The sequence below is a fragment of the Hydra viridissima genome, unplaced genomic scaffold, assembly GCF_058129835.1.
Source record: "Hydra viridissima isolate aposymbiotic clone 2 unplaced genomic scaffold, HvirCarnegie_v1 scaffold_2, whole genome shotgun sequence".
Classification (NCBI taxonomy): Eukaryota; Metazoa; Cnidaria; class Hydrozoa; order Anthoathecata; family Hydridae; genus Hydra; species Hydra viridissima.
In genome coordinates this window covers 18,954,864-19,019,758 of record NW_028324301.1, presented here as the reverse complement: position 1 = coordinate 19,019,758, position 64,895 = coordinate 18,954,864, and the positions used below count along the sequence as shown (strand labels likewise).

At 28.0% G+C, this 64,895-nt stretch overlaps 4 protein-coding genes across 8 annotated transcripts; 3 read left to right on the top strand and 1 right to left on the bottom strand.

The window, feature by feature from the left end:
* Positions 1 to 5,316: 5,316 nt before the first annotated feature.
* Positions 5,317 to 26,754, top strand: LOC145194800 (WD repeat-containing protein 19-like). Of its 3 annotated transcripts, XM_090079159.1 has the most exons (49): positions 5,317 to 5,542; positions 8,532 to 8,580; positions 8,670 to 8,761; positions 8,859 to 8,924; positions 9,197 to 9,261; positions 11,275 to 11,335; positions 11,560 to 11,612; positions 11,752 to 11,797; positions 12,307 to 12,367; positions 12,446 to 12,517; positions 12,655 to 12,732; positions 12,835 to 12,915; positions 13,000 to 13,113; positions 13,489 to 13,580; positions 13,747 to 13,814; positions 13,901 to 13,963; positions 14,061 to 14,146; positions 14,333 to 14,359; positions 14,596 to 14,710; positions 14,845 to 14,951; positions 15,350 to 15,472; positions 16,055 to 16,204; positions 16,333 to 16,413; positions 16,543 to 16,609; positions 18,167 to 18,267; positions 18,395 to 18,454; positions 18,625 to 18,662; positions 18,775 to 18,872; positions 19,707 to 19,768; positions 19,941 to 20,009; positions 20,122 to 20,163; positions 20,240 to 20,349; positions 20,504 to 20,561; positions 20,829 to 20,899; positions 20,981 to 21,056; positions 21,159 to 21,241; positions 22,463 to 22,603; positions 22,749 to 22,838; positions 22,956 to 23,043; positions 23,736 to 23,772; positions 23,858 to 24,036; positions 24,223 to 24,300; positions 24,701 to 24,842; positions 24,947 to 25,026; positions 25,432 to 25,513; positions 25,589 to 25,739; positions 25,882 to 26,005; positions 26,151 to 26,227; positions 26,306 to 26,754. In XM_090079159.1, exons 2-49 carry the CDS (start codon positions 8,575 to 8,577, stop codon positions 26,418 to 26,420), a joined length of 4,026 nt encoding a protein of 1,341 aa, XP_089935285.1. In that variant the 5' UTR covers positions 5,317 to 5,542; positions 8,532 to 8,574; the 3' UTR covers positions 26,421 to 26,754. The 3 variants fall into 3 exon arrangements, with proteins under 3 accessions (XP_089935285.1, XP_089935286.1, XP_089935287.1); XM_090079160.1 differs by lacking the exons at positions 5,317 to 5,542; positions 23,736 to 23,772; positions 23,858 to 24,036; ... (6 more) ...; positions 26,151 to 26,227; positions 26,306 to 26,754 and adding an exon at positions 23,197 to 23,213 and having other exon boundaries at positions 8,467 to 8,580; XM_090079161.1 differs by lacking the exons at positions 5,317 to 5,542; positions 8,532 to 8,580; positions 8,670 to 8,761; ... (15 more) ...; positions 14,596 to 14,710; positions 14,845 to 14,951 and having other exon boundaries at positions 15,360 to 15,472; positions 16,086 to 16,204.
* A 2,296-nt stretch (positions 26,755 to 29,050) lies between these two features.
* On the bottom strand, positions 29,051 to 56,641 carry LOC145194434 (uncharacterized). 2 transcript variants are annotated; one of them, XM_090078290.1, is made up of 4 exons: positions 56,508 to 56,641; positions 30,900 to 31,118; positions 30,410 to 30,605; positions 29,051 to 29,358 (listed from the first exon to the last, which is right to left on the bottom strand). In XM_090078290.1, exons 2-4 carry the CDS (start codon positions 31,105 to 31,107, stop codon positions 29,157 to 29,159), a joined length of 606 nt encoding a protein of 201 aa, XP_089934416.1. In that variant the 5' UTR covers positions 31,108 to 31,118; positions 56,508 to 56,641; the 3' UTR covers positions 29,051 to 29,156. The 2 variants fall into 2 exon arrangements, with proteins under 2 accessions (XP_089934416.1, XP_089934415.1); XM_090078289.1 differs by lacking the exon at positions 56,508 to 56,641 and adding an exon at positions 31,992 to 32,111.
* On the top strand, positions 33,069 to 40,152 carry LOC145194425 (putative serine/threonine-protein kinase DDB_G0291350). Its single transcript, XM_090078288.1, has 9 exons — positions 33,069 to 33,302; positions 33,422 to 33,471; positions 33,678 to 33,713; positions 34,582 to 34,707; positions 34,829 to 34,978; positions 35,468 to 35,556; positions 35,670 to 35,726; positions 35,827 to 35,988; positions 39,533 to 40,152. The coding sequence occupies exons 1-9, from the start codon at positions 33,215 to 33,217 to the stop codon at positions 39,636 to 39,638; spliced, it is 864 nt and encodes a 287-aa protein (XP_089934414.1). The 5' UTR covers positions 33,069 to 33,214; the 3' UTR covers positions 39,639 to 40,152.
* LOC145181336 (ATP-dependent DNA helicase DDX11-like) lies at positions 40,230 to 63,082 on the top strand. Of its 2 annotated transcripts, none has more exons than XM_090078286.1 (28): positions 40,230 to 40,463; positions 42,341 to 42,450; positions 42,538 to 42,566; positions 44,649 to 44,713; positions 47,507 to 47,581; positions 49,022 to 49,155; positions 49,288 to 49,333; positions 49,446 to 49,553; positions 49,835 to 49,922; positions 50,275 to 50,387; positions 50,575 to 50,670; positions 50,827 to 50,979; positions 51,105 to 51,151; positions 51,340 to 51,419; positions 51,499 to 51,522; positions 52,047 to 52,111; positions 52,213 to 52,251; positions 52,376 to 52,541; positions 54,129 to 54,241; positions 54,345 to 54,417; positions 54,537 to 54,640; positions 54,784 to 54,933; positions 55,082 to 55,150; positions 55,277 to 55,362; positions 56,612 to 56,699; positions 56,792 to 56,852; positions 56,977 to 57,131; positions 62,480 to 63,082. In XM_090078286.1, exons 1-28 carry the CDS (start codon positions 40,329 to 40,331, stop codon positions 62,504 to 62,506), a joined length of 2,499 nt encoding a protein of 832 aa, XP_089934412.1. In that variant the 5' UTR covers positions 40,230 to 40,328; the 3' UTR covers positions 62,507 to 63,082. The 2 variants fall into 2 exon arrangements, with proteins under 2 accessions (XP_089934412.1, XP_089934413.1); XM_090078287.1 differs by lacking the exon at positions 62,480 to 63,082 and adding an exon at positions 57,555 to 57,659.
* The last annotated feature ends 1,813 nt before the right edge of the window (positions 63,083 to 64,895 follow it).

Here is a 64,895-nt window from a genome sequence, read left to right as displayed (position 1 = left end):
TACTGCACCATTCAATAGTTATTACATTAAATAATATTAGTTATCAAAATAATTAGTTATAAAGTTTACTAATTGATTAGCTAAATATTCGGAGTATTATCATTATTCGGAGTACCACCATAAAGAACTTTAATAATAAATGGGAATCGGAAAAAACAAGCAAACTTAATCATGGCACTTCTCTTTTAAAAGATGAATTTTTATGTGATTCTGCTGACAAGTTAAAGTCAGCAAGTTAAAGACGTTCTTGAAGTGTGGGCATTAGCCCACACTTCAAGAACGTCTTTAGTTGTTGAATGTGATGCTTTAGTTGTTGAATGTGATGCACGTCATTAGTTGTTGAATGTGATGCTTCACGAACGGTCTGTTTGGTGGCCTCTTTGTAATAGAAGAAAAGTGCCATGACTTCCTTCTTTGACGGTAACTTTGTAGAGCTGAGAATTTCAGACATTTGGCCTATCAGCCACAACTCAGTTTCTCGTCTTGTAGTTGGTTTCGAAGTCCTACAGCAAGCATTGGCCATCTCCCTTAAAATAATAAATTTTATTTGTTACCATCCAACTTAATTATTCAAATTATATGTAATTTCTAACAAAAACTTATAGAGCTCAGAAAACTAACTGACAAAATTTATGTTATGCAGTATAAATAAACAACAATAACATATGAAAACTCTGACAAGGTCTAAAACCAATAAATAAAATACACAATTGTGTGCATAAATGAAAAGTCAAGTTCGATACTATGGCACTCAGGCAATTGATATTAATTAACAATTTAAAATGGATTTAGCACAGCGGATCGGTCATTCTGTCTGTTTTATAATAATTCATTGTTAAATCAATATAATTTGGCAAATTAATATTTAAGCAAAAATAAACAAAGAAAACACTCACTTTTGATCCAGTATCCACTTGGTCAGTTGTTACGGAAGTTTCCCTGAGAGAGTCAGTAGTCACTAATTCAGATTCATCAAATATTATTGTTATACTGAGTGTCTGTCAGTGTCTGATTACAAATGGCTGACAGCTGGTGAAATGCATTCTGGATAATTTAACAATAAATAAGTAACATCATATTGATAAATTATGCAGACGGTATAGTGTGCAGTGAAAGAGTTCACCAGCATAACATCTAGTGACATGCAGCCACGGAACCCCACATGATACTTAACTATTATATATGTGGTAGGGACCTCTAAATGTTTTCAGATTTAGCTGATTTTTTTTGTGAATTTTTTATGCATGCATATAAACAAAATTCAAGGGTGCCCTGTACAAAAATCAAACTTTGAAAATTAAGGACCACCCTAATATATATATATATATACACATACATACTCACATATATTTGTTTTTCTTTGTAGATAAATAAAAATACTTATAATGTCGCATCCACAAAAAAAGTGTGATCATGACACAAACCGAAAAAAGATTTATTATTTTTGCGTTCACAAAACATCAAGACTATTAAATAAGCAAGCGATAAAAGAGAAAGTGTCCACTTTTGATTTAGATTGCAATGATACAAAAAATCCACTCGGCATATGTGATAAATGTAGAAGTAATATACGTCGAAAAAACTACTTGCCGGATTAAGTGATAGACTGGACTAAAAACGTCGTTACACCTTTAACCAGAAATTCTACTAGTTGTCAATGTAAAATATGCAAACTAACCAGTCTACGTCGAAGAGCCGGAACAAGAAGAAGAAGTTGTAAATTTTCCAAGTCGCGTGCACCCCACGAAAAAATATGTAAATCTTGTCTTTCAAACATTGGGAAGGGAAAGAAGTACATATGTGGAAATAAAACGTTAGCAGTAAAAGTATATGAAAAACTTCAAACCTCAGCTAAAGTTAAGGATCAGATTGCTTCTCAAATCATCTCAGAAAAATCATATGAACAAGGATCAAAAAGAATTAAACTTTCTACAGGTGCAAAAACTTTACAAATATCAGTAGGGACCTTAAAAATAAACCTAGACAGATCACCTTGATTGATTTATTAAGGATTCAATCAAGACTTACTTTGTCCAACATGAAACCAATACAGCTACCAAAAGAACTCAGGTAAGAACGATTTTTAAATAAAGTATTTCTTACTCTTTTTATGTAATTTAGTTAGCCTAAATGTATATATATATTTTTTAAATAGAACATCAATTAAAGGGAAAACTTGCATACAAGCAAACCTACAAAAAGTACTTCCAGTAATTGATAGTGCACTTGAAGATTTATTTATAATTGATTATCAAGAATTTTAATTTAAAAAAGGAAATTTAAAAGTAAAGAAAATCTTCCTATTGTTAAGTGCACCAATATTGAGGAGTTTGTAAATTTTCTTATTTTGATTAAAGAGGTGAATTTAAGCAGAAAAAAAGTAAATAAATAAATTTGAAAAAGTTTATGTTAAACTACCGAGAAGCGTTTTTAAATATTGGATATTTGTGGCTAATATTTCTTCGTTAGCTTCAACAACGCGTACTGCGTTACAAACAAGCATTACGTAAACACATACTTCATTTTCACTCACTTTTTTAAATTCGATAAATTCAAAAAAATCACTTGAAAATTTTATTTATTATTACGTTCAGTTATTTTTAAAAAAATTCCTTCAATAAAACAGCATTTACACTAATGGTTCGTAAATTATCAAATCCTCTATTTAATCATTGCAGAATAAAGAACAAGGAAGATAAGCAATAAAATTTTGGCGACAAATGCACAGAAATGCTTAGAACTTGCTTGTAATGTCAATTCTGTGATTATTTCGTCAAATTGGAGCCTTTCACCGAGATTTCTTGAAGCCTTTGGACATTTTTTGTTGTAACCTATCAGGCTGAGCACAAAAATGACAAAGACAATCAACAGAGAGGCTGGCAAGTACTGAATAAGACTTTTGACCATTCTATAGAAGCCCAATGCATATGATCTCTTGCGAATTTTAATTGGGCTGAGCAATTATTTAATAATATTAATGGTTTCTTGGCAGGACAATGACCAAACAAATTATGATGACGCAGGCAACATTTTGTAGTTGAATAAAATAAAAATAAGCGACACAATAGCAGCTTTTCCGGGACCCTATTTCTGAGTAAATATTGTCTCATGAAAACTTCTCTTGCATCGGAGTTACCTATGTTTAGAAAGCTTCGCAGATATGGTCTGTTTTTAAAAGATACAAACACCAAAAATAAAAGAAATTTGTCGATAAATTTAAGTCTCGCCGTTGTTTTATCTATCTATCCTGTAACAAATATACAGAATTATATTACTGCAACATTGGTGGACGAATGGAATGTAGCCGCATTGGTTGTCAGGTGAAAATCAGGCATAAAGGATCAAGATAGATTTTCAACTAAATTAATACAAATTGTTTTATATCTTGAACAGTAATTTTTAATTCATTACTTGTTAATAGAAAAGTTGTAGTTAGGAATATAATGATGATGCCCAAATTGATTGTTTGTGCAAAAAGAAAAAAGTGAATACCTAAGAAAAAAGTTTGGTTTTAAACTTGGACAAAGAGCTGAAGTAGGAACTATCAATACACATCAAATAGCTGATTGAAAAGAACAAAGAAAGCGGGTTTAAATCTATAGAAAGAATATTAATTGTAAAAGTAAGTGTTTAATTTTTGATGTTTTTATTTGGTATTTAGTGGTAGAAAAAAAAATTGAACGCCGATGTAAAAATACTTAATGCTGTTAAAATACAAATGACTTTTTTAATTGGAAATCAACAAAATCTCATTAGATTTGAGAAAATCTGAGGATAGTTTTGACAAAGCTGTTTGTATTCTACAACCATTAACTACTTCTCAAATAATTCCTTAAATTGGATTGCATTGTACTTGTGTTTAGAAATAGCAATTAAGGAGAATAATGCTAGTTTGTAGTACTTGTATAATTTTATGTAATGTGGATATCTAAAGGAGATTATCAAATGAAAGTTAGTTTATCTTTAGTAAAAACAAAGTAAGTAAAAAGAAACGCAACAAACAATAGGAGTCAGGACAAATGGTTCAATTTTCGAAATAGCGAGACAAAGGAACAATTTAGTAATGAAAGTTTATTATTAAGCGCTGAAACCGGGCATAATCTAAGCTGTCTACAGAATGAACTTCCAGATCAGTAAAAGGGACAAAGGAATTATAAAAACATTACAAATATATTTTTAGACGGCATACGGTATGGTAGAAGATTACGGCAAACAGCTGCTATTGCAACTGCAGGATGGATTGATTAAAAAAAAAAAATTAAATATACCGCTAAGTTATTGAGTACAATAAAGTTAAGAGATTTCAGGAAAAAGATAAGCTAACTCATTAAAAATTTGATGAAATGCAGGACTAATTTAAATTTCTTGTATTTTTTTTTTTTTTTTTTTTTCAATGGTAGGGTAAATAAAATGAAAGTTTTGTTATTAGCAGAAAGTTTGTCAAAAAAATACCCCGCTGCAATAAAATTTGAATAGATATAGTAATAATTTTTTTTTTTAGAAAATTAATAATATAGGTACTCTGTTACTTAGTATGCCAAGCACGCATATTCATTTACATCAGTTTTTCTCACGGTTTTCCCCAAAAAACTCTTTAAATAAAGATGTTTTGGTGAATACGGTTGCCGAAAATTAGTTTATATATAATGGCTGTTTATTTATAATGGCAACGCGTTCTGTTGTTCGGTAGTTTTTTTTAATTGAAAGTATTAGTAGTTAAAACTTGGTGATCAATCTTGATTGGCTTTAGATACTTTGAAAGAAATATGATCACAATAATTTAAAAATAGAGTTAATAAAGAACAATTTTGAATGACATTTAGAGGTTACTATCAAATTTTTAATGTCACTTGCATGCCAATTTATACTACCAATTGTAAATAGTAAATACAAATTAGTTAAATGCTTAGAAACCTTAGGTTCAAATCTTTCTTTAATTATACATGAATAGTAGGTTGTAGCTCAGATAAATACAAACCAGATTCAAATACTATTGCTTACTACTGTAGCTATTTTTCAACTCTTCTTTAAAGTTTAAGTTGTTTTTAGTTAAGTTAATATTCAAATTTCTTGTTGCAGTAATTTTATTGAGTTATTTTTTTTATTATTTTTGTTACATTCATTTATAATTCAGTGATAAAGTAAGAATTTACTTAGAACATGACCTCTGCAAATATAACAGTTATAGCAAAGTGAACCAAAACCAGGCATCAGGATAGCTTCCAATTTAATTTTTAAAGATTTTAAGGAGATTTTAGCCTAATCTTATGTCTAATACAGGATTAAAAACACAGCAATTTAATACTGGATCTACCAATTTAGGTGTTCATTGCAGATCTAGTAATTATTGCTATTTAAGAAGATAATGAATTTCTTTTGGCTTAGTGTGAAAAAATAATGTTGAAAGGATATGTGGACAAAAAAATTTGAAAATATGAAAAAATGCTAGCCTGAAGTTTTAACATTCAAAGATGTTAAAGAAACAAGAGGAACAAGCAAAAATTGTTTGGCACTTGATGACTGCAAATGAAGCACCAAAAAGGTATAGCAGAGAAAAAAAAAAAAGAGTTTGATTTCAAGCTCCTCTAAATATTAGACACAAGTTGCTTGAATGTATTGTTGAAAATGTAAATGTAGGTTGTTTTCTAATTGATTCACATTTAGTTTTCCGTCAAATGCAATCAGTTCAGGAAATATCTAACTTTTTACAGTTTTTAACCTTGAACAGTTAAGAGTAAAATACATTGAAGAACAGAAACAATTTACACTACTACTTTGGTAAAATTTCAGAAATAAAGTGAAAAAAATTTAATTTTGGCAAACGCAAACTCTTTAAATTATAAATTAAATTTTTTCTAAATTTTATGTTGTAATTTAAAAAGTTAGAGTATATATATAGTTAAATTAGGTATAATTAGTAAGTATTGTTTGTTAGCTAGTCACAGAATGATAATTCTTTATTTTTGATTAGGTGTGTAAGTCAATTTTTAACTTCTACTTTATGAATATCATTGAATTGTGTGTGTGTCTGTGTTTATATATACACACACAAATTAGGGATATAACTTTTTTACCTCATGTTCCTGTATGTCAGTTTAATGAATAATTAGAACTAAAGAAACTTAATAATTAAAACTAAAGAAACAAATAGTTGTTTCAATATCTTTTGAAAAAAGTTCATCCCAAGTCAAAATATCAAATTGCATTATAACTTAACAATGTACATTGTTTAACAATTATGACACGTCTAGTCACTAACTATTACAGTTACTAGAGCATAGAATGTGCTTCATATTGTCTATATTTATGATTAGTATACATCAGTACATCACTTTCTATTACTTAAAGTAAATCAAAACTGCAATTTGTCTTTTTCTCTGCAGACTGATTACAGTTTCTGCATCACTTTTATAACACACTCAGTGCACTGGTTTCTTCTTGGTATCTTCAGTGCTGATGGTTCCTGTTTCCAATTATTCTCCAAAACCTGTAACCCCTTCTTGTAAGGTTTCAGTATTTGTGGCAAGTTACTGTTGTCTACCTTGTTGTAAAATTGATCAGCAAACCAATACTTTACCCAGTCATACAAAATAAATCTGCAGATTTTCTGTAATGTTGGTGTTGTTTTAGGTATGAGAATAAAAGCAAGAATGGCAAGGACGGCTCTTGAATTCCAATGTGCATTACTGTTTTTAGGACTTTTTTGAAAGTTAGCAAGTGGAAAATGTTAGTTTTCTTCATAGAATTTGAACGCAAGTGTCAAACAATGAAAAAATTTCATCTCATCTCTCCAGCCTGACTTATTGACACTTACTTCTGTTCCATTCACAAATTTTGTTTGCAACTCCTCATAACTGTTCATCAGCTGAGGTATAAAAGGATACTCAATGTTTGGAGACTTGGTACTTCCTCCAATTTCCTTATCCATCACCACATGCAGAATCCTATCAAGCAAATGTTGCTGGTAAGAAATAAGCAATAGTTTGTCAAACTCCTTTGCTAAAAATATTTGCTTAAGTCTTACAACAACATCATTCTTTTTACCAGTGTTAACACTGATTGTGTCAACCACTATCATCTTCACAGCACTTTATAAATTAAATTCCTCAAGAACTGTTGAAATAATTTCTGCCTAATAATAGTTTCTGCCTTTCCATCTTTCAAGCACAATCCAGCTAATTTCACTTCTATCCTTATGTTTTTCAATACTACAACCTGATATTTGTTTTTTAAGGTGTTTTCCATCAAAATGTAGAGATCACTTTCAGTATTTAATCTCTTTCTTCAGTTAAGAAGCTTCCTTAAATACTGACTTATAAACTCCGGCTTGACTGGGTGTTGGAATATTAACACTATTGAGTGCAAATTGCTTGCAAATTTTAGCAGCTTTTTTTGTTGATGTCACTAAGTTCATATCATCATCATCATCATCATCATCATCATCATCATCATCATCATCATCATCATCATCATCATCATCATCATCATCATCATCATCATCATCATCTTCTTCTTCTTCTTCATCATCATCATTTTTTGGTGGGCAAGTATCATCATCATCATCATTTTTATATTCATTTTCTATAACTTCAGACTTATCCGACTCCTTATCACTATCATTAGATGAGAGATCATATGATACTGATGTAGGTGGTTTGTTGGGTAATTGTCTTCTCTTTGAAGGATGAATTATTTCCTTGCTCCAAGAAACTGGTATTGCCCAACTACTTGCCTTTTAAGTAGTATTCTGCATTTTTCACTTTTCAAGTGAAAGTTCTTGTGAAGGCACGGTGCCCCTTCTTTTATGCGACTGCTGAAATTTCATCAGATTTTTGGTGCAAATGTCCTTGTTCTTCTCTACAGTGTTTTTCTTGTGCGACATTGTCTATAAAGTTATATTAGTTCTAAAGATAAAAATTGAAAATAAATAAATATATTCTGACTGCTTTCAATATTACATGTAATATATGTAAATTGTGCAATACATATATTTTTAGCTATTTCAGTAATCGCAGGTGCGTAAGTCCAGTATTTAATAACCACCAAGTAATATCCACTTAATTTGTCAGTCCCAATTAAAAGGTTATCTGTCTCTATATCACTCTTTTAACCTTATCAATTAGTCATTTGACAACAACTAAAACTAGTGCAGAAATTGCTTATATAGTCTCAGTCAGTAGTTCTAGAACAATCTGCACATTTCTAGAGTGTTCTACATCATTCTACACAAATTTAGAACTACCTACAAAGTTCTACAGTCTGTTGCATTATATAAAGTCACAACGTTACCATGGTTACAATTTTTAAAATGCAGCAGTATTAATATTATTGCTAAGAGGTAGCAATATTATAATTGTATTTTATGCCATTACCTAGTTTTGATTTGGGGGTGAGCTTTTTTGAAAATCTAGTGGAGCTGGGTTTTTTTTTATTGTTTTTAGGTAAAAATTCATGATACAGGATTTATCATATAGAAAATGTAACATTTCAAAAAATTTGTTTAATTTTAGATAAAATATGTTTAATTTTAGATATAATAATAAAATGTTTTAAATGTATGTGGTTGGATAAAAAATGAAGGTAAAATTATTGTTTTTTAAGATTTTGATATTTACTTATATAAATTATGATTTTAAGTTCTAAAACAGATAAATTACATTTTTTATTAGCGTGTATTTACAATTCCTTCAAGAGTTCATGGGGGTAAAAAGGTTTTTATGGCATGGCAGGCTCAACAAGGGAATTTTCTAGCTGTTACTGGGTAAGTTTTTTTTTTAAATATTGTTCTTAAGTTTTTAACTAGATAACAATCCTTTGATTCAAAAACTGAATGAAGTAATTTTTTACATATATTTTAGTGCCACAAAGCTTGTTACAATTTATGACAGACATGGGGAATTGAAAGATGAATTTCTTCTACCAGGGTTGGTTTTCTTTTTTTTTTTTTTTTTTTTTTAAAAAAAAAAAAAAAAAGATTTTGTGTGTGAATGAAAAATTAATTTTGTTGGGTAGTTCTAGATTAGTTTGTAGTTATGTTTGTAATTATTGTAGTCTATGTTGAGAAGTCTAAAGGCAACTCATGTTGATGCTCTTTTTTTTTCTAATTCATTTCATGTTATAGTTATCGTTCATATAATTAATCTTTTAAGCTTTTTGAGTGAGTTTTTAAAATGTTAATATGACTGCGTTGCCATAGTGTTTGCACTGGATTATCTTGGGATAAAGATGGCGATATACTTGCAATAGGAAATGAAAAAAATGGTTTGTAGTTCTTATGACTTTGTATAAAAGATTTCAAATTTATTTCTTTTTTTTAAGTTTTACTTTTATCAGTTCTCTTGATGTTCCAGCTCTCTTAAAATAAATCCTTAGTAAATTAATTTGTGTATATGACTTTGTGACTAAATTTATTTTTATCATCAGCTGAAATCTCACAATGTATACTACATTTTAATCATAAGTTTTGTTCCCATAGTTACAAAAAAAGGTTAAGTTTCTCAGTTCACTAATATTTCCTAAAAATATTTTTTTAGGTTTCATATTTTTTATCCTCTCTAATAAAAACTAATTTTTAATGAAGATTTTTAACAGATGAATACCAGGAAGTGTTCTTCTACAGCTTAACTAGCTATTGAGCAAGTGTTTTTTTTATTCTTCTGAACATTTTCTTCTCAATTTATAATCTCATTAAAACATACTAAACAAAATTAATTACAAAAAGTCTTGCAGTTTAATGTTGTTTGGTAATGGCTAGGATTATAAAGTAATTCGTAAGAGTAGCTATTAATAAAGATACACATACCCTAGAGAAAAATATATTGTAAAGAACATATCTAGTTCTAGTAGAACATAAACTGATGATAAAATTTAAAAACTTTCATATCATAAAACTTTTGCCATCTATTTTTCTTCTTTTTTCTAATTAATTCAATTATAAGTTACCAACTCTTTTTTAGATGTCTTCAAAGTGCTTTCTCATATTAATTTTAACAATAGACTAACAAGTACAGACTTGCTGGGTGTTCTTCCATACATGATCTCTCAAGTACAGACTCTGCTAACCTTTAACTTATCAGAGCTGAAGTCCTGATTTAAGCTCTGATATTTTAAAGGGCAGGCCTCAGTGGCAATACCTATCTGTTTATCTATACTGAATCTAATATAGTGAATGGTAGATGGTCATATTTATTTCTATTCATATTAATCAAAGATTACCATTCAAAACTGCAACAGATTTAGCTGCTAAATATGCCATGTTATATATTGAATGCCCCCTTGAAGGCTGAGGAAAATAATGTTGTACCATGTGCATTATGCTGCTTTAACTTAGTCAAAATTATAATTAAAAAATAGGACCTTATGAAATCAATTAATGTTTTAAAGGGCTACTATGATTTATTAGTTTTTTATTTGATGCTACTGCGTATTATATCTTGCAATTTATAGTAAACCCTAAAGAATGTTCTATTAACTTTACCCAAAAAAGCAACAAGAAAGTGTAACAAGTAACCTATGTAGAAAATTGAATTTTCATAAAAAATACTTAAGCACCTTAACAATCAGGTATATCAATCATCATCGTCTTTGATGTTTTCAATTTGGTTTTGTTTAATGCCACATCGAAAGGTTTATTGATTGGGCTAAAAACTTTCCAGTCAGATATAATTAACAATAGCTCAAGAAATACTAAACAAGTTTATTCCAAATTTTTTTTATATTGAAGTTTAATCTATCATTTAAAGTTTTTAATCAGTTTGTACAGATTTCAAAGGACGCTTGCCACACAATCTTTGGAGCAAACTTTTCTGTCTAAATATAAATAAATTTGTTGCTGACATAGACACCTTTATACTAGTAATAATATTGATGGCTGGGCAACTATGAGAATTCCTTTTTGCAGTACATTTTGCTGTCCTCAATAATGCATAAATTTTCTCAGTTGAAAAGTGTAATGAGCTTCTTTGTGCAGCCAATTACTTTTATTTCTCCATCAATTGATTGCTTCAGAATTTTTTCTTGGTCTAAGCCTTCAAACCCTTGCTCTTGAGTGCTTTTCTGACAAGAAAACAACTGCATTCAAACCTTTTAGTGAGATCTCTTTGGGACCATATAGTTGAACATGATGCAACTTTCTTTTTCCTTTTTTAAAAAAAATCCAGAATGTTTTTATAAAACTTTCAATTAAAATCTTTTAATAGTAGATGGTTTTTCTAATTGAAAATTCATTTGTTGAAACATTTGTCATTGAGTGTTTTTTTTTAATTTTTTTTTTAGGTGTTTTGTTTTTATGGAATGCAAATACAATGAAATCATTGCAATTGGATACTGGTTTTAAGTATTTGTTTTTTTTTTACTCAAACTTTATATTTAAGTCTTATATAGTAAACCTCTTTGTATGTTTGTAATGACAAAGGTATAGAATTTTGTTCCATTTTTGAAATATATATAAAAGTTGAGCAAATATTATTTGAAATGTTCACTTACTTGAAATTAATTTTATACTCAAGTTTTATTTTAATCTGTTTTCATTTGTTATCTACAGTGTTTTTTTAAAAATAGGGATTCCGTTTCTTTTTTGATGTGGTCAAAAGTTTCACAGGTACTAGCAGTAGGTATGCTGAATTAGTAAATTGATCTTTAGAAAGCTAAATTTTAAAACAAGAACTTCTTTGTATAATGATTATCCTTGGAATTCTTTTCCTAATAACTTTTAATAAACTTTGCAAGTTAAAATATATTTGTTAATTTCAGGAACATCTATGGGGAATCTTTTGCTTTACAATCACCAAAACTCAAGGTTTGCTTTGCTTAAACTTTTTTATTACAAAAGGTTTCTAATAGTAGAAAAAATATAATGATCTTAGTTTTAGTGACTGGACCTAAGTTATTTTCTGGATTCATTTACATATTCCTTTTAATTGTAATTCTTTTTTTTTTACTTCTATATATCATAAAAAAATTTCAGGAAATTTGTAAATTTTTTTTACTATTTTCTTTTGAAAATCTTTGATAAAAATAGTTTTAACTTTGTTGGTTTTTTTAAATTGGTTTATTGCTTTATTGAAATTAATTATACAGTTGTTCATACAAATGTATCAAAGTTGCAGCATAGTATCTTATCGTTGATATTTATTGTCTTTTCTTTTGTTTCTGTAAATAAAAAACTGCAAAAGTTCTTTTAAGTAATACAAAGTATATAAGTAAATTAATGTTAAATTTTTATTTGTATACTTTTATTTTTAGCTGCTGTATCAATATCTTATTTATTTTTGTAATTAACTCTTAGTTTTTCTCAAAATACTATAGAAAAATTCCTATAATTGGCAAGCATGTGAAAAAAATCACTTTCGGCTGTTGGAATGCAGAGGTTGGTTATTTGAATTATTTTTCTTGTTGCTAAGTTGTTAAAAAAATCCCTTCACTCAATCAATATATTTCTGTTTAGAATTTGCTGGCTCTTGGAAGTGAAGATAAAGTTATCACAATCAGTAATAGTGATGGTGACACCATAAAGCAGGTCAGAGTTTAGTTTTACATGAGAAGCATTCATGTTTGAATATTCATAGTGTTGGAATATTCATGTTTGAATATTCATGTCAGAACTGTTAAACTTTTTCTTTTCAATACATTTTGTGATATTATTGAATTAATTAGACAACAACTAGATTGAATGCTGACAATGCACAATTCTCTGTCATGAAAACCAATGAGCGAAGCTCTGGAGAGACAACTGTGAGAGCAACTTTATAATGTTGAAAATATTCTCTTATTGTAATTAAATTGCCAAAACTTTTAAAAGGTATATATTGTTAAAAATTTTGTTTTTTTTTCCAGCTGAGTTTAACAATGGGTCACCGAGCACTTCTTCTTTTTAATCTCAATGAGCCTGAGAATCCTATTGAATTGGCATTTCAAGTATAATTTAAAAAATCAAGTTTGATAAAGGTAAAAAAACAAAAGTTTATTCATATTCTAAAGGTTTTTTAATTTTTTTTCTAGCCTCGTTATGGTAATATAGCAAAATACAGGTGGTTTGGTGATGGTTATATTATGATTGGATTTTCCACTGGATTTTTAGTTGTTATTTCAACACATCTAAAAGAGATTGGTCAGGTATGCCAATTCTTTTTCTTTGTTGAAAGAATTTTGTTTTATAATAGAATTAAGCACTTGCTTTTCTTTTTTGCATTAGTAATAACTAAATTTGTCCCCCATCTGTCAGTAGGTGCAATTTAAGTTGGTGCTTACTTTCTTTTTTAGTCATCTTCTCTTTCCACTATGTACAAAAAAATAATAGTCTCAAATAATAAACATTCATCAATTATCTAAATTATTGTTTAAAATCATAGGTTATCCTTTAGGCAAAATCTTTAGGTTAAATTGTTAAAAGTATTTAAGTAGAATGTTTGGGCTAAAGAATTAGTACAATATGTATACATATTTAGGTTAAAAATGCTTTATAACTTAAAGTTAGTCTTTAAATTTTAGGAGTTGTTTCAAACGCAAGATCATAAAGATGAACTAAATGACATAGCAATATCTTTGTCTTTAAAAAAAGCTGCTTCCTGTGGTGATAATGTGTAAAATATATTTTCATTTTTTAATGCAAAGTAGTATCAGCACAATATAATCCTCATATGCACTTTTTTTTGCATAGTACCTTATTCATTACCTAGTATTACTCTTAATTTTATTCAATCCCATTCTTATTTTGACCTCTCTTTTATACATCATTTTATTTGTTAGTGTAAAAATCCATGAATTGAATAACTTAAAGGAGATCTATGCTATAATTACTGTGGAGGAGACAGGAGGTAAACATTTGTATACACTTGGACCAGACTTTAAATCAATTTTCAAAATTTTGATTAAGTTTTATTTTTTGTTTAAATTATGACAGGAATTCTGGACAAAGTAGAGTGGACTGATGATGGGCAGTTGCTTGCAGTTAGTACTCAGAAAGGTCTTCAGTTTATTTATTGATAAAACTCTTATTTGTTTACATTTTGTTATACTGTTTATGCTGAAGAAAGTCCTGGTGAATGTTTATACTTTTACAGGAGCAATCCATGTATATTTGACAATGCTACCTATTCTTGCTGATGCATACAATACTCGAATTGCATACTTAACATCATTAAGAGAGGTATCACTTTTTGAAAAATTAATGTATTAGTACCAAAGTTCTTTGTTATTGCTGTAAGTTATGTTGCTATTAGTTACCATTCAATCTTTCTTATAGATATGGTGGTTGGTGATATGAATAAGATTATATTGTTTACCAAAATTTATATAAACATGGTTATATTGTATTGTTCACTTTTTCTTTTAGATAACTATAGTGGATGATATAAACAAGGTTAGTCAGAAGATAAGTTTAGATGCAATCCTATTCATAATAACAATAACATACATTCAGTGTTTTTTTTACTTAACAATAGCTGACTGCTCCTGAAATAAGGAAATTCAATTTTTCACCTAGTTTTATTAATTCCATATATTTTAAATGGGTAGTTATAATAAAAGAGAATTTGAAGTCTGTTTTCAGTTGATTCAGAATATCTTATTTTATTTTATTTTGCGTTACCTAATTAGGAACTGTCTTTCAATGTTGCAACTGATGTTGAACCAAACTTTTTGGCTGTGGGACCTTGTCATCTTGCATCAGGAATGAATAACCGTGTATGGTTTTATTCCATAACAGAGGAAGGTATTTAAAAATGTAATGGAGCAGATATGAGTAGAAAATAATAGCTCTGTCCTAAGTAAAGTTTAAAAAGGGAAAACAAAAAGTAAATTTCCTAGTTTAAATTATTTTCAATTAACTTAAACAAGTCTTTTTAGGATGCATACCACTTAAAGATAAGGAATATTTAGGAACTGTGACAAAAATTTGCCTAAACTCTTATTATGCTGCAGTTGGTTTTGAAGGAAAAGTCCAATTGCATGTTGTAAGCATAAAATTATTATTTTTTAAAACAATATTTAAAAAATGTTTTTTTACAGAATCAGAAGACTTATAATCATCTATATTTAAAAAATATTATAAAGTTATAACTTTCATAAATGAAGATATGTTTATAAACCTTCTAATTCTGTAAAAAATACATTTATTTATTTTAATTAAGCATGTAAGGATTGATCTTTTTTATATTTAATATATAGCATTAAGTTCAAAAAAAACTTATTAGTTAATACTCTGTTGGACTTTGTCATACATGCATGTATGATTTTTCTTGTCCAGAGATACATAAATTAAACATTTAGAAAATGTAAATGTATATGTTTACATTTTTCTCTTTTTTTCTTTTTTTTTTGAAGGACAGTTTAATTCATTGCACTATTTTAGGTTAATGCAAAAGCAACTGAGAATTCTACTGAAAAGGAAGGAAGGTTGTTTCCAGATGATGGGGATAAATCTAAGATAACGTGTTTCATACTCACTAACGACTTCTTTATTTATGGAACTGAGGTATAAAGTTGAAATTCACCCATACTTAGAATTCAAAGTCAAAGTTTTGTTCAAAATTTTTGTTTAAAGAGTTACTCATTTATACATTAACCATGCAAGTTTTATATATTCTGTCTTTGACAAGAACTTTTTTAAAACTATCTCTGGTAAATTTTACAATCATTCTATTAACAGTTAAAAGAAAGACTTTTATATAAGTTCACTTTCATGTTGACCAACAATATGGCCTAATTGAAATCCATGCATGCTTAATCAATTAGACATATAATCTGAAACATAAAATCTTGGTGAATTTATCACTTTAATAAAGATTTATCTGCATTATACATAAAATAAGTATTGCAATACATTTTGTCATGGTGTCTATTCAATTCTGTCATTTCTGTGTATTATATAAAAATAAATGAACAAATGGTAGTGTTTGGCAATCTAGATACTAGTTTTGTTGTTAAGACATCTCAACTCATAGGAGAAATGTCCTAGGCAATGCATTTAACTATTGTGTGTATATATATACACACACAAACACACACACACACAATGAGAAGTTTACAAAGCAAGTTCTTTTGTTCTGATTTTCAGTCTGGTCAGTTGATACACTTTTTTGTTGAAGATTGGATGAATGTCAATGAACATAGTCATGTTGTTGGCATACGGAAGCTGTATCCTGATGCAAGTGGAACTAAGCTTGTTTTTATTGATGATAAAAATGATGGATTTGTTTATTGCCCAGTAAGTGTTAGCAATTTAAGTTAGTTAGGATATATTGTTCTGCATTTTTGTATTATCACTAGTCTGTATCGAAGTAAGCAAAGTATGGTAATTTAAAGTTTTAACAATAAATTATTTTTTTAATTGAGGTGAAAGACAGTGTTCATGATATTACTCAGTTTCCTCCAGGAATAAAATCTGTTATGTGGGACAATTATTTTGTTGACAAGGTACTTTTATTAGGCATGCGTTAAACTTTTTTTATATATATGTAGTGAATAAGTTTTTGTGAGAAATTTATTTTTATAAATATGATGCTAATATGAGCTAACGTTTCAAGATCTTTTGAATTATTTTAGGGTATATTTTGTGCACATGATGAAGAAAAAATATATTTGTTTGGTTACTCCAAAGATACAATAACTGGTAAGACTGTATTTATTAGAATGAGGAAAAAGTTAGTTCATTGTGTTAAAATAATGGTTTTTTAATGCAAGAATTTATTTAAAACAAACAGCTATTTTTCTAAGTAAAGACCATAACTGTCCTCCACCTGCCATTGATTAGCAAGATTTCCAATTTTGTCAAAGTACCACTCTTTTGACTTTGAATCAAAAATTTCTTGTCATGCTTCTTCAACTTCATCAAATGACTCAAATTGCATTATTTAATATAGCACACAAACTTTTTATTCAACTTAATATATTAGCTTTATTTTAAGGCTGCTCAGGTCAAAAATGAATAGAATTTATTAAAAAATGATGTTATCTTGTTTGAAACCTTTTCTAGATTCAGAAAATATATGAGATTTATAAGTAATACTCTCAAATTTAAATAAAACTTGTTTCTTCAAGGTATGGTATTTTTTGTTTCCTTAGCAACATCATTTTGCTCAGATTTCAGAGAGTTTTTTTTTTAAAACATGTCAATGTAATAGAACATTCATTTTTCTTAAATGCACTATTTAAAATAACAAATAAATTAAAAATGCTATAAAAAGCGTTTGCCTATAGTTGAGTATTGAGCCGTCTAACCATAAATTTACTTTTAGAGGTTTTGAATATGGTTTAGGTTTATGTTTTTGTTTAGATATGTTAAAAAAAAAAATTAAAAAAGAAAAAAGAAAATGAGAATTATAGAAATTAGTATGCAAAAAATTGTCCTTTTAGAACAAAATTTGTTAACAGTGCTAAGTGATAAGGACACTGAATTCCAAACTTTTATTTCAACTTATCATAATAAAATTTCAGCAATATTACTTTAGAATAGTAAATAGTAAATTGAACATGAAATTTAAAATTTATTTTCTGATAAACCATACAAGTAACTGTGCTCAAAATTTCAAAGCATGCTCATCATTTATAACTAGAGAGATTGAAGCAAAATGGTAATAAATTTTTGTTGATTTTTCAAGTTTTTAAAGATTTTCTTGATGTAAAGTTGTGCTTATTCTTTTTCTATCACAATGCTATCAAAAATACTTATACAGTTTTATTATGTTGATAGCAATAATGTATATTACTTTTAAATAATAGCTATTCAAATGTTTCATGCTTTCTTCCTTAATTTTTGTTGTATTTACAAAAAATTAGTTTTTATAGTTTTTTAAGTGTTTTTGTAGCAGAAGTGATTTAATATTCCATTTAAACTAAGTAAGAAGCATGTAACATTAAAAATTTATCTGAAAACCAATAATAACTTGGATAACCTAAATTATATTTTTACCTAACAAACTAGTAATGCAATTAAATAACCTGCACCTTCCTGGTTACTAACTCTCTGATATTGTCTAACAAAGTTTTTGAAAAAAAAGGTCTTTACTATGAAACCTATAAAAAGCAAAAAAGTGAGCTTATAAAAAGAACAATAAGGAAAGTAGATACATTGAAATATCTGTTTAGTTTTATTAACTTATCTTTTTTTTTTTTTTTTTTTTTTTTTTTTTTTTTTTTTTTTTTCAAACATATATTTTTTGAATATTAGGTTCTGAATGCCAACTTGCACTTACAACTAAACTACCATATGGATTTACTCCTGTTATGCTATATAATGGAAAGTTAGCATGTCAAACCCAAAGTGGAAAAGTAGGAACACAGATTTCTTAATTGTTGAAATCTTTTTTATTTATGTAAAAAAAATTTTTTTTTTCTGACTTTTCCCTTTCTATTTTTTTTTTTTTAAATAACACTTTAAGTTTTTTGTTTTTTTTAGCTTCAACATATACAATTGATTAATGAATGTCCTCTTCCTCTGGCAACAAGTAATAGCGAGGCAAGTTTAATTTCTCCAGCACTATTTATTTTAATTTATTGGTTTTTAGAAATTGAAGTTTTTGTCTCACTTAATAATTAGATTGCACTAATGTTTGTAATGTTAAAAGTTTTTAGTAACAAAGATCTAGGTTTGAGAAAGGCTTCTATGTTTGTTTATGTATTCTTTAGATGAAGTCAACACTAAAACATTTGTTGATATTAAAAAGGTAGTTGAGTTTAATAATTTGTTCATATTTAATTGTTTAGGAAAATGTGTTTGCACTTTTAGAAAGTACAAAATGATAATTTTTCTCTACATTCTTATTTTAATAAATATAGATTTCATGATGCTTGGAGTGTTTGTGAGCAGTTAAATGAAGTAGAAAGCTGGAAAATGTTAGCTGAAGTGGCTGCCAGACAGCTTGATATCAACTTAGGCTAGTAAACTATCATACACTAAATTTATCATTAAAATAAAAATTTGTTATTCTTGCTGTCAACTTTGGGCTGTTTGTTATACCTACATTATTTTGCGCCATATTCTACAAACCATACCATTTTGTGCAATAAGAACTTTTCTCTAATAAGTAAATAACAAACAAATTTTTTCTATTTTTTTAAAGCATCAATGTTTAATCAATCTTGTATTGTTTTTTTTTTTTCAAATCAAATTTTTTAAAAACTACTGCTCTCCAAAAACACCTAATTTATAACTACTCTCTTCGTATTAGAACATTCAAAGAGACTTAGTTTTATGTAATTTTGACAAGAATGGTAGCTAATGAAAAAAGTACTATTTCAGTATTTTTATATCATTAAGTTGGAAAAATACTGTTCTCTTGTTTAGGTTTATGGTTAAAAGCTCTGCCGTTTTAAATGTTTTTCTTTGTATAGACTAAGTATTAGGTAGAAACAAAATAAAGTAAAGTTGATTAAGATTTCAGTATGTAATCTTTATTTATTAGTTAGGTAAAGTTAAAAAAATTACAAATTTGAACTCATTTGAACTTTTTTTACTTAAACTGATTTTGAAATTTCAATAAAAGTAAAAAATTATAACAATCAAATTTCAATTTAAATTCTTGTCATTCAAATCAAATTTAAATATTCTGTATGTTTTTTATTATTATTTTTTTTAAAAGTGATATTAAAAAGCTAATATGTTCAGTCTTTTGCATACATCAGTGCTTAAGTTATTTGGTATATAAGTTTCTAACTCTTAAGTCCTTGATATTCTTTTAAATTCTTTTTTTATTTATATTTATTTATAGCTATTCGTGTGAATAGGAAGCTTGGAAATGTCGCTATGGTCTTATCATTAGAAAAAATTAAGGTATTATTTATAATAAATGAATTCAATTATACCATAAAAGTTTGAATAAAAAAGCTGTAAATAAACTAATATCAAATTAAAATAATCTTTTAAAACTAAATGTTGAGCTTGTTCATATTGCTAACATTTTTAAGTACAAACTCTTATTGAGGAAGTTCTCATGTTTTTTTAGGACTTAGAAGACAGAAATCTTTTAGGTGGTTATGTTGCAATGATTTTAAAAGACTTTAACCTTGCACAGGTATATTCATTATTCTGCAACAGTTACTGATTATTTTGAAACTTGTCTTGCTTTTTGAGGATGCAAATATTTCTAGTTTCTATTTTGAATATAGAAATGGTTTTTTGTTTAGGATTTGTTTTTAGCATCAGGCTCTCCAGTTGCTGCACTTGAGGTTTGTTTTCAATTTATTCTTCCAGAAATTTTCTTTACTAGTTTGTATTAATTTTTATACTATCACTCAAATTTAGATGCGGCGAAGTTTGCTACACTGGGATCAAGCTCTGGAATTAGCTAAAGGACTTGCTGTTGATCAGATTCCTTTTATTTCTAAAGAATATGCCCAACAGTTAGAATTCATGTATGGTTACAGGGTTATTGTTAAAAGAGGCTTTCAATCAATATCTACTATAAACAATTGTCTAGCTGATTTGAAAATATCTTTTTAAATTGACTTCAGAAATACCTATAAAACTATATATGTTTTTATTTATCAGAAATAATTTTATTTTTAGAGGTGATTACTCCAATGCATTAATAAACTATGAGCGAGGTATTTCTAATGATATAGAGGTAAGTAATGGTTACTAAAAAATGGAAAACATATTTTAGCTTTAATAAAGTAATAATAATTGTAAATAAATCTTGATCTTTGAATTTTTCATCATTGTCTCTAATTAATATAGTAGCATTTGTTAGTATTTTTTTTACCAATATTATAATCACTTTTTTTATTAATTTCATACCCTAATTCAGTCCACCCAACAATTTTTATCATAGTCCTAACGTTTTACTCTGTATTCTTGTACTCTTTATATTTAAAAAAAGAATTCTTTTTAGAATAAAGATCACAATGAAGTTTGTCAAGGTGGCATAGCAAGAATGGCTATTCGAATAGGAGATATTCGGAGGTGTGAAACCTTTGATATTTTATTTTAAGATAAAAAATATGATTTTTTTTTCAGAAATCAATAGTATTGTCACATATTTAGAGGTGTTACCTTGGCAACAAAATCTTCTAATAAATTGTTGAAAAAAGAATGTGCCTCACTTCTGGAAAGCATTAAAGTAAGTCACGATTGTTGAAATTACATTAAATTTTCAAATGCTGTAAAATGCTGTAATATAAAATAATTTTTTTTTTAATTTCTAGCTTGTTTAATTTTTTAGCAATATTCAGACTCAGCTGTTTTGTTTGAAAAAGCAGAATGTTGGGAACGTGCAGCTGGAGTTTATATCAAGATGAAACAGTGGTAAGTAATTTTATTCCACCATGATTAATTTTTGCTTGTTTAGTTTAAAGAACAGATATTTTTTCATGTGATATTTAAGTTAAGTATCAAGCTATCACAATGTTTATTAGTTTTATAAAAAATGTTTTTTACTTAAAAATAATTTACAAAGTGAATAAGTAAATAATCTATCATAAATAAACTCATACAGAGAACTCTTTGAGCTTCAAAATTGAATTTTTTAAATATATATCAGAGAAAATGTGAGTGAATGAATGTTATTTATCAAGTTTAGAAATGTTTAAAATTAAATATTGTAGATAGTTGGTGATATATATTATGTTTTTCTGCAAAAGTTTTTTTGATAATGTAAAAAAAAAAAAAAAAGATTGAGCTTTTATTTCTTGTGTCTTCTCATTTGGTGAGACTGTTAAAAAATTATCCACTAAAAATTTTAGCACAAGAAACAAGCTACTACTTTTTCAGATGTGGTTAGACATCCAGTTCCAATCTCATCAATATCAACCTGAAAAATGTTCCTTAATGCCCAGGAATGCACTTCCAACATTTAATGTCACAATTCCTTATTAATTAAACCATATCCAACAAAATCATTTACTTTGAGTTTCATCATAATGTAGAAAAATTTATATATTAAAAACCTCAATAGACGGTAAAACTGCATAGTGTTAAAAACGTACAATAATTAATGGGATTATTATTTAAATAAGCTTATTTAGAAACATGCATGACCTAGGGTTTTCATATGTAGTTTCTCATGTACAAAATACAAAATCGGTATGTATATTTTTTGCATATGAAAAAAATTTAAGTTTATAGAGGGCTAAAAAATTAAGTTTTACAACTGGAAGAATTATCATTTGATGAGCCATCTGTAGAAGAAAAAATTATTGAATATAAATATAATTTACAATAAGATTGTTCTTCTGTTATGTACTTTGCAATAGATGAGATTATCTTTTGTCATTGATGTTTGTTATTAGTCATGCTGGTTGGTGAGCAAATCCTTCTGCCTTTAAAAGTATAGCTAACTTTAATTTTATTTGTAGTAAGCAGGGTTGGACATGCAAAAATGTATTTTTAAATGCTAAAGAAACTCATTTTTCAAATAAAAGGTTGTTCATATTTTATAATTAAGTAGTTAAAGGAAATTTGCATTTCTTAGAGAAAATCAAAGTTTTTGGAAGAAACCAATTTTTATAAGTTATAGTTTATTTTCAGGAATAAAGTTGGAGAGCTCTTAAAAAATATAAGTTCTCCAAAGCTGTTGCTTCAGTTTGCAAAAGCAAAAGAGTTGGATGGAAAATACAAAGATGCAGCTGCTGCATATAAAAAAGCTAAAGATTATGAAAATGTTATTCGGTTTGTTTATTGTTTTGTGTACATTATTCTACTAATTGTTTGTAACTAGCAAGTTACAGAGCAAAATTTCTCTTTTTTCTTCAACCATTAAAGTTAGGCTGTAATTTTTAGGGGTAATTTTTTTAAGATTAGTTTTTTGTTTTAGGATTAATCTTGAGCATTTGCAAAATCCTGAGGAAGCTGTGCTTATTGTGAGAGAAACACAATCAGTTGAAGGTGCAAAGATGGTTGCCAAGTATGTTTATCTTAGGTTTACTTGATTTTTTAAAATGAATGTGTTGAAATTTTTTATTTCACTCAATGGATAAGCTCTTGTTTAAGTTTTGGTTAAATATTTTGCTTCTTTTGAAAGGTTTTTCCAGAATCTTGGTGACTTTGCCTCAGCTATTCAGTTTCTTGTGATGTCTCGATGCAATGATGAGGCTTTTACTCTTGCTCAGGTTTTTTTATACTTAAGGGAGATTTCCCTAAATTGTATTGTTTTCATAAATTTTACTTTTTATATATTTCATAAACTTAGTAATGAGCTTAACTAAAAGTTGGCAGATAACAAACTACGTAGGTTTATGTTTTGAAAAGTTATTTTTGTTTAGCCTTAAGAAGAAATCAAGTAAGTTTTGAAAAAAAATTGTATTCCTAATATTATTACTGTATAAATGTTTATATAAAAAATTTCATTATGTTTTAATAATATTTTTAAATATTACTAAAACAAAACCAATAAAATATATTGGTTTATATTAATAAATATTTAAACTTTAATTCTGAGGTTGTGTTGTCTTTAATTCTGAAGTACGCTTATTTTTTATTATTAAAATGGGTATATTTTTTGGAACACTGGTATGATTTGGGAGATTTAGGTTTCCTAAATTGTAATGACTGCTGGACCTTGCTTGTTTAAAAAAGTCCAAACATATAAGGAGTATATACGTAAAATGTCAATCTTCAGGAATAACCATCAATTGTTACTCTAAAGCACTTGATGCATAAACATAAAAAAAGTCGACAAGTAGTACAATTAGGCAACTCTTCTTTTACAAGCTTTTGTCATTTTCAGAAAATAATTTTAAATTGATCTCTGGTTGGGTTTATTTTCTGGTAATGATAATCTTTTTTTTAATTGCTTTTTTAGCAACACGATAAAATGGAACAATATGCTGAAATCATAGGTACTATTTTTTTTGTATATTATTTTCTTCATATTTAATTATGCCATTATTTTACTTCTGCTCTTTTTGACCATGATTCTTCCAGGTGATGCAGCAACAGCTGAAGACTATAACAACATGGCAGTTTATTTTGAAAATCAACGCCAAAGCTTGCTTGCTGGAAAATTTTATACTAAAGCAAAACTTTATCAAAAAGCCCTTATTCATTTGCTTCGGTGTCCTGTCACTGAGGGTGGTGAATCAGTTATGTTATCTATTGAAACCGTATGTTTAATATTTTAATAGCTATTTCTTTCTTGTACAAAAGCAAATCTTAATTAAATAGCTCTATTTCATTTCCTTTGCTTTTTTGTTACAAAGGATTTTGAATTGGTTAACGTATATTTATTTACCTATATATTAATCAGTTGTTTTTTTATACACAGATAAGTTAACTTAAGTGCTGTTTAGGTTAAGAATGCAAAAGATGAAAAGTTAACACTGAAGTTAATTGATTTTTTGATGGGAGAAATAGATGGCATTCCTAAGGTAGTTTTTACCAAATTTTCCTTTTAGTTTTTGTTATGTTTTATTAAAGTGTAGTCTAAAAGCAAGTTCAGCTATTTTTAATTTAGTAGTGGTGCATCTATTAGAGCAAAAGGTTTGTAATCTGGATATCCCAAATATTCTATTTAAGTTTTCCACTGCTTTTTCTTTTGTTTATTCTCTGCAATTTGAGAATAAGAAAACGGTAAAAGCAAAACAAGAAAATATATAATATGGCTAAAGAAAAGCAAGGATGATTGGCTCAGCAATCTTTCGTAGCTTCTTATATCAGAGAGATTTTAACGGATATGATAAAGTTGATTTTTAAAATCATATTTTTTCAAATTAATATTAAGACAGGTTTAAAAAATGTAAATTTTATGTTCAAATTTATTTTTCGTAGGATTCACGTTACTTGTTTCAACTTTACATGGCACTAGAGCGATACCCTGAAGCAGCAAAAACAGCTGTGATTATAGCACAAAGTGACCAAGAAATGGGAAATTATCGAAATGCACATGATGTTCTCTTTAGCATGTTTAAAGGTATCTTTAGTAGATTCTCTATCTTTTTTTTTTAACACCGTTTTTTAAATGCTTAACCTTTTTTGACCTTTCGTTAAAAATCCATATTTTTTTTTTTTTTACAGAGCTGCGTGATCGGAAGATTAAAATACCAAGTGAGATGAGTCAAAACCTCATGCTGCTACATAGCTACATTTTGTGCAAGGTAAACTTATGTATTGATTGGTCTCGTGAGATGTTTTTATGGTAACATAAAGTTTGGTGAAGTAAATGTATTTTTTTGATATTTTTTTGCCATAGTAGTTAAAAATTTTCTTTAATGAAGTACAATAAATATTTTAATCGTTTAAAACCATCAAATGAATAGTTTAAGTAACTTTAGAATTCGTTTTTTTTAAACTTTTTGAAAACATTAATTACGTTTTAGCAAGTGGTTTTCAAACGATCATCTTTACTTTTTTTTATTCTTTCAATTGTAAAAAATATTTTTAGCGAGTCTGTATTTTTTATTCTTTCGCTATGAATGTTTTTGATGAGCGCATTTGTTTCTATTTCAAATGATATTTTTAGAGTATAATTTAATGTTGAGTGTTTATAACCAATTTGATAGATTCATATCAAACGAGGCGACCATATGAAAGCTGCACGCATGCTCATCAGGGTTGCAAATAACATAAGCAAGTTTCCTCAACGTGAGTAATGCAGTATTTTCTTTTGTGGTGTCATATTTGCTTTACAAATGACCAATTAAATACTTTAATATGCAGATGTTGTACCCATACTGACCTCAACAGTAATAGAATGTCATCGAGCAGGGCTGAAAAACCATTCGTTTAGTTTTGCATCAATGCTGATGAGGGCTGAATACCGATCAAGTATCGATCTTAAATATAAAAAGAAAATTGAAATGATAGTCAGGTAATAATTCCAGCAAAAGTATTTTAATTGCAATATATTTAATATTTGGAATTGTTTGGTTTTTATAGTCATTGATTGAATACTTTTTATGCTTTAATTTTGTTTCGTCTTTTTTTTGATTTTTCTATTTTATTTTTTAAAGAAAACCAGATAAAACGGAAGAGGATGAACCGCTAGATCCTTGTCCATTTTGCTCCTACCAAGTACCTCAAACTAGATTGGACTGCCCTGAGTGTAAACAAAACTTACCATACTGCATTATAACGGTAAATCATTTTTTATAATATTTATTTTAAAAATTTAATAACAATATTGTTTATTAGATTTAACTTTTCTTAATTATAATGGCCATTGGAATAAACTATTGAATAGATTGGTTTTGTATTTAATACTAACCCGTTTAACATCCAGGGTCGTCATATGGTGAAAGAAGATTGGTGCGTTTGTCCTAATTGTTCTTTTCCTGCTTTGTGTTCGGAATTTAAAAGGCAAGTATGATTTGCTTTTGTAATAAGCGTTTTTTGGGCTTGTCATTTCTAATTATTATATTGTATATTCTTACATAGTCTACTTAGCGGAGACGACACAAAATGTCCGATGTGTGCAGAACAGGTGATGATAAACAGTTTAAAAGCCGACCCTACATTGCATCTCAAAGATAATATTGATCCTGCGTGGTGATGTTAAGATAATAATGATAATTTATTACTTTCTGCTTATGAACGCTTTTAAAATGAAATAAATGAACAGGGGTCGTTTTAAAGCAATTACTTTGTAAAAAAATAAAAAGTCTTACTAATTTATTGAAAGTATTGTAAAATAAAAGGTTTTTATGGATATAGTTTAAAATTATAACTTTATTAAAAAAATGATTATTTTTATGTGTTTTCATAGTTATATTTCTGTGGTCTTTATTTATAAATTGTAAACAATTTTAAATGAATGCATTGGTTTTTATGAAGTTAATAAAAATCAATGCATCCATTTTCTAAATAAAAATTGCTAAATCTTTTTCCTCTAGCGTCCTTTTTTTTGAGAACATTTTAAAATAGATTTGATAAAAATGTAAAAAAAAAAATCAAAGAGAAAAACTGCAGTAGTGCCCATGATTAAATTGTTGATTCAACTTCGCCAGAAGTTCCTTATATTAGTATTGAAAATTTATTTTTTTCTAAAACTTCGTTAAATTTATCTATATCCTCAAAAAAAAAAAAAATTGAAGCGAAAATTTTTTTTTTTGTTTTGTTTTGTTATTTTGTTTAGAAAATTAAGAACTGGCCCAATCGACAGTTATATTCAAAATGACAAGCTCTTGGCAACCCATTCTTTGTTCATACTTTTTATCTTGGTCGAATGTGTCCGGTATCATGGCATAGGGCTCATTGTCTTTATGTTTCTGTTCTTGGTGTCTTTTAATAGCTCTTCAGCTTCAGTTGAATGTTCAACATTGAGGTGAGCTGAGATGTGGACGATTGCAGTGAAGCTTTCTACCGTATACTTTTCCACTTCGCTCAACTTTACAATACCCCAAACATGTCGTTCCGAAACAGGTTGTTTCTTGTCATTAAGTTCAACTTTTCCTTTGGTATTTTTCTTCCACTTGCTTTTAATCACTCTTGAAATAGTGTCATATTTTAGACCTAGCATCTGGCGCTATAACTTTAAATTTTTATCTGTTAAAAACACCGGTTCTGTTTGAAATTTAATTTTACGGAGGTAAAAAATTGCGACCATTAAATTTAAAGATACCCCTATAACCCGTCGTTTTCCAAACTTTTACAACAATTTCTTGTATTTTTTAGCTTAAAGCTGGTTAATCCGCCTAACCAACGTCATACCTCTGTGTACGCTCACAGTTAAAATCTTACTTTCACTAGATTTGTGAACATTACTTTTACCAGGCACGCAAGTGAAAAATAATGTTCATCGTATTGATTCAGCGAGCTTTTCACACCCGTGACAAAAGTTGTCACCGAATTGTCGATGACACTTGGTTCAAAAATACTTTTCTTTCCACATATGCGAAGACAAAAAGATCTATGGAAAAGTTGAATTTAATGACAGGAAACAACCCATTTAGAACGATATGTTTGGGCCTATTGTAAAGTTGAACAAAATGGAAAAGCATGATAAAAAGTTTTGCTGCAATCGTCCACTTCTCAGCTCATCTACCATCTAATGCTGAACATTCAACTGAAGCTGCAGAGCTGTTAAAAGACCCGCAAAAACAGAAACGTGAAAACGATGAGGCCTATGTGATGATACCGAATTAAACTCATTCACCGCACCGAATCAATGCGGGTTAGAGAAACAATTTTTTAAAGATGTTTAAATCTTCTGCAAGAATGTGGCTGCCTAATTATTACTGCATATTTTTTAGTTTAATGGCGTGAATAACATTTTAGCCGTAATACGTTATTATGCTTAGTAAAAAAAGTATGGTCTAATTGCTAAGTTCAGTTCTTACTACAACTGGACCTGACTGTTTGTTACCTTTTTCTTTTCTTTGTTTTTTTTTTGTTGTTGTTAACTGAAAACTTGGTCTTTTCTCCTTTTTATTCACCTTAGACTCCAATCTAAAAATGAGCAATTAATGTAAAAAGAGCTTAAACCTTTTGGCAACCAGCAGTTTAACTTTATTCTTGTATTGGGAAAAAAACTTTTTCTAAGCTTAATTTCTTGTGTTTTAGTTTGTTTTTGTTTTAAGGGTGAAATTTGTTTTTGTAGTTAAATTATATTTTTATTAGCAGGTGGATCAGTTATTTTCGACTAAACCATTGAAAATGTCTTTGAAAATTCCGAAAATACAAGAACCTTGTATGACTACTTGTTAGTCGTATTTGACAATTGTCAAATCCATACGAAGTTTGACTTTTATTTTGATATTACTTCAATTTGATTCTTTCAAAAAGTTGTTTCAAGTTGTAACTTCAATCATCTTAAATAAATTTGTTGCTTTGAAATTTATTGGTATTCAAATATTTCATTGGCGAACATATAATAATTGCTTAAGAAAAGGTTTTTGAGAATATATCTAAAACGTGGAGAAGGTTTTACAAATATTTGTACTTTTTAAATGGAATCCTTGGAATAAAAAAGTCTTATAAAGATATCGAAAGTATTCTCCCTCGAAACGTGAGTGGACTCATGTGATTTATATGTAGGACCAATAGAAGTTCATGGTAAAAAAATAGCAAACCACAAAATGCCACATTTCTATTAAGAATTCTTAATGAAAATGTGTATATTGTTGCTGTGCTTTTTTTGGTTTTCTTATTTTGGCCCTACTTTTATGAAATAAACACCATGGGTTAGATAAAAAAAGATTAGTGATATTTAAAATTAGTAATACACTGTTGAAAATACTTTTAAATTTGGTTACAAAAAATTGCTAAACAAGAAATTGCCATAAAGTATTCATATATAGTTTGCAAATATGGAGTCAGTACGAATTTCGCAAGAGCAGGAATGCCCTAAGTTGATTGTAATTTCTGTTTTTGCATTAAAAATAACTGTTCTTGAAACCATGTTGGTTGTACACCCACCTTCACCACTAAAGCAGGTTTCATAAAAGTCATTGTCTTGGCAAGTGATGTGATAATGCTGACGTGGATAATAGCTGAAAAAGATAAACTTCTATTTTGAATAATTGCACTTCACTACCTCCAATTCCCCCGTGGGCATGCATCGTCCGCACGACGTTTTACGGACGTCTTACGGACGTCGTGCGGACGATGCATGCCCACTGGGTCAGCTTATTATAAATTTAGAGGTGCGTTTGTCGAAGTATAAATAAAATACGAGTTAAAACATTCCATTTGAATAGCTCCTAACGATTTTTTTTTTTTTTCATGTCTCGCTCGTTTTAGTTCAGTAATAGGAGCTAGACTTGATAAAAATTAAATCATGATGAATTACGATAAATTATGATAAATTACGATATCATAAAACTATCTGTACTTTAAAAGCTCTAATTTTTTGGAGTTTTGGAAAATTATTTTAGGAACTAGCCTAAAAAAGTATCGGGAATAACTAAGAATTGGTGCGGAGATAAAAATCATGTTGAGCAGTATTGTAGTTATATTTGTTGCGCGAGTATTTAATTTGTAATGAGTAATAAATGATGTTTTACACTAATATCTAATTACGCATTAAAAAAGCTTTGAAGCTAAATTGATATCTTTAATGCTCTTTTAATTACATTAAAAACCAGTGAAGTTAGCACGCTTTTAACGCGCAAAATACATCGAAGCAAATAAAAACCACAGGGAAAAACAATAGAGCCACATTTTTAAAATTTTTTTGTTAGTTTCTCTGCATATTAGAAAGTCCAACAAAGTTTGTGGTTCGCCTGTGGTCTTCAAATTTTTTACAACAACCAGTAAGAAAAATTCATTCATCAGTTACTGAAACGACACGAAACATAACTTTAAAATAAATAGTGTTAAATAAATGTTAATTTTTGATGTACCATCATCCCACAATGTGCAAAAATATTACCAAAAAATATAATTGTTGCATTTGATTGTTTAATCATCAAAGATTCAAAAACACAGAAAGTTTAGGCTGAAAATTTAACAAAAATCGAATTACTGAAGATTGCCTTTTCGAATCCTATGTCATGTTTTTAGATGATGAAAGAACACTTCCTTGATTTTTCAGAATCTTACCTTGACGGAAGAGTTACCAAATGGGCACATTCTCTGCATAAGTTATAGTGGGTCCTTGCAGAGTTTAAATTTTTTTTTTCCGTACAGCAGTTTTTATTATCGCTGCAATATGAAATCTGTGTTCCGTCTGGAAGACCAACTGGTTTTTTCCAAGAAAGTGGAGTTCTTCTTCTTCGAAATTGATGTTTACTCTCGGCTAAATTAAAAAATTAAATTCGCTTTTAGAGTGGGTTTTTTTTGTCTTTTTCTCTTATCTTGCGTCAACGAAGATAAAGGTTAAAGATTGGAACGATTTCAATATACTTCTTATCAGAAAAAAAAAATCGCAATTTTATCTTTCGAATCAAACTATTTTACTTGATGCATTATCAAGTTAGGCGTGGTGCACTAAGTTTTCAGTGACGTAGCGAAATCTGTTTTTTCATTATCTTTCATCTTTGTGAAAGAATCAAAAGTATTAAGCAACATGATGAATTAAATGATAGCTTACCTGTACAAACTAATGGGTTGACCATAATCATTAACTTTAATCTAAAGGCTGCTTCAAACTCCTCCTTAGTGTTAAGTCGAATACAAGAATATGTAGGATAGCTTTTCAAAACATGCACTACTTCAGTAAAATTTGTAACCGTCACTTTTGGCAAAATGTTACTGGAGCATGTGAGCAAAAACGAGAAGATTAATCCTATCCGAAACATTGTTGCTATTCCTAAACATAAATTTTTTCAAATAAATAATATGCATATACATATACATACACATGCATACAGTTTCGCTACATACTTTGTATGCATATACACGTATTGTAAAGAAAACTTCTTGTGTGTTATTTATGTTTATGTGTATGGATAGTGCGTATGTAGGGATGTGGGTCTTAATGATACAGTTGTTTCGATGTTAGTAAATAAAACAAACGATTAAGTAGGTATGGGTATGAAAAGTAAATCAAAGAAGTACGGAGGTCAGAGGCTAAGGATCTGAATGCTGTTTAGTTAAGATAGGGTAAGGGTCAATGGTCAATACATGTAAGGGTCAATGTATGTATGTATGTATGTATGTATGTATGTATGTATGTATGTATGTATGTATGTATGTATGTATGTATGTATGTATGTATGTATGTATGTATGTATGTATGTATGTATGTATGTATGTATGTATGTATGTATGTATGTATGTATGTATGTATGTATGTATGTATGTATGTATGTATGTATGTATGTATGTATGTATGTATGTATGTATGTATGTATGTATGTATGTATGTATGTATGTATGTATGTATGTATGTATGTATGTATGTATGTATGTATGTATGTATGTATGTATGTATGTATGTATGTATGTATGTATGTATGTATGTATGTATGTATGTATGTATGTATGTATGTATGTATGTATGTATGTATGTATGTATGTATGTATGTATGTATGTATGTATGTATGTATGTAGACACACAAAAAGTATGTATACATAATATTAGAACGCTATATATATAAAATATAGCTTGATTTTATAGAAATTTAACGTTCTGATTTAACCATACTAAATGCAATCTTTAACTCAATTTATAAAAAGTACCTCATAAAATCTGTATCTCTTCCTACCAATCTTATATCGAAAATGCCTAAATATATCTGAAACTTAAATTAAAATCTGTATAACAATAGATTTTAATGAGTTTCAAACGTTTATCATGACGGAGAAAATATGTAAATGAATGTGTAGCAAAAATTTTACGATTGTAGAGATGATAAACCAATTGTGTTTGCAAATCTAAATTATTTGAATTAGACTTTCTTTGCAAACCAAAATTGGCTCTAACAACAATTTTCTCTATTAAATCACCAATTGGAACCTAGAATTAGTATTATCACTGGTTTTTTGATAATTTTTATTGAACTGTTCTATTCCACCAATTAACATAATAGAAATTTACGTTCATCTAAGTAAGAATATGCAACGTTTAGAACGTTTCACCCTTTCTCTCAGTTACTAAAGGTTTTTTGCTTAAATAATTTTGAACTGCTTATCTGCGAAATTTTTTTTCCCTCTCAGCATTAAGTTAATTTCATCTCATACAGATAGAAAAAGGAAACCTGATACCTAGGTTGAATTAACAAGCAGAGTATTAGCCCACTAAAATTTTTTATTTTTCATTCAGAAAATGCCTAGAAAGTGCTCAAGTAATAGCAACAGAAGTTATGTACTGAGGAAGTTTTTAGCAACAGAAGTAATGTACTGAGGAAGGCTTTTGATCGCGCTTAAAAAAATTGAGTCAGGTTATTTACAAAAAAATACTGGCGTGGTTTGCTCTAACTGTTACCAAATGTAAAACAAATGAACAAAGGTTCTTAAATAGAAATATAGCTCTGTAGCTAAACAGTTGAACATTGTTTAATGGTGCAGGATAGAAGGATTTCAGAGAATGAATTGAAACAGAACTCGCCCAGATCTCCCACCAATTTTAATATTCTTAACTTGGTTTATAAAAATACTATGCTATATTCCTCACCAGGTTAGGTTAACACAATTCAAAATGTAAAACCAAAGATTTTACCAAATAATTAGTCATTTATATTCTTGAGAATTATTATTAAAATATAAAATTTTTTCATTAATTTTATAACGTCAGGTGGGTTTTATCCTTCATGTTTTGTAGTCGCAAGAAACCATCCGTTCGGACGATAAGGAGGTATAAACAAGTCCAACTGTAAACTGTCATTTGGTGGAAAATTTTTTATATTATATCAGTGTTAATAACGATTTATAATTATTATATTTGTTAATCATAAGAAATAAAGATGGGTCAGACATGTTGTGGTATATCAGTAAACAAAGTTGCAGTAAATGGTGTTTCGTATGTAGTTGTCAAAGATATAGGTGAAGGAGGTAAGTAATGTTTATTTATTATATTGACAGTGCAACGTTCGTTTTCAAACTTTTTTGAAACGTGTGTGTTACTGTTGTGTTGTGTTTATTTATTGTTGTTTTTATTCATTTTTGTTTAGCTTTTTCATTTGTGCAGTTAGTGAAAAAAGGCTCAGAGAAATATGCATTGGTAATAATTTTATAACACTTAAATATCTAAAACATACAATACAATTTAAAGGTACATAAAAGGAATATATAACATATAGAAAATGATATTTTATTTGAAATGGATGAAATAGATATTTGAGGTTGAAGACTTTTAATTAGTTTTTATTTTTTGATATTTAACTCAAAGACCATATTTTGATCAACTATATTGCTTTTTAAATGTAGAAGAGAGTTTTGCTTCAACTTCCAGAATTCAGTGATGTAAGTTTTTACAATAATTGGCTTTTTTTTTCCCCTCACCTTATGCCTTGTCAAAAGAATGGCTCTTATTTGCTGCAAATGTTCTATTTATGATACCTAAAAAAATGAATCCAAATTATTTTTATTTTACCTAAGTCATCTAATTGAGTATACTTTAATATTTGTAACAACTTAATTAGAAATAATTTCCATATATTCTAGAGAATGTTAAAATTGTTGTTAAAAAATGATAATAAAGTTAAACAATCAAAAAAATTGTAAAAGTAAGTTTAACTTATATAAACAATTTTCTTTCTTTTTTTTTATAAAAATGAATAAAATTTAAAACTTCTACTGATAATGCTGATGGATTTGTGCAATATGGTAATTGATCTGCATAGTGAAAAGTGATGATATTTTTAAACAAAATTTTAACATGATGTGTCCTATGAGCGTACACAAACAAAAAAAAAGATTTGTTTGAGACTGCTTATAGTACAAATATTATGTAAAAAATGTGATTTCATGTTGAAAAAAGTATTTGACATGATTGATAGATATGAGTGGTAATTGGGTTATAAGAAATGCAGTTTAAGATAAAGTTGCCTAAAATATGTTATATAAAATTTTTTTATATTGTATTGAAAGCAAAAACATTTCTGACAAGAATTTAATTATATTATATTAACAAATTTGTTTATAAATATGTTTTTTGAAATTAAAGTTCTTTCAAAATAAAAAATTAAAATAGTTTAACTTTCAAGTTTTCTGTTACCTTGAAGAAAAAAAAAAATTTTAACAAAATTTTATTGAGGAGCTCTCATATTTCTTTGCTTTTACCTAAATATCTGATTTTGAACTGCAGGTTCTTTTAATGTGTGCATTTTAGATGATCCAGCGAGAAATCAATGCCCACAAGACAATAAAAAACAAATATGTCATGCCCTTAGTAGATCATGAAATTGTCCAACAGCAAGGAAAAAAGGAAGCCAGATTATTGTTCCCTTATCACAATGTAAGCTTGTATATATTTTTTCAACTCATATTGAAACTTTTACATTGCATCTTGAGCATTGGATATTTAAGGCAAATTGATTTAGGTGATACAATAATCCTTTAGAACTTTTTAATAACAGCTCGGTTCTGTTCAAGAAATGATTGATGTTGCTCTTATAACTAAAAAACCAATTGAAGAAAAAAAGATTGTTTTTATGTTAAAATGTTTGTGTACAGCTGTATCTGCTTTTCATTTGCATAATCCATCATATGCTCATCGAGATATTAAGGTATTTGTTTAGAATTATAATTTTAAGTTTTATTACAATTTAACATGTTTGCAATTAAAGTTATACCAGAAGTGGTCTCTAAAGATACCATTTATGATATAACTATCCCTGTACAATTTGTAATCAACTTCTTATAAAATTTTCTTTTTTTTTTTTTTTTTTGATCTGAAGCAAAAAAATTTAAATAACTATTAATCAATAAGAAATAGTTTTTTTTATCAAGAATATTTAAATATCTTGAAGTTGATAAAGTTTGATAGATATGTGAAGTTTTTTTTTGTTTTTGTTTATTCAAAAAGAAGTCTGCAATCAAACTATTTATTATCTATTTTTGATAATACAATTTTTTTTAAAATTTTAATGCTTAAAGATTTACATGAATGGAGTAGTAATATGGTTTCAGCAAACAATTTTGAAACAATCTATTACTTGATGTTTTCATATTTATTTTAATTGATGAAATTCACAATACAAATTAATTCTTTTCAGCCTCATAATATGTTAATTGGGGAAGGTTCAAGTATTATCCTCATGGACTTGGGAAGTGTTCGTGAAGCCAATGTTAAAATATCATCCAGGTTTTTACTATTTTTGGTCAGCATTTTACATGATGCTAAACATTGATACAAGTACTGAATTCATTTTCTTTATTTTTTCTTCTAATAATTAACAAATTGTTATTTTGTAATAGAAAAGAAGCTATGCAGCTTCAAGACCTTTGCTCCCAAGAATGCACTGCTGCATTCAGGTAATGATTTTTTATTAGAATTCTTTTTTAAAACTTTTTAAATAATTGATATTTCTTATAACTAAAATAACTCCTTTACTCAAATTTTGTTTTTTGTTAGAGCACCAGAGTTATTTGAAGTTCCTTCTGAAGGAACAATTACAGAAAAGACTGATATTTGGTCTATTGGATGTACAATGCATGCACTAGCCTATGGAAACAGCCCATGTGATGGATCAGCTACTTCAGCCATGAGCCCAAACATAAAATTAGACAACTCTTTGTAAGATTGATACTTAAACGAATTAAAAGTTTTTATTTGATACAGTTCAATGGAGGTTAGGGTGTGAACAACGTAAGATGAGATAAAAAGAATTAAAATAAAAAAAGTTGAATGTCTTAAGCATTGTGGGACCTTCAAAAAACAATTCTTTTACCTGAAAATCATTGAATTTGCCATTTTCTCTATTTTTGCTTTTAACTTATAAAAAATAAAATAGATAAAAAATCTTAGACATTATAGACAGAAAGCAAACATAAAATTGCATTTCCTGGAGGTTTACAGATAATAAACTTACTAAATGGACCATGAATACAGATTTTATTCTTTTTAAAGTTAAAAAAAGGGTGATTGAAAATGAATAATTGCTGAATAAAAAAATAACTTTTAATAAGTAACTTAAAAATTTAAATGTTAAATTTATTATTTTCAACTAATTTTGCTTTGATTGGTTCACTGCATGGTTCCTAAAATTATTAATTGCTGCTCTAATAAACTTATCCCTTCTGCCTTAACCTCATGGTGTGTAAGAAATTTTTGTTACTTCATAAATGCATCTTTTAATTGACTGGAACAGGAAAACAGAGTACAGATATGAGGTAAATTAAATAGAGATTTGTAAACACATAGATCTGTAAAGTCTATCAGCATGTTTTTTTAACAAATAACTCTTATTAGATGTTATTTTAGTGTTTCAACTTTCTGAATTTCTACCTGTGTTTTTTTATAGGTTAACCAGTCAGATTTTTTTGAAAGTCTTTTTTTTTAAAATTTGTTTGGAAATTTGTAAAATGAATTAAAAGTTAAAAAAAAGTTGAAAAATTAAGTTTTAAGTGTCAAAAATTAATTTTTCAACTTTTTTGTTATAGCTTTTTATTAGTAAAAATGTTTAAAATTATGTGCATTCATTAATTTTAACAAGTACACATAGTTTTAATGATTGACAATTCTTACAACAACTTACTATGGAAAATTTTCTACTAACCCATTTTTTACTAACCCATTTGTTACTTACATACTATTAAAAAATATTATACACATACATTAGAATAGTTTGACTTTTATTAAGATGGTCACAAAAATGTTTAGAAGTCCAAAGAATTTTAATCTATGTAAAAAATCTAAAACTAGTTTGTACATGATTCTTCTAGTAATCACAGCTTATCATTTAAGTGCCTTGGTTTATTCCTTGTTGTATTGTCTCAGTTGTTTCCTGGTTGGGGTTCTGACATGCTCCTCTGTTGCTAAGAACTGAGACTGAGAGATGAATAGTGGCTCCTTTGCTAGAGCTTTTATCATCTGTCTCTTCCTCTAAATCTGTGACCTCAGTGTTCCCTTTCTCTTCTAAATCATCAATTAGAACCTGAGACACCAAAAGCAAAAACCTCTAGATGTTCAGCTAAACTAAGGTCAGTCCTGGACCATGTCAAGCTTCAATTTTGTTCTTTTTTGTGTGGTAATCATTCCAGCTTGATGATGTAGGTGGAGTACACAAGAATCCACATGCAAGAATATTAAGCAACAGTAGGTGCTTCTCATTTGATCTTCTCCAACCAGAGGTTCAACTTTTTTACGCATTTTTATAAATAAATTTTAAAAACAAGCAGAAGCACACTTTATGAACAGTTTCCATCACTAACGCATTTTTATGTTTGAATGAGTATATTATCCACAGTTACTGACAAAATTTTATGTACTTCTGATAATAAATTATCAGTTAATGTTTTTTAAATTTAAAATTAACACTTATATCTAGGTCAACTTTTGAAAGGGCAAAGTATCTTTTGAATTCTCTTTCCAATGAAGGCTGGTGATTCTCATCTTCAGGTCCAATTGAGAAAGCCATCTTATCCAAGTGCATCCTTAAGTTTTCATCAATTTTCTTTTCTGGGCTTTGTATTTTAGCATTGATGATGTTGTTCTTGTTGTCAAGGCAATTATTGTAAGTTTTGTTGGCACATGTTCTCCAATGATCCTTTTCACTAGTGCATCTCTTTAATTGCTGATGATCAAGTCCCCATCCTTTAAGTTCATTCATCAAGTCCTCAATCTTTCGTCTAAGGAAAGTAATATAGAGAAGCATTTTGTAGATGCAAAACTTTTTGTCTGCTGATTATCTGATGTCTCCTTGGAATATGACAAGACCATGAGCATTTTTATCAGAAGGTTGAGCTCATCAGCAGTTGAGACATTCTCTCATCCAGGAGCGCTGTTTCAACTGCTTTAGTGGTTTCTGAAGCTGTGTTAGTCCAGAGATCATTATATGATAGCTATTCCAGCAAGTAGCAACTGGGATAGGGATGAGCATGTACTTGCCTTAAAGAAAAGTATTTATTTTTATCAACTTTGTTTTTTTGTTGTTGTTAAAGTTATGAAACTATTTCAATTTATTTTTGTGACCATTTTAATTCATTTTCTAAGCCTTAACTAACTTACAATGGTTAACTTCATACTTTGTAAGAAGTCAGTAATTGTCAGTAATCAAGTTAGTTAGGTTTTATTTATGATAATTGTTAATACTACTATTAATTTACTTTTTAAAGTACTTGGCAAGAAAGAAGAGTGTTTCATGTTGTATTTCTTACACATTGTGCCCATCATTTTGGAAAAAGCAGGTGTGTTGACAAGATTAAAGGGCAGGTTATCAATAGTCAATATTGCTAACCATTCCATGATTACCATCTTTTGTAAGCTGGTTATCTGAATGAACAAGCCACTTGTTTGTGGCTCCAGCATACTTCCTCTTCTCACTACAGTTAGCATTTTTGTCTTAAGCATTGTTGTCGGAATCTTGGAGTGCTTTTTTTGTTTTTTCTGTTCTTTCTTCTTCCTGGAATTGCTTCCATTATTCTGGGTGCTTGTGCTGAAAGTGGTATCTGATGCTTGAAGTGGTGAACTTTGTAATTCCTAGAGTGATTTGTTACCCTCAGACTCACATACCTTGCACTTGGCCTTGACCTGACCACCCTCATTGACCTTACTAAATCATCACCATATGGGGGATCTTGATATGTTGATGACACCAGGAGTATAGAAATTTAGTTGAAAAAATATTAAATTTTGCATCTGATGAATATTTACATTTACAAATCTTAAATAACAATTAAAATGTGAATAACAAAAAATAAATCTTATTATCAATATCTCAATAAGTTCAATAAATTCAGTAACCTCAAAAATACTAATAAAAGTACGTGTAAAAGTATGATTTTAAAAGCACCTTTAAAAATTACAATAACTGATCTAGTAAGTGAAACACAATTTTAAAAACAAAGTTATATAAAAAACATCATTTATAAAAAACTGTATCATTATTACAAACTTTAATGCTAATTGTTAACGGAAGTTTAATAACTGATGTAGATACATAATATTATGATTAAATCTTAAAATTAATTCCTATAGAGTATGATTATAAATTACAAATCAAATAAAAATAAAACATATTCTGCAACTCTTTTTCAAATTTATTATGAAGTCATACTTTTAGAATTTTTTCACAAACAATACTTAAAAGGGTGTTAATAAACTTTTCTTTCTTATTTAGGTACTCCAGTAAGTTTAATGGCATCATAAAATCCATTTTACAAGTTGACCCGGAACTAAGACCAACTGTGTCAGAAATTTTGAATCAGTTAGAGAATATTGATTAGTTACATGATTTTATAATTAAAGACTATTACGTTGTACTGATTTTTATAAACTTAATACATTTGTAAACTACAGTACTATGTTTGAGTAATGCAACTCTATGAGATCTCATTAAAACATGTGTGTATATACTTTAAATTTGATTCTTTGTATCTTGATAAATATTATTATTTATCGGAACATTTTTTATCATTCTTTTTGAGCAAGGTATTTTTTATTGACAAATTCTATAGATGAAGTAAAAAAAAAAAAAAGAATAATCCTGCAATATTTTTACAGATGCTAAAATTTATACAAGAGTTAATTATAAATGAACATTTAATTGATTTGAATATCTTTATATTAAAGTTGTTATTAGTTATTTGTTTTTTAGTTTCATTGTTTTTGTTTTTAATATTTATTTTGTTATTTCTTAATTTCTATTTACAATTTTGAAATGATATTTAAAAAGAACAGTGTTCAAAAAATATTGTTTTTTTTTTTTGAAATATTTTAAAAATAAATTGAAAATAAAGAAAGCTTTGAAATTGAGTCATACCAATATTCCTTCAAAAATATTCTGAAGTTTGCTTATATATGATATTATTCCTACTCGACTATGATGCATGATGCTGGCATTTGAAACTTTAAGTTTATTGCTTAAAAACTATTTAAATTAAAATTCCATAATAATTGTAATAGATTTCAGCTAAATGGAACAAGTTAAAAGAGAAATTAATTTTGAGTTTCCCTTTGAACCATATGATATTCAGAAATCTTTTATGAACACATTGTATGAAACTCTTTCAAATGAAAAGATTGGTATATTTGAAAGTCCAACAGGGACAGTAAGTATTTATATTGTATTGTTGATACAAGTTTGTCAATTTGCTGGAGTTTTTTTGTAAACTTGGAACAATATAATTCAAGAATAATTGAAATTATGGTATTCATTTTGATAAAAGTAACCTTTATTAAAGCTAAAACAATTTTTTATTGTTTTTTGCTTTTTTTAAATTTCTGATGTTTGATGATGATTGGTAAGGTGATCATTAGTATATTTTTACTGGTATATATCAGGGTACATCGTTTTTGAAAAATTTGGAAGGGAACTCCACATAAAAATGGTCAATCCTAATGCCAATCCTAATGTTATTATAATTGTTCTTTTTTATTTAAATTTTAACCACTCCAAAGCTCCTTGCTTTTGAATTAAAAAAAAAAAGACTTTGAATAATCTTTACTTTTAATTTTTTTTCAATTTAAGATTATGAAAGTGATATACAAAAAAATTGAGAAAATGTGTTTACTGTGCAAAGGCATAAACTTGCATTACAAGTTTGCTTTTTTAATTTTTTGTAAATGATATCACCTCTGTTTTGATGGGCAGCATCGCAGTGTAAAACCTTATCTTTTATTTAATCTTAAAAAAATGTTCATGTTTTAAATAATGAAAAATAAAGCTTCAAAATGAAGAGAAGCACAAATGGGCATGTATGAGAGTCAGTTTTTTGAAAGTTCTTTGGATTAGTAAGAGTTTATAAGAATCGATTATAGAGATATTTTTAAAAAACGAAAAAATTTTTTTGATAAAGTGCCATCTATCATGCTTTAATTCATGGCCTCCCAAATATACTCTTATAGTAAAAATGTTAAATGGGTTTAAAACAACACAAGTCAAGTGGCAAATGACTCAATTTCTCTTGATTTTCTGAAGATCTTTTTTTGTTTCTCTCTATGTACATGCATAGTATTTGCATCCCCACTTGATTGTTTAGAAACTACTAATAACAAGAGTTGATTGGCATGAAATAGCTTAAAAGTTGTCCTTACTGTCTAGGCTAAGAATTTCCTCATCGTCCAAAAGAGTTTTACAACAAAGTTTTTGATATTTAAAATAATCCCAAGAAAAACCACTATGATTGACTCCTCTTGTTATGAGGAAGCTCTGATTTATCTTGATCTGCTGAAGGATGTTAGAGCTTAAATACATTATGTAAAGGTTCTTATTACTACCTGGCATTTAAACGATTACTATTTGGAGTTTAAAGGGTTTGTTAGTGGTTTAAAAGTTGTAATTTTTTTTTTTCGGCATAATTCAAATTAAGGGTAAAAGTACTGAAAGCATTTTTAAAGTAAGGTTTTACTATTTTTATTTCTTTTTAGCCAACAAAAAAGTTATTTTTTCAGGACAATTACTGTAAATTCATGCCAGAAATGAATGGAAAGATGTATAAGTCGATATGAAAGGGCTTTTTTGAAGAATTTCATGAAATATCATTTTTATCTATTACTTAAAATCCATAAATTAAGACAATCATAAGAAAACTTGTCTAAAATGTTTAAATACAAAGTACTTAAAAATTCTATGATGGAAATGTACCTTTTATTGTTTATACATGTATCTTAACTGTATTAGAAGAAGAAAATAACTAACATGAGAAATATCACAGTTTTTCTTTTGAAAAAAATAAAAAATAAAAAGGGTTTCAAACTTACTTTTAAATCAAAGCAGAAAACCTTAAGTATGTAAAGATAAAAATATAAAGTAAAAGTTAAAACTAAAATTGTATCTGAAAGAGGGATGTTCCCTTCCAAACCTTTTTATGCTTTAAAGATAATGCAACTTAAATTTGTTTGTATTAAAATTAAAGGGAAAATTATGAATTATTTTCTGTCTTTAGATTATAACTTTTTTTTTTCTTACTGCAATATCTGTTATTAGGGCAAGTCATTAAGTCTGATATGTGGATCTTTAAAGTGGCTATTAGATTATGAGGCAGAGAAAGAAGAAAAAATTAAGTCAATAATTAATTCAAAAAGTACTGAGACCAGGTAATTAAATATTTAAAAAAACATTTTGCTAAATAATTGTATTTTGTATAAAAATTTTAATGAATATTTAATTTTATCTGGTTTTAGAACAAGTGATGAAGACAAAGAAAGAAATGGTTTATTTCAAATATTTTGTTTTTGTAAATATTTTAAAACCAAATATAGGGTCAGACCAAGTGTAGACAATTTTCTTAAAGTTAGTTATTTAACTCTTTTAGAGTTTCTATTTATATTTTTGTGTTTAGATAAAACTTCATATTCATTTTTAATAATTTTATACGTTTTGCAGATCTAATTTGTAAAAAATAATTCACCATGGAAAGAATATTTGACAGTTTCTGAACTGTTTCAAACTGTGTTAGATGATCTGGTGTCTATAAAATCATAAAGCATCTCAGAGAAACTGGATCTACTCTTCCAAAGGTAAGAACCACCCCAAATCAAAAACTAGAGCACCCAGCCTTATCAAAAATACTTTATAAACATCAGTAGAAATTCTAAGAGAGCCATAAGAAAATTGGCTTCAGTAGCAAATGTCAGCTATGGTAGGATGCAAACCATGTTAATTTTGATCTAAAACTTTAAAACAGGATTCAAAAAGAGTAAAGCTCAACTGCTGTCACAAACCACTAAAGCAAAATGGTTGAATTGAACGAAGCTTCTTTTGGATAAGCTTAAGGATGGCACACAGCCACCAGTGCTGTGGACAAGATGAGTATTTATATACAGTGCAAGTAATACACATTAAGCAGAACAAGCGGATTTATGTACAGTGAAAAGAAGACATCCCAGTAAATGAATGAATAGCTTATCAGCACCAAAACCAGCATGTCTAATGGTTTGGGCAGGTGTAACCTCAAAAGGTTGAAATACACCCCTTATCTTTAATGAGGGGGTAAAATTAACCTAACATGTTTACTTGAAATTTCTAAAGGAGCAATTGATTCCTTAGGTCAATAGAATGTTTAAAGAGATTAGTATCACTCTCCAACAAAACAGAACCACATCTCACCACAAATATTGTTCAAGATTGGTGCAAGGACAGTATGGCAGAGTTCTGAGGAAAAGATTTATGACCTCCCTCTTCACCAGATTTAAATCCAATGGATTTTGCTATTTGGAGTATTTTGGAAAACAATTCATGTTCATCCTCTCACTAAAATAACATCACTGAAAACTAAGTTAAGAGATTGCTGGGACAAAATCACCAGAAACCATCGGTGCTTCATGTAATCAAGTTTCTCAGAGATTAAGGCGAGTGGTAAAAGCTAAATTTTGATGAGGTTACATCAAAAAATATCTTTTCATTTATATTTGTATAGCTATGTACTTTACTTATGCAAAACATTTTAAGTTACTTAAATAAAAATTGGTCTACACTTGGTCTGATCACCCTGTATTTAACTTTTATCTAGTTTTTTACTTCAAATTTGGCCAGGAAATGGTGTTTACACTGACAAATCTTAACAATTACTTTAACTGAATGTGTGGTTGGCTACTTGCTAAAGTTCTGGTGTAGTCAACTACTTTTTAGTTAAAAGTAAAATAGTACTCAATGAATGTTAGTAGAGCATGACATAGTTTACTCCTAACAAAGTCTGGATTAAGTTATTTATCATCCTCTAGTTTTTAACTGTTATAAAAGTTGTAGTAGCTTTTACAATACTTGACATAAAAGAAATATAATTAATTTTTGTAAAGTATTTTGTTCATTAAAATGGCGGTTGGTTATTAAAGAACTGTTTTCTTTAAACAGTTTAAAATGCATATAAGAATAAATAGTCAGGCTAATTCAGACTGTCTTGCAGAGTTTTTCTAATATACTGAAAAATACTTAATGATTGCTGTGCAACCAGGGTCAGAGTGCATTAGATTAGTCTACACAAAAAGAACTCTTGTAAGAAACCAAATTAGACTGATTGCTTATTGTTTTAGAACCCAATATTCTGTGTTCAATTATAGATTTAATTATCAATTTTGATTCCTTGGTATCAGAGCCACCCATTTAATGAATTAGAAGTATATTTTCTTGTACACTATGTACTAAAATGCTTATATTTAAAAAAATACTAACTAAACATGAATGTAAAATATCAAAGTAGAGCATCAAATAAAATGGCTATTGAGTATTTAAAAAAATTTTTTTTTTCTTATTGCTTAACATTTGTTGTTGTAAATATTTTAAAGTTTTCATTAAGAGCCTTCATGGGTGACAGATTTTGTTCAACAAAAAGCAGCAAATATTCTGCTGGAAAAGTTAAAGGTAAATTTAAAGCTTAGATTTCTAATGTATCCTGTTACCATTATAACATGGCTTTTCACCGACGACATTATGTCATCACTTTGCCAGTGCTGGTATGATGTCTGTGCTGTTTATATAGTTCACCACTATTTACTTATCATTTATGTATAAGTTATTTTACTAGTATCATTTATTTATTGCATCAATAGTTTAATCAGGAAACAACTTTGCAATATGGCAGTTATTTCTAAAACAAATAATTGTTCAGTCACCATCATGCTTGCTAATTGAAGAGTAAACCTCTAATGTTTAATTGTATCCTAAATGCATATAATACTTACAGATAGTTTTAAAACAGTCCATTGACTATAAAAATCAGGTTTAATTTTTACTTTTAACTAATATTCATATATGGTAGAACAACTACAGAAAAGTTCAAACCCTTTAAGTTTTACCCCAGAGAGATATTAAGTTTTTAAAATTTCCTCTAAATATTCCAATAATACATAAGTTTTATCCTTGTTAAATATTCAGTAAACAACATTTTTCTTATGACTTAAATGACATAAGTACAGTAAAAAGTTGCAATCCACAGCTAAAAAAATGATTTATAGTTATCTTGGTAATGATTATAGTATTCATTATCTTTTTAAATTTTTCTACAAGTTAACTTATATTTTTTTATGTATTCAAAATTTAAATTTTAAAAAATTTCTCAATTTAAAAATTCAGATTATCCGTTTAAATTCTTCAAACAATTTACTTTCATTTTGTACTTCATCATTATTATTCAAAAATAAAAGTAGAAAATCTTCTATTTTTTCTGTCTTAAGATTGAAAGAATAAACAAACTGCTAGAGAAAGACTCAGGTTTCAACAATGAAAAGATATTATGGGGTGTTTGGTCACTGTTGAAATAAGCTTGAAAAATTTAGTCTAGATAATTAAACAATTGAATTGCATTTGCTTCTTGATTTTGATTCTATCCAGATCATTTACTCAAACCTCTTTAAAAGCTCTGTAAATCTTTGATTTGCAAGATTGGGAAATAAAAGCTTTATGAGCAACATCCAATATGAACTGAAATGAAAAGTACATGTTCATTATCAATCTCAAAAATACTACCTACGTTATGCATAAACTGTCTTATCACAATTGGTTGAGATTGAAGTTTTATAGAACTAGAACAAGGCATCAAAGCTTAGAAACTTTGGTTTCAATTGAAACTGAACATATTGCGAAAATGAAAAATCCAAGCATCTTTTGCCTTGTAGGGTTTTAAACTTGTTCTGGATTTGATCCACTGAAGCTTTGTCTTTTTTTGGAAATTGTTAGACATCTGCTCAAGAACTTATTCTAGTGTTGGCCAGAATCAAGAGGCTCCCTATCAACCTGAGCATTCAGATGCAACCATTTTGTAAGTGCACTGATATATTGAAGAATGTTGACATCCTTCAAAACATTCAATGATACATAACTTCATTTAGATTGAGTGAGCAGCAACAGGAACAATCCATGAAAAATTCAAAGATCACTGGCAAATGTTTAAATGAAGCAAATTCCATCTGGATTATGGTTCAGAATTTTTGCAATGAATTGTTAAATACAACAACAAATATTTGTAGAGTTAAGAGATATTTTAAATTTAGTCTCATCAAACATAAAAAGAATAGTAGGAAGTGATAAGTGGTCAAAATTATAGTACCATAGACTTTATAGTCCCATACAATCTGTTATGCTGCAAAAACTTAAACTTTGTAATCTAAAAACCTTCATATGGAGAAAAACATAAATCTATTTTGTATTTGTGATATTCAATCTTCTAGTGTTCTTTTAGACTTCAATCTGATAAACATTCATTGAAAGATTGGAGTCAATGTATAGCAGTTTCCATTTGGAACATTATAGCTTTGATCCTGTCTTGGTGGACTTTTCAGTTTGAATTGTCCACTAGATTTAATGCTGTGTGGTTGGTTTTTCCTATATTTTAAAAATTGCAAAATGATCTAGATTCTAGTTGCCAAGCAGTCATCCTTCTAAAAATGGTTTGTTGCTGCCATGGGTGCTATCAATTATTTATATTAGCTACTCAAAGTGATTCTGAAATAAGATATGCTAAACCCAATTAATGTCATAAAAAATTGTGGTGGTGATTGTCCTATGTTTTGCTTGTGTAAATATATGTAACTTGATGTAGCCACGGGAGAAAAAGTTTGAAGGATCTTTTGCAGCAAACAGTTTAATTCAATAAAAGTATTATTAAAAGAATTGAAGAACAAAATCTTATTTTTGAAAATCTTAATAAGAAAGTAAAACCACAGTAAGCATATTTGAATTACTTCAGTAACATTGAAGAGCACAGAAACTAAGAAAAGCAAAGTTGTTTCTATATTGTATGGTGGGACTAATATTACTTTAAAATCTTTTTACAGTAATGTTTTATGCCTATAATATGCCTTGTACTTCTTGTCAATTTTTTTACAACTTACTAGTGAGAAGTAGAAAAAAAGTTCAATGATTTTTGGGTAAAACCATCTTTTCTTTTCAAAGACATTCCCATCCTTCTCCAAAAATACATTTAAATTTTAAAAAAAGTTGTTTATTTTCAATCTTAAATGGGGAAACAAAAAGAAATTCTAATTCCATTTCCATTTCTAAAATTCAAAAATATGAATAATAAACAGTTTTTAGTGGCTCCATATCAAATATTGGATTTTGCTGTGACTAAATAGTAAACTGTGGTTTGGAATTACATGTAAAATTTAAGTTTCTCAATGTTTTATTTTCTTTTTTGTTATTTTCTCAAATATTCAGTTAAAAGAAGCTTTAAAAAAGAAGCAAAAAGAAACCATTGAAAAAATGCGGAAAAATAAAAAAAATAAAAGAAAGGTATTATTTTGTCCTTCAAATAAATTTGATAATTTTTTAGTAGTCTTTCATTCACTTTATAACTATAACTTAATGTGAGATATTGTATTTTTGTTTATATTTTTAACAAATGCAAGGTACCTGTGAGCACAAGGATTTATTGGGTTGGTAATTAATTTCCAGAATTTTCGCTGTACTTTTTTTAAAGTTATTTTTTAATTATAGAAAATACCTCATTTAATAACATTTGGTTTTATTATTGATTACCAGTTTCTAACAATTAGACGAATCATGAATATCCTTCATACAGAAACTGTGACCTGTGTGTGTTTAAATTATTATACAATGTTATACATTCTTCTTCATTCTTGTTTTGTCTTCATTCTTCATTCTGTTACATATTTCACTTGCAAGTGACTTGCAGACCTTACTAACTCCCATGAGACTTGAAATTTCTCATAAAATATTTAGATTTTTAGATGTGGGTTTGCTTCAATACAATTGTGTAATTTCTTAATTCTCTATCTATCTGCCATCTTTGGCTACAGAATGCTTCACACTAGATTTTTTGAATAATTTCCGGAAACTGTTTAACCAACCCAATAATTCATAGTGTGTTTAAATTTTTACAGTTAGATGCAACTGTAAAAATTGATATATTCTATGAAAGGCTCTAGTTTAAGAATTTATCATACTTAAAATCCCCCTAAAGTATTTAATTATTGCAAATTTTCATGATATTTATCTTATTTTTATCTTGCATTGTATAACATCTAGAGTTGGGTATCAAGTTATTCCAGAGAGGAATTCTTGAGAAAAGTTAGAAAACATACTTTAAAATTCAAAAACTTGCCACAACACAATTCTATCTATATAAAAGAAGCTTTTTTTACTATTAGATTGTAAGACATATTGAAGTAGCATTGAACTGATATTGAGCAGATACATACTAATCTGCAATCACATATGTAAAGCTCTCAAAACACTTAATGTATATGGTCTCTACTGAAGCAGAAGAAAAGTATTGCAAGGACATCATTAATGTTCTAAAACCTGTAAAACATTAATGATATCCTTGCAATACTTTTCTTCTGCAGATTCTAAAAACTTTTGTTAACAAGATGGGAGAATCAAAAAGTTAAGTTGGGAGATGAGTTACTATCCAGTCTAAAAAAAGAGCTAACAGATTGCAGATCTATCTCTTTGTTATCTACCTTAAAATATTTGCATGATTCAATTTACATTAACTTAATACCTTTTAAAAATATTTTTTAACTTTCTAATTATCTTGGGATCTATCAAGAATTCCTTTTAGAAAATCATGATTCTTGAAACTATAATTTTACATTATGCTAGGAAATCCTGAATTTTGAGATTTTAATATTCTTGAGAAATACGCAACTCTAGTAATGTGTTTCTTTACTGTATCAAATTTTGTTTTCAAAATCATCTTTTCCACAGAGGGAAGATTGCCCATCCCTTGTAAGTGAAATTAATGAAAATAGTTTAACAGCAGAAAGTATAAAAGATGATGATGATGATGAAGAGCTTATTCTTGATGATTACTTTAGTGATCAAGATGCTGTCTGCTTGAGGTATTTAATTCAAATTATTATTGCTTGTTAATGTTTAAAATACACAAGATAGTAATTATAATTAAAAATCTTCCTTAAAAAATGGTTCAATACAATTTTGATAAGTATGCGCTTGTAAATGGATCTTTTTAGCTCAGATGATGAGCAAGTCGATACTGAAGAAGAAAACATTACAAAGGTTTCTGTTTAATGTTTCAAAAGAAAATATTTTAGTTTTCAGTTTTCTATAAAAAAATTTAGTTAAAATATGTTAAATCATGTATTCAATATGTAATAAAACTATTTTTCAGATATTTTATTGCAGTCGAACACATTCTCAACTTTCACAATTTGTGCATGAAGTTCAAAAGTCACCTTACTCTGATCGTGTAAAACTAGTAGTTTTGGGTTCAAGGCAGGTATGACTTGGTTTCTTTACGCTAGACAGTTATATAAAATTTTTAAAAATTTTTATTTCTAAAATGTATTATACTTTCTCATTTTAAATTGTTAACTTGCAATCAATCTAACATAGATTGAAATGCTATATTATTGTTTATTGCTTCTTGATTTTAAAAATATAGGTTTAAATGAAGTCATACGTGATATTGCATGTGTTTGTAGATGTGTTATGAATTGTTATTCATGTAAAGATGTGAAGCTTAAAAATTGTATTTATTTTAAATATTAATTTTCTTAGAATTACTGCATTAACAAAGAAGTTAATAGATACAAAAGCGTTGCTCAAATAAATGATAAGTGTCTGGAGTTGCAGAAAAAAAAGAAAGGTGAGTTTCCTCTTCTTTTTCGCCCAATGTATTAAAAATTTCTTATAAAATAATTTTACAATCATATTTTGTAATTAAAAATATTGCTTTTGAATACTAGTTAAATTAGTACAACAAATATTTGTAGACATTTGTCAACTTTTACATTAGGTTATACAAGCGTTTTAATTTAAGTTATTTTCATTTTATAGAATATTTTTGGATAAGTATACTATTTAACTAATAACTAAGTTTAGTTACTAACTTAGCAAATCCATCCTGCTAACAGATTTTTTAATTATGTCAATGTATTTATTCACTCAGTTATGCCTTTTTCTTTTTCTTATATATACACTATTTCTTTACTTTTCAGGAGAAAAACCAGATAAAAATCAGCCAAAGAAAAGACAGAAGAAAGGAGAAATATCAACTGGTTGTCCATTTTATAGTTCAAAAAAAGTCTACAATTTTAAGGATCACGTCACTGTAATTTTTTTTTCTAAAACTATTTTAAGGGTCAAAAGTTATTGGTCATTATTCTTAAGTTTTTAACTTTAACCAAAATTTTATTCTTTCTACAAATTTTAGAAATAAATATTGAAAATTAAACACTAGATGTGGCTAGATTAAACAAAATTTTAAAAGCTTTGAATTAAAAGTATTTTAAATATAGATGGAGGTTCAAGATATAGAACAAATTGTTAATCTGGGAAAAGATTTGGATACATGTCCGTACTATGGAACAAGACACACAATTCCTCATGCACAAGTGGGGATTTTTTAAAACTTTTATATTGTTAAAGTATTTTTTTGTTAAGTTGTTTTATATTGCTCAAGTTGCTATTTGTTATGCTTTTTTAATGGAATAATTTTATGCTTATTATTTTATATAAATTTTTTATAATCTATTCTTTTTTACTATTAGCTAATAGTGTTACCATATCAGACATTATTACATAGAGGAACTCGAGAATCTGTTGGAATTGATGTAAAGGATTGTGTTGTTATTATTGATGAGGCTCACAATCTCATTGAAACCATTAACAATATACATAGTATTGAAATTAGTCAAAATCAAGTATATTTATTTTCATATTTATAAAATCTAACATAAATAGTGATCAGAGTTTTTATTTAAAAAACTTATTTGCATAGTTCAATTGCTATTAATAAAATACATTTAAATAAAATGTTTTTAATTAGATATCTTCATCAATTATTCAGTTGAAACATTACCGAGATAAATACTTGTAAGTTAAGTAAAATTATTGTTGTAGTTGTGTTTTTATGATTTTTAATATATTTTATGTACTACTACTAAACCAATTTTTGTAGTGTAGTTAGTAATGAACAATATTTTTATTGGTTATGAGGTATTTTAAGTTATATTAGTTTATTGTCTTTATATAATTACATGAAGTGCACTTTTTCTTTTCAGCAAACGATTGAAAGCAAAAAACTTGATGTATATTGAACAAATTATCTATATTTTAACCTCAATTTTAAAGGTTTTAAAAGGTAACCTAATGCGTGTGTGGGTAAAAAGTGTTTGCATATAGAAAAGGTTGTTTTTTTAATCAGTTGTCAATTTGTTTAGAATCTTATGAATCTTCCACAGAAGGTAGCTATGATTTTGAAATTTATTATCTAAACTGCAAATTTAATATTTTTTTGTTAAAACAAAAGAATTAGTATCTACTCTGCCATCATAGAGTTACATGAAAATGATAGTTATAATTTCTTTTTAATTAAAGCACAACACTTGATTACTTGACACCTGTTGAAATTTGCTTCAGATAAAATAGTTTTCTTTCTACATCTTGTTCATGTTGTTTTACAAGCATTGCACTTCTGACTGAACTTAAAGTTTATTTTTTAAATTTTTATCTTTTTACAAATTTTTTATCTTTTTACAAATTTTTTTGTTTCTAGAAAAATGTATTTAATTTTTTATCAAGCCATGTCTGAAATGCAAATTTTGATTGTTTTGTCATGAGACCTGGTATTAAAACAAGTTTAACTCTTTTTTCCCCCATGAGTTTTATGAGTGATCAATATAAATGGCATCATTAATATATAGTTAAAATTTCAGAAAAAAGGTTGTTTTTTTTCACTACAATAATGATAAATGAATTTCTTTTCTAGAAAACTTGTCTACAATAAATGATTTCATTTACTGCACAAAAATAGATAATGTAAACTTGTTCAAGGTTTGTTTTTTCAAGTAGCATAAAGTAATGAATATTACTTACTAATACGAAAAATTTATTTTACATGTTTCATTATTTGTTAACTATAAGTTTTTCATTAGATCCACAAGTATTGTGAAAGAAGTATGATAGCTAAAAAGGTGTTTTATTTTGTTAAGTTATTTATAAAATTAGATATTGTTAGTTATCCTGGTTATTTATTTCAAGCTAATGTTCAATATTCAGTTTGAAGGATAGTTAGAGTGAGTCATTTCTTGTTTGTAGTTGAATGGATTTATTGATAAATACCAAAGTCAGTATTTTACATCACAATGTGAAGAAAATATGGATGGTTATGTTGGAGGAACTTCTCAGTTTATGTTTGTTGAGTCATTTTTATATGCTCTCACTAATACCGACAAAGATGGACGAGTCTTGGTTACCAGAAACAGTATGAATGTTTTTAAACATTTTCACTTAAACTTAATTTTAAGAAAAAGTTAAAGATCTGTGATTAACATATTCTCTAAGAGTAATTTAGTTATGCATCTCAAACTCATTCTTTATGCAATATTCAATTGAAATAATAATGTATATATTTATATAATAAAAAACGTAATGTATGTAATGTATGTATGCATGTATGTAATGTATGTATGTAATGTATGTATGTATGTATGTATGTATGTATGTATGTATGTATGTATGTATGTATGTATGTATGTATGTATGTATGTATGTATGTATGTGTTTAATTTCCTTTGCTTTCAACATAAGTACATTTCTTCCAATCAATTTTTACAATCCACTCTTTTATCGTTTTTTTTATATTAAGTGTACAATCAAATATAATAGAATATTTTGCTTATTTTTGCATTCCAAAATTTGCTACAAGATGAGATTTTTTAATTATGCAATATTATAAGAAAGGGATTATTATGTATGCATTCTTTATTATGCACCCTTTCCCATCAGGCAGTCATGTCAAAGTCCTATTTGTATTTGAGCTAACATTATAAAGAAAGCCAGGGTGGTTGTTTAGAGCTAAACCAGAGGTCTTGATCCATTTTTATGTGTTATGAGTTAAAATTGATAAATTTTAATTGATCAAAATTCTAAACTAAGTATAAAAGTGGGAATATGGCATATACCTACTTTTATACTTAATTCAGAATTTTTATCAATTTAAAATTTACAATAAAACAGTAATGAAAATATGAGGCCTTTTTGGCCTGTGGCAACTAAATCAGTTGCCCTCTTCAATGGTTAATTCTCTTGAACTATAGATTAATCAATGGTTAATCCTCTTGAACCATGTTAGGTCTTTATTCTATCAAAACTTTTATTATTTGGGTTCATTTAAAAAAACCTTTGTTTGGAACCATTCAATGTTTTTAAAATCAATTTTTAAGTTCTTTTCTGCACAATGTAAACAACAGATATCTAAAGCATAAGTTGTTCTTAAAGCTCTTGAGATATTGCAAAACAAGCTAATTAGAATGTTTGGGCTTGTTGACTTCTTTTTGTTTCTAGGGTAACATGTCAATGTTATTGCTAAATTAAACTTTTCTTTCAACAAAATTAACTACATGTTAAGTGCGCTCTTCTGCACGTTTTTTCTACAGTGTTTCATAAGTTGTGTATATGCTTTTGATTTAAAAAAGGTTTGTGGCTTTTCTGACTCCACACTATTGTAGAAGATTGCTATGGTAAGTCCATGGTCTGCTAGATTGTTTTTGGTTTGAAAATCTTTCTAAAGCCAAAAAACTTAAAAACAGTTTTGAGCAGTACTCTCAAAACTTTTGTTTTTTTTTTCAGCACTTTTTTCATATTTTACAATCAGTTTTTGCATATATATAAATAAAAAACAATTTTATTTAAAATGCATTTAAATTTATTTAAAATACATTAAAATTATTTTTAAAAAAATATACTTTTTTAACTACAAATTATTTCAATTAAACTATTTGAAAATATTATAACACTTAAATATCGTAGTTAAAAGTATTTAATAGAATTTTTCTATTTTTTTTTTTAGAAATTCCTAGTAAATCTTTTATTAAATTTCTGATGCTCAATCCAGCTGTACATTTTCTTGATATAACAAAAGACTGCAAAGCTCTTATTTTGGCAGGTGGCACTATGGAACCTGTAGGTTGCAGTTTAGAGTTTGCTCATTGTTTTTTTTGTTTAAAAACTAAGTATTTAGTTTGAAAAAATGAAGAATGAATGAACAGAAAAAAATTGTTTTTAGGTAAGTGATATCAAAAATTTGTTGCTTTATACTTCTGGTGTTCCATCATCTAGAATAACTGAGTTTTCTTGTGGTAAGTGAGAATTTTATAGTTTTTCACATGAGATTTTTATTTTTTGAGCTGTTTTTTAAAACTCAGTTTTATTAACACTTACATATTATTGTTTTAGCTCTTTTCCTATTCTTACTCAGGTCATGTGATTCCATCAAATAATTTACTAGTGTTAGGATTGCACAAAGGTCCTACTTCTGCTGACCTAAATTTTAACTATCAAAATAGAAGTAACTTGGATTTGGTATGAGTGCTCATTAAAAAAAAAAAGTTAACTGTTATTATGTCTTTAAAATATTTGTAAAGGCTATAATAATTTATACAAGCAAATTCATACTGTAATTGTGGATTTCTAAAAATATAGCTTTAGTAAATGACAATTTTTAGATTGATGAGCTTGGTCGTTTGTTATGCAATATTTGTTCTGTTGTCCCTGGTGGTATCGTGTGTTTTTTCCCTTCATATGAATATGAAGAGTTTGTTTATCACCGATGGATGAATACTTCCCTATTGCAAAAAGTTGACAGCAAGAAAAAGGTATCAAATAAATTAAGAGTTATGTAGCGTAAAAGTAAAAATTCAAGCAGAGTAAACTTGTTTTGTTTTTTTTTTGTATTTTTAAAAATATTTTTGGTATTTTTAAAAACAGTTTTTGTTTAAATTTATATTCTTTAACTTTTAACAGGTGTTCCGGGAACCTAAGTCAGCTGCATTGTGTGACCAGATGTTATCAGAATATACCAATACGATAAATGTAAGAAATAACTTAAATAAGGAGAAATAAGATGATAAATGTATTTTGTGTTACAGTCCAGAAAATGTTATGATTGGTTTGTAGACATTAGTTAACATACTCTTTTAAGATTTTTTTTTTTTATAGAAAGCTCGATCTAGTGGAGCGATTCTTCTAAGTGTTGTTGGTGGGAAAATGAGTGAAGGAATTAATTTTTCAGATGATCTGGGCCGGTCAGTGTAATTATTATGCGTAATTAGTTCATACTGCATAGTTATGAAGAAAAATAGATTTAAATTAGATAAAAAAAATAAAGATAAAAATAGCCATAATTATTCCTGTTCTGAAGGTTTTTGGAAAATCCGAAAAAAACGGTGAAATTTGTCGTTAAATATAAACATTAAATATAGATTTTGCAACAGCAAGTTTTCCAACTGCAAGTTGGATTATGTCTCATTTGTAAAGTGATCCTCGAATCTTAAATCTTAAACAAGTTTTTTTATTTAATTTCCTAATTGCAATTTTTTGTTAAATTAATTTTTGTAACTTTTTTAGCATGGACCAACTGTAGTTTGCAAATTTTACAAATTCCATTTGGTCTGAAAATTTTTTCAAGACCAACTGGAATTTGTAAAATTTTAATCGTAAAATGTAAGCGGCAACGTTTTGTTTTTCCGTCAGTAACAAATAATAACGAACAAAACACAAACTTCTTATCAGTAGTTAAAAATAAATCGAATTTTCTGACGTTTACTAAAATAGAACTCTTTATGTGTTTAAAACAGCAAAAGTTTTTATTTTCACCTAATTCGTTATTCTTGAAAAATAAGTTAAGCGAATCTAATCGAGTGCACAATTTAATAAGGTGGAAACAACATGTGTAGGATATATAAGTTATAACAATTTTTTCCCTTGGATCTTGTAATGTTCTGTGTCTTAATATATATAAAGTTTTTTTTAATTCGATTTACTTTAAATGACTGATATAGAAGTTTGTATTTTGTTCTTTATTCTTCTTTTTATTATTCGTTGTTATTTGTTACAAAAGAAAAACAAAACGCTGGTGCTTAGTAAAAAGATACAATATTAGTCATTTAAATTTTTGAGCGATTGAGACGTAAATTAAGCGACCGCAACATTCAGAACTTATTTGTATATTGATTGCTTTTAGTGTTTGTTTTTTTTTACTTTTTTCGTCATGTATTCATATATTTGTCATTCTGAAGCAAGCACATGTTGTAGCACAAATAAGACCTTATTCCCACTTATGTTCCAATTATATTTTGAGAAAAAATTCCCATATACTACTGATTTTTAAAATATTGCTAGTTTGGTAGATTGTATCTTGTTTAAAAAGAAAATAAATATACAAGAATACCTTATAATACACTCAATTGCAACTACTTTTTAGAAGCATATACGATCATAATCTAGAAACTTCAAAAATCCTTTTGCTTTATTATCCGGTTGTTTTTTATTAAGGTGTGTAATGATGATTGGTCTGCCATACCCAAATGCAAATTCACCAGAATTAAAGGAAAAGATGGAGTTTCTTAATCGCACAATAAGTGTAATATAAAAATCTTTACATTTGATTTGTTTTTAAAAGTAGTGGTTACAGTTGTTATTCTTTTAAGTATTGTTTATTTATTTTTCATTAAGCCGACCGCTGGAAAAGAGCATTACGAGAATATTTGCATGAAAGCAGTCAACCAGTCTATAGGTCTGATTTATAAGCGGTTTATTATCTTGCAGGATTTTTTAAAAAATTTTTGTTCGGAATGATATGATTTTTTAAAGTTTCTTTTTCTTTTCAATGCGCGCTATATCTTCGCTAATATTTTCAGGTCGTTCAATCCGCCATAAGAATGATTATGCCAGTATACTTCTAATTGACCAACGCTTTTCACGGCCATCTGTGCAAAGCAAGTTGCCAACTTGGATAAAATCTCATTTACAAACTCACCAAAGGTTCGGTCCAGCTCTCGCCTCTATTAGCAAGGTAGTAACAGTGGTTAACATTTTATTGATTTTCAGCTAAGTTTAATGTTCAAATTGTTCTGAATTAGGAAAATAACGTATGATCACTAAAAGTTTGTGCACATCCTTAGAAGAAAACACATTCAACAATTAACTTGATTTAATAGTCTTTTTTTTTTTTTTTGCAAACTAACTTCTATTAGAAATTCTATTAAAAATATTATAAAAAAGAAATTCTATTAAAAATATTATAAAAAACTTCTATTAAAAATATTAAAACATAATGAATCATCTTCTACAAAAGATGATTCATTATGTTTTAATATTTTTATCAAACTTGTTTGGAAATGTTTTCAGAACAGGAGGTATGAAAAGTAAAAATTTAAGATCTTTACTTAGAAAATCATTTTCATAACAAGAAATCCTCGTTTGACTATTTTTAAAGCAAAAAATCTAAACACCATTGCAAACAATACGAAGTGCTGAGGACGCGTGTGGATGCAGGTGAAATTTCATGGGCCTTAAAACAATGTTTGATCTAACTATGTAGCTTTGACCAGGCAATCCGCTCTAAAATCTAATTAAATTTGAATCATACGTTGCCAAAATGTTAACAGAGAAGCGACTAGCGTTCCAAAATTTCAATGAGGACAGATAACTAGCAGAAACGAATTCGGATTTGTTGTAATACAGCGTATTGAAAGCTTCAAGAAATATCATGCGTCCTTAGCAATGAGTCGCGGTTCATTTTTGCAAACTCTACACTCACCTGCGATGGGGCCTTCAATTCAAGCGATGTTGAATGAAGTCCTGCTAGTGTAAAATATTGGTAGAGTTTGATGCTAAGCCGCTTGTCTTGCTGGCATTTTCTCACGAGAAATTTCAAAAGCTTGTTTCGTTCAAATGGCATTGCAATCACAATATATTTGTTTAAAAAAGTGTTTTTAGAAGACATTTATCCCCCTTGCATAGCTGAGCATAACTCTAATATCTTTTCTGGGCCGACCTAGCGACAGTGTTATGCAAATAGCGCGGTTTCGCACCTTGAGAAATGCATTATTTACGTTGTAATAGTTGTTAATCCACCAAATGTACCTGAATATTGCCCAATTTTTGTTGAAAAAAAGAATTATGCCTTTTTGAACTCTGCACAAAGTTTTAGAAATCATACGTTTCTCTCGGGTACTGAACAAATCTTCTCAACGATAATTCTTGTCAAAAAAAGCAAGGTTTTTAATCTTTTTCCACTTAGAATCCAGTTAAAAGTAACTTACGGAAACGCATGACATCATATTAAAAATAAATATTTTTGTTAAAGTTAAAATGAAAAATTATATATTTTTTTACAACCATTTACCCCCCCCCCCCTCCCTCACACTGTTACTTTTCCCTAAAATCGCGCAAAAATTCAAAAAACATAGTAAAAAAAATTATATTTATTAAATAATAAATAATAAATATAAAGTATGTAATATAAAAGTATTTGAAAAGGATTTCACATAAGTTAACCCAAAGTAAATAATATTCCGAAAATAGCTGAATGAAACTTTTTTGAAGGAGTGAACTTTGTTATAAAAAAAACATTTCTAAAGTTTACCCCTCACACCTAGTTTACTTTTATGTAAGGGTTTGCATTAGCAAATTTTTTTCAGAATTCTCATCCTATCAGAATCTTTCAGAATTTCTCAGAATTTAACATGATGTTGAGTAAGAATGACCTGATATGATTTCTAGGGTTTTTTAAGAAACCTGCTATGCACTAGGATTGCAAGGATTAGCAGACATTTTATCAGATGCTTGCGTTTAAGATGTTAGAAAACTGAATTTCAAGATGGAAAATGAAGCCTTACCTGAACTAAAAAAATGCAACATTACTTTTATTTTTTCATAGCTCAATAAAAAAATTTGAAATTAGTTTCTTTGAAAGGTTTGAAATTTGCAACTATTTTTAACCACTTTAGTGACTCAGGATGATCAAAAAACGGCAAAAACTCAATAAAATTTTAAAAAATTGTAAATAAACATGAAATGTGAAAATATAATTTTTTTGTGTGTCAAGGAATCAAAATTTGTTGACAAAAATATTGATTATGCGCACCTTCCACGCGTAAAAATAATTTTAATTTTTAAATTTAAAGTTTTACAATTTTCAAGCCAAAACACATCTTGATACATTACTCAACTTGATATTTGTGTAACAATAGTTTTTAAAGGATGTTGATACATAAAAACAAAACTTTTTTTTTAGATTTTTTATGTTTATTTCATCATTTACATTACAATCCTTTTAATAACTTCATCTGGTCATGGTTTTCCTAGATATTCTTATGTTTTCTAAAACTTGTTATTTATTAAAACTCTCCGTTACATCCCCCGATATTACCCCAATTGGCAAAATTAGTTTTTGTGATATGGAAGTACTATGTAGTAGCAATTTGTGTACAGTAGAAGGCAAACTTATAATGAGTTTGTACCAGCCGTACAAACTCACTATAAGTTTTGCTGTTTCAGTGGCGGTATAAATCTTATTCATCGTTTTTAATGGGATATCCACAAGATATGGTTATGAGAATGTTATACAATCTTTTGATCACAATCATCGTAATTTCAGAAAAAACTTCATGATTTTTAACTGCTCCACTGGCAGAATTGCCATTATTTATTTCAGCTGCTACTATTGATATTATACCATTTATATAAATCCAGCTTTAGCAATGTTAATGATAGCATTTGAAATCAAAGAAAAACATTTTTAGGATAGTATTTAAAATTTTCCACTAAAATATTGTGCAAAAAGGAGATAAATGCGTGTCCAAGAGATAAGCTTCTGATCGTTTAATATTGTTTATCACTGAGATCAATTTTCACTTTTAGTGCAAAAGCTTCCTCTACACTCATATTTATAGTAAAAGGTTTTATCCAAAGTGTTTTTAACTTTTTTGATCTCTAAAACATTAAACTTTTTCTAAAAAAGTTTTTTTTTTTCACCAGCAGCATCTGCACTTTTTGCAAAAGCTGAAAATAGAGCATAATACTCAAAAGCTAGTTCTTTTATTATTTTTTTTCTCTTTTGCTTTGCTCTTCAAGGACCTCCCATTGTTTATGGGTCTTTCCAGAACCAAAATAGCTACTTTTATTGTTTATAAGATTTCCTTGAAGCCATTTATACTCTTTTTCTATAAATGTATCATAATTTCTACCACATTGTTTTAGTTTTTCTTTACTTTCGAAATAAATATGGCTAAAGTAACTTTTACTTTATTTATGTTCTCTTTGTTAATTTCTTCAGTCTTTTATCTCGTTTCGTTAAAAGTAAATTTTTCTTTTTTTCTTTTTATTGTTTTTAAGAATCACCAATTAAAAATAAAATCATTAATATATCAGAAACATTTTTTAATTCTCAAAATTCAAGAAATACAAATGTCAATGAATCCGTAAAAACCTTGTTTTCCGCCATTTTCATTTGGTTTGATATAATAAACTGTTAGAAAATGGTGGAAAACAAGGTTTTTATGGATTCATTGACATTTGTATTTTCTCAATAACTCCCTATACCGTAGGTGACCGCAGCAATCCCTTTATATTCTAAAAGTAAAAATGTTAATTTACTGAAAAAAATACAAATCTCCTTGGAACTCGGTGGAACATTTTTTTAACTGATATTTAAAACAAAGAATTTATTCTATTTATATTCTATATATTCTATTTTATTTTAGAAAATTCTTCTAATTTGAACAAAAAAACAGATTTTAATTTTTTTTTTTTTTGTAAATACATTTGAAATATATAAAGTTAAAAGATTATCTCAAAAGTAAAATCTCAAAAATATAGACATTTATTTAGATTAAAAAGTCTCCATTTTAACAAAATAAAAATCTCTCAGTTTTCAGATTTCTTTGAAAATAATATCAAATTTTTTAACTTCTTTTAACTATAAGATAAAAGTTTTATGGAAAAACTGTTTTTACTTTTTCAATAAAAAATCATCGTAATTTAATATCATAAAAGGGCACAAAAAAGTTGTGAGGGGTTTATTGCCATTTTTTTGTTGTTTTGAGTCACTGTGCCACTGTATTATGTGACCAAGGTTAAATATATGCTTAGGGTTAAGAAGAAAAGAACAATAATTTAAAAATAAAAACTTAGCACACTAGGTAAAATTAGTATAATACTATCTATAATTTGCTGTTAAATATATTTATTTATAAATGTGATAATTTTTATTTAGTTTTCAATTTAAAATTATAACTGAAATTTAATCTGCAACTTTGCCACATCTCTATTTACCGCAAAAATTTGCACGTCAAATAAAATCTGGGTTGCTAGATTTATTTCGACGTTTGGGAAAAATTCACCAAAATTGATTTCAAATTATTTTTAAAAAGTGGAAATTAGTGGAAAAAGTGTCGAGAGTACAATTTAAGAAATAAAATTATCTGTCATTTTTTTAAATCTTCTTTTTAATCATGAAAGACCTTCCTAATATTTTAATTTTTTTGCAAAAAACAAAGAAAATTGTAGGATTTTATTATATCATTTTGCTAAATAAGATTGACAGTTTTTAAAAGTTGTTGATGAAAATTTGTACAGTTATTAACTTGAATGTTGTCTTACAAGCAAACAATTCAGAAATGGTACCAATGGGGAGAATAGTATAAAAAATCATGAAAATGATGTTTTTAAATTGGAAATTTGTTTAACTTCAAGTAATTATCTCTAATTATTAAAAGCAACTATGTTATTCATTATTACAAGTAAAAGTTTAATTGCAACCTCAGTTAGCAATTGCAGCTGACTGGTAAAACTTTCATGATTGGAGCCATATGAAACTTAGTTTAACTCTCATGACTGGAGCCATATGAAACTTGGGTTAACTCTCATGACTGGAGCCATATGAAACTTGGGTTAACTCTCATGACTGGAGCCATATGAAACTTGGGTTAACTCTCATGACTGGAGCCATATGAAACTTGGGTTAACTCTCATTACTGGAGCCATATGAAAGAAGTTTCCAACTGCACTAAAACTATTCAAAGAAAAATAATTGTTTATCAAATTTATTGTGCACATCTGAAGTTGAAGTGCTTTTCATATCTTAATTGGTATAATATTTAATCTACTTTTAGTTTAAAAATATAGTTTACCTTCAAATTTTGTTTTTTAATTTTTCGCATTTTCGGAGCAATCTGACCACTCTGCCTCCCCCCCTCCCCCTCTTCTTCTCTAGTTGTTAAGTACTCAATTGTACATTCTTTCCATTTTTATCTCCCTCCTCCGATTATTCATTACTCGAGAGGACATTTATTCGTCAGTAATTGCTCTTTATCATCCGTAACATAGTCGTTTATTTTGTGGTTTTTTTCTTTACAGTTTTTTGCTGCTAAAAGAGTTGTATAATTTATAAGTGTCAAAAGAGTTGTATTGTTCGTATTTCGGTTCACTGTTTTGATCATCTTTTGCTGCTTCTAAAAAAAAATTTTGTTCAGTTGTTTGTTATTTTTTTGTTTTTGTTTTTTTTCTTTAATGGACAATCTGTAAATCTTTAAAAGAGTTTTTATTCCTTCTAGTCTATCAATTAAATTTTAATGTTTACAAAAAAATTTGCAAATACAATACTTAGTTTACTAGTATATATTTGTTTGCTATTTTGTCGATAATTATTTTTTGATGTTTCTTTTTTTGACCTTATTAATACTTTTACTTAAACGAAGATCTTTTTCTAGTTGAATGGAAATTTGTAGCGTTTTCTGTGATTTTTTTATTGCTATGAATGATGGTCGGTTTTTTTGCAATTTTAGATTACAGTCTGATGAACTAAAGTTTGGAAATAATTTTTGATTTTTTGAGTGTTTTTTTAGTTTTTGATTTTTTGATGCAAATACTGAATTCACATGAAAACCCATGTTAAGCAGATTAATCAACTTAACGCATTTTATGCTTCTAAATATATTTACTAATTCTAAGCTTAAACTATAACTTAATGCATTTTTATTTGGCCAATACCCTCCTAATTAAAATTGTCAAACGGTTTTACGAGGGTCCATTAGGTGGTATATTAAAAGGTGCTTAATATTTTAGAAGTAGTTAAAATTATTTAAAATAAACTGAAGACTACATGCGGTGACTCACAGTTATCCACTTTTTCTACTTTTGAGAGAAATGCAATTTTGTGTTTGAAGAGTTCAGTAGTCTTTAGTGTAATATATTTTTATAAAGCTCGATATTACCTCAGTGATGAATAGATTGGGCTTAACCTAGCATTTAATTACCTATGTTAAAAGTCAACTTTAAATATTTAGAATATAAATCAATGTAATTAATTTTGTCCTTGAACTTGCAGTGTGATAAAAAATAATCACTTTAATTATTTTCTAATATAAGTTCGTTAAATAGAAGAATTTTAATAAGACTGAATGATAATAACACGGACTTTTTAGTAACAGGATATAGTTTCGACGATTAATAGTCGATATAGTTTTTGGTTGCTCTTACCCCTTGAATCAGAAAAACAAGGGATGTTATGCCACTAGCGTAGATTTCACCCCAAATCATGATGGGTTGGGATTAGGTGGTGTTCAACAACGGCTGACGTACTAGAAGCCTCTGCAGATCAGTCTGTCGTTTTCTTCCTATTCAAAAATTTCAATCCTTGGCCAGTTTAAGTATGGATTACTATCGACATAATCAAGAGTGCAAAATTGTATAGAATTGGTACCATAGTTTATTTTAACAATATACGTTATTATATTATTTGTACAATGCAACGGAAAAGTGACCGTTTCCTTTACAGATAAAACATTTTGTCTGCTGATATATAGGCAAAAGCGGGTTCTGGGACATGAGCATGAACACCGATGCAAAACGCAAAATAAACGCTTCAATTTTTTATGGAAATAATGTCTCAAACGCTGATTTTTCAGTATTTAAGGATGATATTGATTGTTTTTCACTTTTAAAAAGCGTGTATCCTTTTAAAAATGGTTTCTTCAAAATTTAAAGCCTTGTTCTCCTGTGTCTTTTATCATCTTTTGAGCTGAGTGTTATCACAAGCTTGTTGTGTAGTGTCCAATGGCTAAGGTTCTGTGATCATCTAAGATAATTCTTTTGTCGTCGTTAGCGCTGAGTGCGACTTTGTTAATTTCTTCGCTGTAAACGTCGTGAAGATGAGATCGGAAAACGTTCATGGTTGCAAGCTTTTCTTGTTTACCCTTCAAGCAGTCGTAGTAGTCTTGATGAGTGAGGTGATTTTTAACCACGTTCTTTTTGACTCCTTTACATTTTTTGTGCTCTTGATCTTCTTTTTCAATTTCTTCAGGGATGTAGTAAGAGTAGAGTTTGGGTCGAAGCCCAACAAATTGTGTGATTTGCTTTCCGCCTGTTTCATCTTTAAACATGCCAATAACCTTTTTATTTTCGCCTACTTTGAAACCAACGTTTTGAATGGCAGGATGGTCTTTTGGAAATTCGCTCGTGTCAAATTTTTCAAGCACATTATCGGCAATGTCTTTATAGAAATCTTCTGTTTCGATTTCGTAAAAGAGCGAGTCAGTGTCGGTCATGAGTAATTTTAAGCGATCACCGTATTTTGGTTTCATGTAGTCGTAATGGTGTTCAAACATGAGAGTTTTGCTTAGGTCGAGGATGCTCATTCCTAAGTAAACGGGTTTATCGTAAGTGACTTGTGTTTTCTTCATGTGAATAGCAGTAAGGTTTTCATCAAAAATGGTGCATCGATTATATCTTGGTTTTTTGGATAATTTCAAGACTTCTTTTCTTGTGGTGACAA

Bases quoted from the DNA above. Each gene is read 5' to 3' on its own strand.
- LOC145194800 (XM_090079159.1), top strand. The intron at 8,762-8,858 runs GTAAGTTTTTTT...CATATATTTTAG, and splicing joins AATTTTCTAGCTGTTACTGG to TGCCACAAAGCTTGTTACAA. The intron at 20,350-20,503 runs GTATGGTTACAG...TTTTATTTTTAG, and splicing joins GCCCAACAGTTAGAATTCAT to AGGTGATTACTCCAATGCAT.
- LOC145181336 (XM_090078286.1), top strand. From the start codon at position 40,329: ATGGAACAAGTTAAAAGAGAAATTAATTTTGAGTTTCCCTTTGAACCA. The intron at 49,554-49,834 runs GTATGACTTGGT...TAATTTTCTTAG, and splicing joins TAGTTTTGGGTTCAAGGCAG to AATTACTGCATTAACAAAGA. The intron at 52,112-52,212 runs GTTTGTTTTTTC...GTTTTTCATTAG, and splicing joins ATAATGTAAACTTGTTCAAG to ATCCACAAGTATTGTGAAAG.
- LOC145194425 (XM_090078288.1), top strand. From the start codon at position 33,215: ATGGGTCAGACATGTTGTGGTATATCAGTAAACAAAGTTGCAGTAAAT. The intron at 33,303-33,421 runs GTAAGTAATGTT...ATTTTTGTTTAG, and splicing joins CAAAGATATAGGTGAAGGAG to CTTTTTCATTTGTGCAGTTA. The intron at 35,727-35,826 runs GTAATGATTTTT...GTTTTTTGTTAG, and splicing joins GAATGCACTGCTGCATTCAG to AGCACCAGAGTTATTTGAAG.
- LOC145194434 (XM_090078290.1), bottom strand. From the start codon at position 31,107: ATGTTTCGGATAGGATTAATCTTCTCGTTTTTGCTCACATGCTCCAGT. The intron at 30,606-30,899 runs GTAAGCTATCAT...TTTTTAATTTAG, and splicing joins CAACCCATTAGTTTGTACAG to CCGAGAGTAAACATCAATTT. The intron at 29,359-30,409 runs GTAAGATTCTGA...TATCTTTTTCAG, and splicing joins TTGGTAACTCTTCCGTCAAG to CTATTATCCACGTCAGCATT.